This window comes from Hordeum vulgare, chromosome 5H, assembly GCF_904849725.1.
Source record: "Hordeum vulgare subsp. vulgare chromosome 5H, MorexV3_pseudomolecules_assembly, whole genome shotgun sequence".
NCBI classification, from domain to species: Eukaryota; Viridiplantae; Streptophyta; class Magnoliopsida; order Poales; family Poaceae; genus Hordeum; species Hordeum vulgare.
Window position 1 is genome coordinate 306,023,162 of NC_058522.1, and position 72,089 is coordinate 306,095,250.

The 72,089-nt window shown below is 46.8% G+C and overlaps 1 protein-coding gene and 1 pseudogene across 1 annotated transcript; one reads left to right on the forward strand and one right to left on the reverse strand.

Moving 5' to 3' along the window:
* Positions 1-10,825: 10,825 nt before the first annotated feature.
* Positions 10,826-10,923, forward strand: LOC123400570 (annotated as a pseudogene).
* Positions 10,924-29,311: 18,388 nt separating this feature from the next.
* On the reverse strand, positions 29,312-38,743 carry LOC123395754 (purple acid phosphatase 23-like). The gene is made up of 5 exons (XM_045090787.1): positions 37,840-38,743; positions 30,756-30,979; positions 30,405-30,595; positions 29,933-30,214; positions 29,312-29,807 (listed from the first exon to the last, which is right to left on the reverse strand). The coding sequence occupies exons 1-5, from the start codon at positions 38,697-38,699 to the stop codon at positions 29,661-29,663; spliced, it is 1,704 nt and encodes a 567-aa protein (XP_044946722.1). The 5' UTR covers positions 38,700-38,743; the 3' UTR covers positions 29,312-29,660.
* Between the last annotated feature and the right edge of the window lie 33,346 nt (positions 38,744-72,089).

A 72,089-nucleotide genomic window follows, 5' to 3' on the forward strand; every position in this document is an offset into this window, starting at 1 on the left:
ACCATCTTCGATCAACGAGCTAGTCTATGAGAAGATCACTAGGGACACAATGTTGTCTATGTATCCACACATGTATCTGAGTTTCGAATCAATACAATTATAGCATGGATAATAAACTATTATCATGAACAAGGAAATATGATAATAAACAATTTATTATTGCCTCTAGGGCATATTTTCAACAGTCTCCCACTTGCACTAGAGTCAATAAGCTAGTATTACATGGTAATGGATCTAACACCCATATAGTTATGGTGATCATGTTTTTTCTTATGGAAGAGGTTTAGTCAACGGGTCTGCAACATTCAAATCCATATGTACTTTGCAAATGTTTATGTCCTCCTCCTTGATATAATCACAGATGGAATTAAAGCGACGCTTTATGTGTCTGGTCCTTTTGTGAAACTTGGGTTCCTTGGCTAGAGCAATGGCACCAGTGTTGTAACAAAATAGGGTCATTGGATCCAGTGCAGTGGGCACAACTCCAAGATCTATCATGAACTGCTTCATCCAGACACCTTCCTTCGTTTTTTCCGAAGTAGCTATGTACGCCGCTTCACATGTAGAATCAGCTACCATGCTTTTCTTGAACTGCACCAACTTACTGCTCCACCATTCAGAATAAATACGTATCTGGTTTGAGACTTGGAGTCATCCGAATCTGTGTCAAAGCTAGCATCGACGCAACCCTTTACGACGAGCTCTTGATCACCTCCATAAATGAGAAATACCTCCTTATTCATTTTTAGTTATTTAAGGATATTCTTGACTGTTGTCCAGTGTTCCACTCTTGGATCACCTTGAAACCTTCCGGCCTGTCACATCCCTAACCCTTAAGCAAGTTAGTCTTGTGCTCATGTATTCTTTGCATTTGCATCTAAGATTTTCCAACAAGAACAAAGAAAGAGGTGAGGGAAAAACTCAAACCATAGCCACTTCTTTAAACAAAGGAAATCTCAAACTAGTTAAAATCAATGAACCCAAAATGGCCTCAAGAAAAGTTCAAACTTTCTGATAAATCATGAAAGTAAATGAGCATTGGAGAAAACTATTTTCTTGACACTTTAAGCATTTTAAATAAATGCAAAAGCTACTGGTTTCAAGTTTTAAATTTGAAAACAGAAACTTTAAATTTTCAAAAATGTTGAGAACTTTGGAAATGGTTGGGAATATTATAACAAATATTCAGGTGTGTTTCAAATAGTTTTTACAACCATTTTGGACCTGAAATAAATAGCAAAACAATAGTTAGCAAAACAGAAACAAAAATAGAAAAGAAAGAAGAGAAAGAAAACCTTACCTGTCGCCTGAGGAGGCCCAGCCCACCAGGGGCAGGGTCGTCTTCTTCCTCTGCCTTTTGGCAGAGGGGAGATCGACCACGGCGGCCCCCTCCACCTCCTGCTTCGCCGTGGCGAGCTCCAGAGCCCCCGGGACAGCGCGACAACGGGGTTATCCTCCCCGAGGCCGACTCTATCCATTCCCAGCGTTAGCTCTCTCCCTCCTCCCGGATCTCTCCTTCCCCTTCTGCCGCCATTGGAGCCGAGCAAAGCTCGAGCTGCCCGTGCCCCTAGCCTTAGCATCCTCTTGCTGAGCACGCCGTTAGCTCCGCCTCATCGGTCTGGTCATCCCTGCAGAAGCCGAAGTCTCCCCGAGCTCTGCATCACCCCAACGCCATCGTCTTCCACCTCCGGCCGCCGGACCGCTCCCATCGATTCGCTCCCTCCGGCGCACCCCCGAGCCCTACAACAACACCATCGGAACCGTCGTGAGCTCGTCTTTGTTTCCCCTCTCACCCCACGCTCTTCCGTGCACCGTAGCCCCGTTCCCCACCAAGGCCGAGAGCTCCTCGCCGCCGGTCATGTCGTCGCCGTCGCTGTGGTGTCTGTTCCACGCGCTCGAGCTAGGGATCGAGCTCCTGGAGCCTCCAGGAGTGTGATGAGCCCATCAGCTGTCCTCCCCGTGCCCTAGAGCCATCAAGCGGGAGGCCGAGCTTCGGCCGCCGCTTCGGCTCGTCGCCGGCGCCTCTCCCGGCGACCCTAGCCTCCCCTGATGCCCCCGCTAGATGCGGCGTTGCACCAGCTACCCGTAGCTCCTTTCTGCGCCCAAAACCGACGGCCGATGCGCTGTCTAACTCTCTCCGGCGAGCCCTCCGCCGCGCGCGTGGTCGCCGCCGGCCATACTCCGGTGGGGGCCGACGTGGCCAAGTTAACCCAGCAGCTTAGGGGCTTAATCACTCGCTGACAGTGGGCCCAAGGCCAAGTCAACGTAGTTAAGGGACTGGTCAGCGCGGGATTAGTCCCAGAGAGGCTGACCAGTGGGTCCCCCCTGTCAGGTTTGACCTGAACAGGTCGGCTGACCTGCTGACGTCAGGCTGATGCAATAAAGAGAATTTCCAGTATAGAAATAATTCCAGGAAATTGCTAAAACTTGTAAAAATCATAGAAATTAATCTCTAACTCCAATGAAAATAATTTATATATGAAAAAGTATCAGAAAAATTCAAGGATTCTGAATATGCTATTTTCAACCATGTTTGAAAAAGTTACAGGACCCTAACATGTAGAATAAGGAATAATTCAATCCTTATAATTACTTTTTAAATGGAATTTGGAAAATATTCAAATTTCATTATGAATGCCATGATCACACACTGTCCTAATTAAAAATCAGTACCTTAACATGACATCTCATGCATGCTAACATCAAGTTGATCTGAGCATCAGGTCGAATCAATTAAACCGGTATCCGAGACTACCTCGTTTGAATTGATATTCGAATGTGATTCAAATCAACTCTAAACCTAATACATATTGATTATAATAACTTATCACCTTGCATTCTCATGCCATGCTCATGCATCATTTTGATTGCATATGATTGTTATTGAATGTTGCCATTCATTTCGGTAGGCTCCGCACCCCCGGATTCCACCGAATATCCGTCTGACGGATATCGTCCCTCCTCTGAGCAACAAGGCAAGCAACCCTTTTGATCATCCCGATAATTCCCATGTTCTTACTCCTGCACTTATTTGTTGCATTAGGATCAAATGCTACAACTGCTTTTTCCACGTTAGTTGAACCCACTTCCTTTGCATGACCTAACCTTGTCACAGTAAATAGCCGAACCTTGCAACCTAGCATACCTGGTAGTTGCCTGAGCTATGATGTGCCTTATCCTGCTATGCATGCTATGCTTAGAGTTGTGTATGGTCTGTCATCTGGGAGATGAACAGAATTGTGAGAATGTGTTCGGTAAGTAAAGGTTGTGTGTTGAACCTGATTTGGTAAAGGTACCGGTGAAAGGCTGTGTAGGAGTACATGGCGGGTTGTTTCATTGGAACCGTCCTTAGGAACTGAGTTCCGTGTATGTAATCCAAGACTAGATACTACCACATGCTGGGCCCTGAAATATGACCCCGCTCGGCCTATTAACCGCGTAGTACTCGGTCCAGGAGTTGCAAGTAGTTTCTGGTGTTTATAGTAATGTTGGAGGCCGTGCATGGTGCTGACCTGAGAGGTGGGCTGTGATGCGGTAGGCACTGGCACGGTGTACCAAGTGGCACCCGGATGGTGGGCTTGGGAACCCTGCGCACATCGTTTGAGGCCGTGGCGGAAACCCCGGCCGGACTTCCGTACGGGTTACTCTCAGATAGGCGATAAACCTGGACTAGGTACTAGTGTGGTTAACGGTCGTGGCCGACTCCCTCGCTGGGCTTCCGCTTGAAGGTTGCCGAGGTGCATGACGTGCACATGGCGATAAGTGGCGAGAGCGTGTGTGACGAAGTACACCCCTGCAGGGTTATGATCTATTCGAATAGCCGCGTCCGCGGATATGGACTACTTGGAGACATATGTTGTTCATAGATAACTTAAATGGCTACTCATAAAATTGCCAAGATAAGCGTGAGTGTCGTGGATGGCATTTCCGTACGGAGACGGAATGATTCCACGATAGTGTATTGTTGTGGTGTTAGTGGACTCGTGTGCGAGAAATCAAGTTGTCAAAATTATTTAAAAATGCAAGTTGTCTAGCCACGAGTCAAATACTGGCTTCCCGCATGAAACCCCACAATACCTTTTGATACCTTGCATGAGTAGTTAGTTATCCTAAAGTCTTGCTGAGTACCTTCGTACTCATGTTTGTTTAATAAATGTTGCAGAGGTTGCTAATGACCCTAATGGAGGGTTCTTCGTAGACATCGACGACGACGAGTAGCTGGTGTCCCAGCTACGATCTGGCCCTACGTTGGTCTGTAGTATAGTCAGGCCATGTGCCTTCTAGTTGTCCTGTCTGTACTCAGACAGTTTATAACTCTTCCGCTGGCTTGTAACTGAATGACTGCTATTATGGGTCGTGAGACCCTTAATGTGTAATATTATGTGTGTGGCTCTTCCGAGCCTCTTAAATAAAGCTTGTATGTTTATGGTTATGTTGTGATGCCATCGATGTATCTATACATATCGGTATGCCATGCGTACGTGTGTCGTACTTGATATGTATGGGGTTCGATTACCTAGTCGTGAACTTTAGTAGCACTCCTTACGAGGAAATGCCCCTTTGTGATCCAATGAGCCTTGGTAGTTCACTACTGCTCTGGACACATTGGTTGACCGGCATGTGTCCTTCTTAGCTGCTGTGTTTGTCCCCTTTGGGGAAATGTCACGCGATGTAATGGAGTCCTTGTAGCTTGCTACGACTCGTCTACATTCGCTGATGACCGACACCTGCTTTGTTGGGTCATGTATGCCTGTCCTTGTGCGGTACTGCCACTTTGGTTTATGACTAGACATGTCGATCCGGGTTCTTTGACATTGGATTGCTAGCGACACTATCGCATACGTGAGTCAAAAGACGCAAACGGTCCCGGCTAAGGTAAGGCTGCAGCCGTGGAGTTAACCGTGCGTGAGACCACAAAGGGATGCGATGTGTTACAGCCTGGATTCCTATGGCTTAGGATCGGGGTCCCGACACGGCCATACTTATGGCAAGGATCACATCTGGTCTTTTGCACATCATCGCATACGTGGTAGAGCCTATGTCTGAGGCATAGGGGATGGCACTCATCTTCTCTCTATCCTCTTTAGTTGCTAGCATTGAGTCTTACTCAACTTCACACCTTACAGGACACGCAAGAACCCCTTCTTGGACTGATCCATTTTGAACTTCTTGCAAACCTTATCAAGGTATGTGCTTTGTGAAAGTCCTATTAAACGTCTCGATCTATCTCTATAGATCTTGATGCCTATTATGTAAGCAGCTTCTCCGAGGTCTTTCATTAAAAAACTCTTGTTGAAATATATGTTCACGCTTTCCAAAAGTTATATAGTGTTTCCAATCAGCAATATGTCATCCACATATAATATTAGAAATGCTATAGATCTCCCACTCACTTTCTTGTAAATACAAGTTCTCCATAAACTTGTATAAACGCAAACTCTTTGATCACCTCATTAAAGCAAAGATTCCAACTCCGAGATGCTTGCACCAGTCCATAAATGGATCGTTGGAGTTTGCATACTTTGTTAGCATTTTGAGATAGAAAAAACCTTCCGGTTGTATCATATACAACTCTTCCTTAAGGAAACCATTAAGGAACGCTGTTTTGACATCCATCTGCGAGATTTCATAATCGAAAAATGTAGCTATTGCTAACATGATTATAACGGACTTAAGCATTGCTACGGGTGATAAATCGCATCATAGTCAACTCCTTGAACTTGTGAAAAACCCTTTGCAGCAAGTTGAGCTTTATAGACGGTGACATTACCGTCTGCGTCTGTCTTCCTCTTAAAGACCCATTTGTTCTGAATAGCCTTGCGACCGTCAGGTAATATTTCCAAAGTCCATACTTTATTTTCATACATGGATCCTATCTAGGATTTCATGGCCTCTAGCCATTTGTTGGAATCCGGTCCCACCACCGCTTCTCCGTAGCTTGTAGGTTCATTGTTGTCCAACAACATGACCTCTAAGACATGATTACCGTACCACTCAGGAGCAATATGCGTCCTTATCGACCTATGAGGTTTCGCGGTGACTTGATCTAAAGCTTCATCATCATCATTTGATTCCTCTTAAACTCGTGTAGGCGTCACAGAAACATCTTCATGTGCCGTGCTAGTCTCTAGTTGAAGTGACGGTTCAATAACATCATCAAGTTCTACGTATGATACTAAGCGGAAGCATGCCAGCAAGAACGCTCAGTCGATGATTTCTAAGCGACGGAGCTCCCCAAAGCGCAAACTGTCGCCCCTCCCAAAGGTACCTCATGCTAATCTTCCTATCAGACCTTATGATCGTAGCCCCGAGGAAAACGCCAGGATAGCAAAGGAACAACATGATGCGCAGAGGAAAAAGAAGGAACCCGAGCCCCGCCCGGAATACACCGAGAAGCAAATAGCATGGGCAAAAGACTTCATAACCCTTCCATCACAGTATGACTTACACTATAAGCCTGATGACTATACACGCACATTGCACAAGGAAGTGAAAAAGAGCAGCTCACGTGCAAGTGCAAGTGGGAGCAAATCAAGTTCAACTACAGGCAAGAAAAAATCAGACGTTCCTCAGCTTGGACAACAGGCCAAACAGTCGATCCCACCCCTCAAGGTGTTAACCGAGAATGTTCCCCCTCCGGTGCACGGGCAAGCTTCTGAAAGAGCAAAGGAGTTGGCGGCTGAATGTGGTATCTCGGTTGAAGATTTGCTGGCTTCCCAAGACGACAGGATACCCAAGGCTGTGGTAGCCCCTAAGCCACAGTTTGTCATGGGAGAGCCTTTGGTCAGCAAAGATGATCTCCCAACAAATATGCGTTACTTGCATAAATGGTACTTAAGTGAATCAAAGAATGGGAGAATGATGATCGTGTTGAGTGTCCCACGGGAGTACTACGGCCGCTCCGAAGAAATCCATATCGACTTTGATGAACTCTTCCAGATGTACAATGGCGACGCCCTCGACAAATCGCTTATGAGTTGCTATTGTCTGTAAGTTTTTCAATTCATTGTCTACATATAACTTGTTTAGTTATTTCAATTCATTGTCTATATATAACTTGTACTCTATTATGCAGAATGAAGATTCTGGATTGTAAAAGTAAGAGCATCCTAAATATTGGGTTTATTGACCCAGATAAAATACATATAGCGACCCTAACTGACAAACCCAAGGAGACGGAGGAAAACCTTCTAAGGTTTCTAATAGATCAAAATTTCTGTGACCACATACTGTTTCCATACAACTTCAAGTGAGGGTCTTTACTCTGTTGTGTCCATTCACTTATAAGTGTAATTGATAAGTTACTGACACACACACACACACACACACACACACACACACACACATATATATATATATATACATGTGCAGCTTCCATTGGATTCTGTTGGACATTCAAATTGATAAGGGAAGACTTGATGCCTTCGACCCATTATCGAGACCCTTGGAACAGTTCCAAAGCCTGCAGGACATGCTCCAAGGCTAATTTTAATCATTCTTGCGCTCTATCGGTCTCTTTCGATGATTTTCTGATATATCAATTAATGAAAAACTTAGCAAATCATTATCCTTGTCGGGCAGGGTTTGGAAGCGGTTTAAGTGCGTGACTCCCGGTAACTTTCCTGAGAAGCTGACCTTTAGAGCGGCTCAGGTAAGTAGTAGTATGATATACTTCTATTAATTTTCAATACATTTATGATGCTAGATTATTATTATGATTATATATATATTCTATTCTCGTAAAGTGCGACCAGCAGCCACGGGGAACGCATCTATGCGGATACTATGTCTGCGAGACCATTCGCACGTTTACCTCTGAGTTCAAGGATCACACATTCGACGTAAGCAATGAACATTCACACGTCTATTTTTACCCGTCATTCTTTGTTATCATGATTGGTATTCATATTCATCTCCTCTTCTTATATAGCACACGGCCATGAGGACGAAGGTCCTACCAGAGCAACGCGCGATTGCTGTTGCAGAGGAGCTTGCGGGATTTCTGAGGACGGAAGCTATAGAAGACAAAGGACGATTTAGTGTAGCTAAGGGCCATTACTAATGTTCGTCCATGTGATCGAATAGACGGGCTCTAGTCCCGATAATTCAGATCTCCATATAATTGTATATATATGATCGCTTGTAAGATAAGTTAATCTTATATATATATATGCATAATTATTTCTATTTAAATTATATGAAAACTAATTCCCGACACCAAACGAGGCATCACGTTAATCTCCCGAACACCTAAACCCTAAAACCCTAAAACCCAAAAATAATTTCATTCAAAAAAAACCCAAAAACCAGCAAAATCTGAAAATCTTTAGTCCCGGTCCGTGTAACGAACCGGGACTAAAGGGCCTGCCCCTGGGGCGCTATGAGGCGCCCACGTGGAGCACCTTTAGTCCCGGCTTGTAAGAGGGCCGGGACGAAAGGTTAGGCCTTTAGTCCCGCCCCTTTAGTCCCGGTTGGTGAACCGGGACTAAAGCCCCTTACGGGCCGGGGCTAAAGGCCCCGTCCCCACTAGCGTTGATCAACCCCTCTCAACAGCAACACATAAACCACCTTCAAAGACAACATCCGGAAAACATAAAAGGTCTCCAAAAGCGACGTCTTCAAGAAGGAAGCAGTGCACAAGTATCGTCATCGCCCGATCCAAGACCTTTGGTTTTCACCATCGAGAAAATTCGAGCTCTCAAAACAATACCTTCAGCAAGGCAATTGCCAGACACAACCAATAAAGGTCAGCCTTAGGTTTTCACCATGAAAGTCACGACCCGACACCCGAGGAGCATCACCAAAAATGAAATCCTTCAGTGTTGCAGGCCCCACTTGTCACTACTGCTTCTAAAAGTTATCAAACACCTCGCTGAATCCATTGCCTCCAAGGCCCCATCCGCTTTACTGATCCTTCGATCTCAGTCACCATGACTTTATCCATGTTGTCTACGCCATGAAAATCGAGATACCGACATGTCCCATGGTGTCAACAAAAAAACAGAGCTTCGCATCGCGCCCTCTTGGAGCTGCATAGGCTGGTATGGACGCGCACGATCCGATTCTATCTGATCCAGACATCCTTGGGCAAGATCTCCGGCAGCAGTTTCAGAACACGTCGACGGCCATATCAAGGATGACGAGGGAGGAGGGAGGGGAGGGTGCTGGCATCGACGGGTGGGGTTCCCTCCCCGTCGCCCATAGGAGCGACGTGGGAGGGTATCAGATGGGATCTAAAGTGAATGAGAGGACCTAGTACACTGATCCAACCATTGTATGTGAGATCTTGGGTTTTCATTCGAAGAGTCTTTTTTTAAAGGAGGAAGACCTGGCCTCTACATCTCATTTTATTAACTATTCACAAAGACCTTATAAAGTAATACATTAGTAAGTCTGAAGCCACCATCTTGACAACATTTGTCGCTACTCCTATCCACTTGATGAAGGGTGCCGATAGTCCGAGCCGAATACCAAACAGACTTCGCACCATGCCCTAACGTCTAAAACTGGAGGCCCCAACCAAGCCACATTGAAATGTCTCGGGCACACACCGGTTCAGCGCACTCTCATAGGCCGCCGCCGCCGTCTTCCACCGATCCATCTTCAGAGTTGTACTGACGCATCGAACTTGCCAGGCCTAGCTATCATCGATGCCACCCCGACACCAGACAACGTCGCCATCCTGTGCTTGTCCATCATTGCGCACCCACCGTCAAGACTCCGCTGGTCCATATGCCATCGAGACCCGCCATTGTTGACGTGTCAGATGCCACGCCGCTCCTCCTTTGCGAACACCACCTGCTACCATTGGTCACATCCCCTCCGCATGCAGTTCCACTAACCGAGCACCCGAACGCCTGAGGCAGGGCCTCCAAGAAGGGCACGACACACGCAATGCCGCCGCCGCCCAATCTGAGGAGATTTTGGGTCTTAATCTTGGCATGGGGTCAGATGGGAGGGAAGGGACCTTGACGGCGCTTGCAAGGAGAACGGCGGCGACCTCGGCCGTCGCCACCGTCGGGATGAATGAATCATCCAAAGTTTCCTCTGGTTCGATGTCACCTCTGTTAAACATTGTATCTCGGTGTTGTATAAACCGAGGATTGTTAGGATGCGTGCGTGTGTTGTAAACGTGTTGGGTTGTTAGGATTAGATCTCCTCCTTCTGTTTATATTCTTGGAGATCGATCCTAATCCCAACCAACCTGTAACTTTGTCCTCCTATTTAACACGCACGCATCCCTGCCTATTGGTATATGCTTCAGCCTCGCTTTTCTACATGGTATACAGAGCAAACTCTTCCCATCACATATACTAGAGCTATGTCGCCCTCCTCCTCGGTTACCATGGCCGTCCCCTCGCTCGCCTCGCTAGGTCACACTGTGACAGAGAAACTAACCAGGGAGAACTTCCTGGTATGGAAGACCCAGGTCATGCCGCACATCAGGGCCGCCGGGATGACCGGCTACCTGGACGGCACCATCAAGGAACCAGTCCCGATCCTGACGACGGAGAAGGAGGTTTCTGGCAAGAAGGTGGTGGAAGAGGCTGTTAACCCAGAGCACGCCATATGGGTGACCCAGGACTAGCAGGTTCTCACTTTTCTCCTCGCCACCATGACTCGAGAGGTTTTGCTTCAGGTGAACAACCTCGACACTGCAGTAGCTGTTTGGGCGGCTATCCTGCAGAGTTTTTCATCGCAATCTCGAGCCAACATAAGTCAACTTAGTTCTCAGATTGGTCGCACCTGCAAGGGGGGTCCCTCTGCTGCTGCATATTTTTGCAAGATGAAAACTATTGTTGATGAACTGGCGGCTGTTGGTAAGCCGCTTGACGAAGATGAAGTAGTCTCGCATATCCTGGAAGGCTTGGATGCAGATTACAACCCCTTCGTCTCTGCCATATCTATGCGTGTAGATCAAGGCATCGGCCTGAATGAGCTCTACTCTCTCGTGCTCTCGGCCGAAGCCCGCATCGAAGCCCAGAGCAACTACAGCAACTCCAGCACAAATCTGGCCTCCAAGGGAGGCAATCGAGGCGGTTTTAGTCACCCATGTGGGGGCAACTCTAGAGGGGGCAGTAACACCCGCGACAACAACAACTCTGGAGGTGGGGGTCCTCGCTCCAACAACACCTCCAACAACTCCGACACTCGCCAGGGTGGAGGAGACATGATCAAGTACCAACTCTGTAAGCTTGAGGGCCATGGAGCTTGGCGCTACAAGAAGAGGTATGATCGCAACTTCAACAACAATTTTCAGCGCCAAAAGGGAGGTGGAGGTGGAGGTGATCGTTCTGCCAACACTGCTACAAACTCCTATGGCGTAGATACCAATTGGTATCTTGACACTGGACGCACGGATCACTTGACAGGTGATCTTGAACGGCTTGCAGTTCGTGACCGCTACACCGACAACGAGCAGATTCACACTGCAAGTGGACAAGGTATGGATATTGCACATGTTGGTCATTCGGTTTTAACTACTCCCCAAGGCTCACTTAAATTGAACAATATTCTTCATGTCCCATGTGCATCCAAAAATCCTCTTTCCGCATACCAGCTTATGGAAGACAACCATGCTTACCTTGAAATTCACCCTCAATTCTTCTCTATCAAGGATCAGGGAACACAAAGAGTTCTCCTTCAAGGAAGGAGTAAGAGGCACTTGTTCCCTGTCACGGGTCACCATGTGGCCCCTAAACGAGAAGTGTTTGGCGCAATCAAACCCTCTACTTCTCGATGGCACAAGCATTTGGGGCATCCTGCTTTTCCGGTGGTCCAACAAATTCTTCATAATTTTAGTCTTCCAATGTCTAATAAAAAATATCATCTCTTAGTTTGTGATGCATGTCAGATGGCTAAAAGCCATCAGCTACCATACCCTCGTTCAACTAGTGAGTCAAAAGCTCCTTTAGAGCTCGTTTTTTCGGATGTTTGCGGCCCTCGGCCTATTTCTGTAGGAAGACAGAAATTTTATGTCAGTTTTATCGATGATTTCAGCAAGTTCAGTTGGATTTATTTGCTTAAACATAAGTTCTATGTGTTTGAGAAATTTCATCTTTTTCAACAACATGTTGAACGTCTCTTTGATCGTAAACTTATTGCTATGCAAACAGATTGGGTGGTGAATACCAAAAGCTCAATTCCTTTTTTGAGCGTATTGGGATCACTCATCATGTCTCCTGTCCTCATGCTCGTCAGCAGAATGGCTCTGCGGAGCGCAAGCATAGACACATTATAGAAGCAGGCCTATCCATTCTTGCTCATGCATCAATGCCCTTAAAATTCTAGGATGAGGCATTCCTCACTGCCGTATATCTTATTAATCGCACACCCAGTCGTGTTATCAAAAATCAGTCTCCACTAGAACGACTCTTTGGCACTAAACCCAACTACAACTTCCTTCGTATTTTTGGATGTGCTGTTTGGCCTAATCTCCGACCTTTCAACAAACATAAGCTTGAATTTCGCTCCAAGCAATGTGCCTTCTTAGGGTATAGTACACTTCACAAGGGTTATAAGTGCCTAGATATTTCCTCCGACCATGTCTATATTTCCCGTGATGTTGTCTTTGATGAGCATGTTTTTCCCTTTGCTAGCCTTCACCCTAATGCCGGTGCCCAACTTCGCAAGGAACTAGTTCTCCTTCCATCACATCTCCTACCATCCTCACATATTGTTCCGGGAGTAGGGGATGACCACAATGATCACATGTCAATATCTAATGATACCTTTGATCCTGTTTCTGAAAGTGTGCAGGCACCAGGAACTAACACGGAAGAAACAGGTGCAAACTTGCGTCATTTTATGCAGGATCCAGAAACTGGAGCAACAGCCACACAAAATCCGGCGTTTGCAGATCCCGGAGCTGATCTGGGCGGGAATTCTACCTCGGGATCGGCGACGTCAAGGTCTGCAGGAGGATCTCGTGCAGGATCCGTGCGTGCCGACACGCCTGGCTTGGCCACCACGCCAACCACTGCGCACACTCCACGTGCGGAGCACAGCGGTGCACGGGCCCATGCGGGCCCTTCCCTGTCGGTCTCCCCGGTTGGTGGCGCTGCTTCACTTGCGGGCAGCAGAGGCGCAGGGGCTCGCTTGGGCCCATCCCTGCCCGACAGTCCGCCGTGCCCAACTCCCGAGGTGCCACCTACCGCGCCTGGTACGGGCTCCCTGCCCGTGACGCCAGACTCCGCCTCGCCTCTGTCTTCACGCCAAGTGGCAGTTTTTGACTCGGTTGGTGCTGAATTTGATGTCCAGGATTCTCCTAGTACTGCTATTTCTGCTGCATCTGATGTTTCTCATGTAGAAAATCGTGTTTAGCTACAGGTTGACCGTCCTGCACAACCGCCACATGTTCGGGCTCATACCAGGTCACGCAGTGGTGTGATCAAGCCAAAAGAGTATACCGATGGGTGTATTCGATGGGGGTCCTTTTGTGCCACACGTGAACCAGAAAATTTAAATGAAGCACTTGGTGATCCCAAATGGAAAAAGGCAATGGACGAAGAGTTCAATGCACTTATGGAAAACAAGACATGGTGTCTTGTTCCACCTGTCAAAGGGAGCAATATCATTGAGTGCAAATGGGTGTATAAGGTGAAAAGAAAATCTGATGGCTCTATCGACAGGTACAAGGCTCGTTTAGTGGCCAAAGGTTTCAAATAGAGGTATGGCATTGATTATGAGGATACATTCAGTCCAGTGGTTAAAGCTGCTACCATTCGAATAATTCTTTCAGTTGCAGTCTCTAGAAATTGGTGCATGCGTCAGTTACATGTGAAGAACGCGTTCTTGCATGGTGTACTGGAAGAGGAAGTCTTCATGAGGAAACCACCTGGGTATGAAGTTTTGGGCTCACCTCGAAAGGTTTGCAAACTTGATAAAGCACTTTATGGACTGAAACAGGCACCTCGAGCTTGGTACTCTAGGCTATCCTTCAAGTTGCAGTCTCTTGGTTTTGTTCCCTCCAAAGCAGACACCTCTTTATTCTTTTATCATCGTCATGGCACTGCCATTTTTATGCTTATCTATGTTGATGATATCATTGTTACAAGTTCCTCCACAAAGGCAGTTGATGCTCGCCTCAAGGACGTGTGTATGGATTTTGCACTTAAGGATCTGGGCAATCAGCATTTCTTTCTTGGCATTGAGGTAAAACATGTGGATCATGGACTTGTGTTATCTCAAGAAAAATATGTGCAGGATATTCTTCAGAGAGTGGGTATGAAGGGTTGCAAACCATCACCTACACCCTTGTCCACCTCTGAAAAACTATCAATCCATGATGAAGAGTTACTTGGTGACATTGATTCCACAAGTACCGCAGTGTTGTAGGAGCATTGCAATACTTGACCCTTACTAGACCAGATATTTCCTTTTCAGTCAATAAGGTTTGTCAGTTTCTCCATGCTCCTGCTAGTTCACATTGGACAGCTGTCGTGGGTATAAGCCTGACAGTAGATGTGTAGGGTACGAATGAGATGGGCAGAGTCCTAGCTACGGCGAGGTTGTATGAGTCCAGGCCCTCTGCGGTGGAGGTAACAGCCCTACGTCTCAATGCTCTCGGAGCTTGTTACCGAGTGTGATATGGAGTACAAAGATTTGCTAACCCTTTTACCAGTGGGGGAGGGAGGCTTATATAGAGTGCGCTGCCCTCCAGAACGGTTCTGATTCAAGGGTGGAGTAGTGGCGATTGAATGCATACGTTACACGTAACGTATGCTCTAAATGCTAGTAAATGCACCCGGAAACGTACAGCAGTTTCCCTCTAGAGAGGTTACGGCGCACTGAGTGTATCCAGTCGGTAGGTCCGGTGTTCTCCGAATGTTAGTCTTCGACTGGATGATTCTGGGCCTGTTACCGACTGGATGATGGGGGCACCTTAATTCAGTCGGGCATACTTAAGGTCATGTCCCTTGTGTGGGGTATTCCTTGGGTAGGACCTGTGGGACAGGCCTATGACCCTACCCTAGGACTATGACCCCATCATTAGTCCCCGAATGGATTGGGGTTGAAACGTCAAAGCAGTGCTCGAGGTTCAGATCCGACTGGACTAGGTTCGGTTTGGGCGTTGCTTGCCTCTATCCATTTTATATCTCCTGACCAATGGTCCGAGTGGATGTGTTTTGCGAAACAGACTGTCGGGAACCGAGTGCTTTTGCGGCATCTTTTGACGCGACCGGTCAACTGACAGTGGCGGATTTTCCGGGATCTCAAATTTCGGGTTCCGCGCGCTTAGCGGGGACGACGTCAGCGCGCTCGAGTAGCGCCTAACTCCTCGATCCTCGCGCCTTCAACTCCTCCACTGATATCGCCACGGCTGGTTGGGCAGATAAGATTTCGGGCCCGCTCGCCAGCGACCCAGTCGGTGCTCTATTTAACTCTGGTCGACGAGACCCTTCGGTTACGCTTGCCGAATCCTCTGCTCTTGCCTGCTCCGTCTTCCTCGCCACCTCCTGCGCTCATACACCCTTCTCTTCCCCTCCTTCTCGAGAGCTCGCCGTTGCCGCCATGACCAAAGGTCAGACCAGCAAGATGGAGGCAAGGAAGAAGAAGAACAAGGCGACGGCTGTTCAGCGGCGGCAGCGGCCGTTGCCGGCAGGGTCGATCCAGGGAGACTTTCTCCCCTCCACAGTGACGGAGGGGGACCTGCTGGAGCTGGTTGAGCACGTCCAGCTCGTGCATAAGTCCTTGAGGCTGCCGGCGGACGACGAGGTCGAGCCGGCGCCACGGGAGGGGGAGCGCGTCTTGCTCCTCAGCCATGTTCACAGAGGTTTCTCTCTGCCCCCGCATCCTTTCTTCAAAGGTATCATGAATCATTTTGGTGCTCAACTCCATCACTTCCCTCCGAATGCCATCGCCCACCTTTCGGCCTTCATTGTTTTGTGCGAGTGCTTTATCGGTTGCCCCCCCATTGGGGTTTATTCAAACATATCTTCTCCGCCCGCTCTCAAACCATCAAACGTCTTAGTCAGTCGGATGACAAGACGCATCTCCTCCAGCTCTGCGGGGTTTAGGGTTTCAGAAGAAGAGTCGGAACAGCTATCCTGCTCTCCAGTTGAGCGAGTCGGTTAGGAACTGGCAGTCGACGTGGTTCTACTGCCAGGACATAGCCTGTCCGAACGCGTCGACTGGGCTGCCTCCATTTAGTCTAGACCGTCCTGCTCCGCCCAAGCAGCTCGCCCTCTCGAAAGCCGAGAAGAACGACATCCAGCCTTTGGTCGAGGTACTCGTGGATGTTGTCAGGAGGGGGGTCACCGGTATTGACCTGCTGGAAGTCTTCATCGGTCGGCGAATCCAGCCTCTGCAGGCCCGCCACCACGCTATGTGGCACTACACAGGGCCCGAGGATTCCACTCGGATGAACGTGGAGGGCATTCTCGAGGAGAAGGTGACCTCATGGGTGCTCCAAATCACTGGTCCCTGTGAGAACCCCAAAGGAGCCCGCCGAGTGGCGCCTTACAGCGCGGACAACCCTCCACCGAATCAGGTGAGTAGCATTAGCCGAGTGCATTGAACTGTCTTGATTTCAGTCGTTTATTTATATCTCCATGTGATACTTAACGTTTCCGATTGAACCTCATGCAGGAGTGGACCAACTGGTCTTCCCCCGTCTCGAACGGGAATCCGGAGGAGGAGGAGGAAGAAGGCAGCCAGGAGGGGAGCGTGGAGAGCGCCGAATACATCTCCGACAGCGGGGAGTCGGAGGAGGAAGACAGCGAGGAAGAGGAAGAGGATGAAGAGCCAGATTCGCCACCTCCGCGGCCAGAGCATCGGAGTAAGCGTCGGCATGAGCCTGCCGTCCCTTCAGCCCCTCCTACGTTGTCGAGTGCTCCGCCTGCTGCCCCGGCGGTACCGAGTGTTCGAGGCACCAAGAGGACCAGGGACGCAGCTGCCGAACTTGCAGGCCAGTCCTCCAGGGCGCCCAAGCCGAGTGGGCCCAAACCTCGGAAGGCTCTGCCGCGGATGAGGATGGCCATCCCTGTCACTTCCACGTAAGTGAATCTAACTTTTGGCTTTTTCTGTTGACCGAGTGAACTCCTGCTTTACAAGTCGAATGGACTCCACTCGACAGGGTTGCCACTTCTGCGACCGCGCCGGCCCGTCAAGGGGACGACCCCATGGACACGGACAACGTTGTTTCGTCCCAGCCAGGTATGTTGTGGGAGAGTCGGGTGTTTTATTCCTGTAGACTGCGCCATCCTTTTCTTTTTCTGGGGCGTTATGTTATTTGGCTTGTCAGGGGCGATCTGCCTGGACGAGGGTGACCAGGGAAGAGCCGACCCCGTCGTGGAGCCTGTCCCAGAGCCTGTCCTTGAGGCTGCTCTTCCTGCTGCCGCCCCTGCCGCCAACGCTCCCCCGACCGAAGTGCCTCCACCGACTGAAATGCCTCCACCGACTGAACCGGTGCCGGTGGGTGAGGAACCTACTGGGGCGAACCTTGGGATGCCCCAGGAACTTCCCATGATTCCCGGTTCGTCGAATGCTGAATTCAGCATTCGGTGTGTCCCAGAGGAGCAGGTGGGGGCGGCCAAGGGGGCCATGATTCAGGCGGAGCTGATGGCCGGAGAGGGCAAGAGGGCTTATGACTCCGTTGCGGCCTTGTACCAACGGAGCTTGGAGCTGCGCAATGACATCCGAGTAAGTAGTCTAGTAAGTACTTACTTTTCTTCTATAACCCACTGGGTGTTGTCTACTGTTTGCAATGGGTTCACTCCGAGTGAACCCAGTGTGTGTAGTCCCCGAGACTTCTGTCGAGTGCTTGCACCCACAATTGTCTTTATACATTTGGTCTTTAGTTTAGTTGTGTCCATAGACAATATTTCCGAGTGCGAGTACTCATTGCAGTCAGAGCGCTCTTGCGGTAAGAGTCTCCGAGAGTAAGTTGCACGCGGGTGGAGTAGTATTAGCCCCTGAGGCGTAGGTGAAAACATGCATCTCAATAGGGCGGGCCTGCTTGAGGTGCATGCCAGTGGGGTCACTCTTAGTGAACCCACTGGGTGTAGTCCCAGAGACCGCTGTCGACTGCTTGCGTCGGCAGGGGTCTGAAGAACTTATACTGTGTATTGAGAAACTTGCTGATTACCCTTTGTTTCGTTTTGTAGAAAACTTGTGAAATGGGAACTGCTTATGAAGCCTTGAGGGCGGAGAGGAACCAGTATGCTGGTGAACTGGAAGCTGCAATGCTCGCCATGGCCGGCATGAAGGACGCGCTGGAAGTTCGAGAGAAGTCCTTGGAGGAGGCGCTGGAGGCAAACAGGGTGTTGGTGGCGGAGGTGGAGAGACTGAAGAAACAGAGGACTGAACTGCACAATCAAATGGCTATTCGGAACAAACGATGGACAGCTCAGGAGAAGTATGTCAACGACTGGGCTGTTCAGATGATGACTCGTCTGGCAGGTAAGTCTTATGCTTTGTCGAGTGGTTGTACCGTGTGACGAACACTCGGTTTTTACTGTCTGTTTGCTCGTTTTGTGCAGATTTTTGTGGTGACGCCGAAGCTGAAGCGGCGGCTGTAGAGCGGTCCATGAAGGATAATGTGCCACTCGGCGAGGACGCCAACCGGGATCTGCTCCGGGCGCATATCCGTGTAGGCAAAGTGGGTCCTTTCGTCAACCGACTGAGAGAAGTCATCGGCCGCATTGAGAAGGAGCTTTGGCCGGAAGACGAGTCACGGCAGGAGATGGAGACTCTGTTGGGGCGACTGGAGGAGATTCCGGACCGAGTGCAATCCTGGAAGAAATCGGCAGCGCGTTGCGGTGCCGACGTTGCGTTGTCAAGCTGAAAGCATTAAAGGTCGCCAACACGAAGAAGCTTCAATTCGAAGACTTCATGGAGACGTTCCTGGAGACTGCCACCCGCATCGCTGATGGAATCGACTTGGACACTTTTGTGGAGCCCTCTAGTCCTGACGCCGGCCCAGCTGACGCGTGATCAAACATTATCCTCGGTATGCCGAGTGCTTACCTGTAAGATACTCTGGCCACTTCTGTTGGCCGTCATACTTTTAGATCGGTGCGAGTAATCTTGAGCCGCACTGAGTCAGCTATCATTTTTGGACTTATGTTGTCGGAATGAAAACATTTAGTCTTTTGATGAAATGTTGTTTCGAGTGGAACACTTAGTGCGTACTTGGAGAAGATTAAGACTTAGGTGATTCTTGGTCACGTCTAAGTCTCCGAGTGTGACGTATAGTGCACACTCGAAGGGAGTTATTACTTGGGCGATGCAGGATCGCGGCTAAGTCCCCGAGTGTGACGTATAGTGCACACTCGGAGGTAGTTACTACTTAGGTGATTCGTGATCACAACTAAGTCCCCGAGTGCGACGTATAGTGCACACTCGGAGGAAGGGTAGTACTTAGGTGATTCTTGATCACATCTAAGTCCCCGAGTGCGACGTATAGTGCACACTCGGAGGAGCTTAATACTTAGGCGATTCAGGATCGCAGCTAAGTCTCCGAGTGCGACGTATAGTGCACACTCGGAGGAAGGTTAGTACTTAGGTGATTCTTGGTCACGTCTAAGTCTCCGAGTGTGACGTATAGTGCACACTCAGAGGGAGTTATTACTTGGGCGATGCAGGATCGCGGCTAAGTCCCCGAGTGTGACGTATAGTGCACACTCGGAGGTAGTTACTACTTAGGTGATTCGTGATCACAACTAAGTCCCTGAGTGCGACGTATAGTGCACACTCGGAGGAAGGTTAGTACTTAGGTGATTCTTGATCACATCTAAGTCCCCGAGTGCGACGTATAGTGCACACTCGGAGGAGGTTAATACTTAGGCGATTCAGGATCGCAGCTAAGTCTTCGAGTGCGACGTATAGTGCACACTCGGAGGAAGGTTAGTACTTAGGTGATTCTTTATCACATCTAAGTCTCCCGAGTGTGACGTGTATTGCACACTCGGAGAAAGTTAATACTTAGGCGATGCTGGATCGCAGCTAAGTCTCCGAGTGCGACGTATAGTGCACACTCGGAGGAAGGTTAGTACTTAGGTGATCCTTGATCACATCTAAGTCCCCGAGTGCGACGTATAGTGCACACTCGGCGGAGGTTAATACTTAGGCGATTCAGGATCGCAGCTAAGCCCCCGAGTGTGACGTGTAGTGCGCACTCGGAGAAAGTTAATACTTAGGCGATTCAGGATCGCAGCTAAGCCCCCGAGTGTGACGGGTAGTGCACACTCGGAGAAAGTTAATACTTAGACGATTCAGGATCGCAGCTAAGCCCCCGAGTGTGACGGGTAGTGCACACTCGGAGAAAGTTAGTACTTAGGCGATTCAGGATCGCAGCTAAGTTTTTTTTGTGTGTGTGAGTGAGAACTCCGAATCTGCACAAAACTGAATCTGCTGAATATATTATTTCTTCAAACTTGTTCGTTACACTGCTTCAGTTGACGATCACGTATAAAAACGCTTGAGGAGATCTCCGTTCCATGCGCGTGGCTCGTCTGTCTCCCTCTGAATATTGTAGAGTCTGTATGCTCTGTTGTTCAACACCTTGGAAATGATGAAAGGCCCCTCCAAGGCCGGAGCCAACTTGTGGGGTCTTTGCTGATCCACTCGGAGCACTAAATCGCCAGCTTGAAATGTGCGACTCCTGACGTGACGTGCGTGAAAGCGTCGCAGATCTTGTTGGTAAATTGTTGAGCGAGTGAGTGCCATCTCGCGCTCCTCCTCTAGAAGATCGACTCCATCTTGCCTTGCTTGTTCCGCTTCGGCTTCGGAGAAGAGTTCGACTCGCGGGGCATTGTGAAGCAGGTCACTCGGAAGGACCGCTTCTGCTCCATAGACGAGGAAGAACGGCGATCGCCCCGTTGATCGGTTTGGAGTGGTGCGGAGGCCCCAAAGTACTGAAGGTAACTCGGTGACCCATGCACCAGCAGCATGTCCTACCTCTCGCAAGAGTCGAGGCTTCAAACCTTGAAGGATAAGTCCATTCGCACGCTCAGCTTGTCCATTGGATTGCGGATGTGCTACGGAAGCAAAATCCACTTGGATACCCTGACTCGCACAGAAGCCTTTGAATCTGTCTGAGTCAAAGTTTGTCCCATTGTTTGTGATTATGCTGTGAGGCACCCCGAATCTGGAAATGATGTCCCTGACAAACTTGACAGCTGTTGAGGCATCGAGTTTCTTGATGGGCTTGGCTTCTATCCATTTGGTAAACTTGTCGACTGCCACCAACAGATGTGTGTAGCCTCCTTGGCCTGTCTTGAATGGTCAGACTGTGTCTAATCCCCAAACTACAAATGGCCACAAAAGTGGGATTGTCTTTAACGCAGATGTTGGCTTGTGGGACTTGTTGGAGTAGAACTGACAGCCTTCACATCAGTCGACCATAGCTTTGGCCATCTCGTTAGCCTGCAGCCAGAAGAATCCAGCTCTGAACGCCTTGGCGACGATTGCTCTCGAAGAAGCGTGATGGCCGCAGGTACCCGAGTGGATATCCTCTAGGATCAGTTGTCCATCCTCTAGGGAAATGCAACGTTGGAGGACGCCTGAAACACTCTCCTTGTACAATTGATCGTCAATGACAGTTAATGCCTTCGACCTGCGAACTATTTGCCGGGCTTGGACTTCATCTTCTGGAAGTTCCTGTCTCAGGATATATGCCATGATCGGCACAGTCCAATCGGGAATGACTACCAGAATCTCTGTGACTGGATCAACCACAGCGGGCACATCGACTTCAGTCGGATCTGTTGCGCTCTTGGGTTGTACTGGTTCTTCCGTGAAGGGATCTTCTTTGACTGAAGGAAGATGGAGGTGCTCGAGACAGACATCACTCGGGACTGGTCTCCGAGTGGATCCGAGTTTTGCCAACTCGTCAGCCGCTTGGTTCTTCAGTCTTGGAACATGATGAAGTTCTAGACCCTCAAACTTCTTCTCCAGCTTCCTGACTGCATTGCAGTATGTCGTCATGGTGGGGTTCCTTACGTCCCACTCTTTCATCACTTGATTGACCACCAAATCCGAATCGCCGTAGACCATCAGGCGACGGACGCCGAGTGAGATGGCCATGCGCAATCCGTAGAGGAGAGCTTCATACTCCGCCTCGTTGTTGGAGGAATCAAAGTGTATCTGGAGCACGTATTTGAGCTTGTCGCCTTTGGGTGATATGATCACAACACCAGCGCCGGATCCATTCAACATCTTAGACCCATCGAAGAACATTGTCCAATGAGTCGAGTAGATGTGAGTCGGTTGGTGTTGTTCTACCCATTCTGCTATAAAGTCAGCCAGGGCTTGAGACTTAATAGCTTTCTTGGCCTCGAACTTGATGTCACAGTACAACATCTCCATTGCCCACTTCGCCACTCGGCCTGGCGCGTCTCGATTGTGGAGAATTTCTGACAAAGGAGCATCAGAAACGACAGATACCGAGTAGTCTTGGAAATAATGGGCCACCTTCTTCGCAGTCATATAGATCCCATAGATAAGCTTCTGATAATGGGGATACATCTGCTTGGAAGGGGTCAGGACTTCGGAGACGTAGTACACTGGCCGCTGAACTTTGTATGCTTTGCCTTCCTCTTCTCGCTCGACTGTAAGAACAGTACTAACGACTTGATTTGTGGCCGCGATATATAGAAGAAGGGGCTCTTTACTGAGCGGACCAGCAAGAACCGGCTGGGTGGAAAGCAGGACTTTGAGGTCGTCGAATGCGACTTGGGCTTCGTCTGTCCACTCGAAGGTATCTGACTTCTTCATGAGTCGGTACAGAGGAAGTGCTTTTTCGCCGAGTCGACTGATAAACCTGCTCAAAGCCGCTAGGCAACCTGTGAGCCGTTGAACATCGTGTATTCTGACCGGCCTATCCATTCGGACGATGGTCCCGATCTTTTCGGGGTTAACATCGATCCCTCGTTCGGAAACGAAGAAACCGAGTAACTTTCCGCTGGGAACACCGAATGAACATTTGGCTGGGTTTAGCTTGATATCGTACCTACGAAGGTTGGCGAATGTTTCTGCCAAGTCAGTCAGCAGGTCGGAACCTTTGCGTGACTTGACTACGATATCATCCATATATGCCTCCACATTGCGACCGATCTGGTCGAGGAGACATTTTTGGATCATGCGCATAAAGGTAGCTCCTGCATTCTTCACACCGAAAGGCATAGTGATGTAGCAGAAGCACCCAAACGGGGTGATGAAGGCTGTTTTCAACTCATCGGGACCATACAGACGGATCTGATGATAACCCGAGTAGGCATCAAGGAACGACAAACGCTCGCATCCCGCAGTCGAATCGACAATTTGATCTATGCGGGGGAGCGGAAAATGGTCTTTCGGGCAGACCTTATTGAGGTGCTTGAAGTCAATGCACATTCGGAGTGACTTGTCCTTCTTGGGCACCATGACGACATTGGCGAGCCACTCGGAGTGGTGAACCTCGCGAATGAAGTTGGCAGCCAGCAGCTTGGCCACCTCTTCTCCGATTGCCTTCCTCTTGTGCGCGACGGACCGACGTAGGCGCTCTCGGACGGGCCGAGCGACGGGATCCACATGCAGTCAGTACTCAACCAACTCCCTGGGTACACCCGGCATGTCAGAAGGTTTCCATGCGAAGATGTCCTATTTCTCACGGAGGAATTGGGTGAGCTCGGCTTCCTATTTAGGATCGAGGGTGGTGGAGATGTTCGTCGGGGCGGCAGACTCGTCCGTCGGGTGGATGCTGATTTTCTTCGTCTCTCCCGCCGACTGGAACACGGACTCAGAAGCTGGTTTCTTCGAGCGCATCAGGTCGGCAGGGTCGACTGTCTTCTTGTATTCGTCGAGCTCGAGCACCGCCATCTGATGGTCGGCGATTCTTGATCCCTCTTGCAGACACTCCTCGGCTCGCTGGCGGTTGCCAGTGATGGTGATAACGCCTTTTGGGCCCGGCATCTTCAGCTTCAAGTACACATAGCACGGGTGTGCCATGAAACTCACGTACGCCGGGCGGCCCAGAATAGCATGGTAAGCACTCTGGAAATCCACCACCTCGAATGTGAGCTTCTCCTTGCGAAAGTTTTTGTCGGAGCCGAAAGTGACGTCCAACGCGATCTGGCTGAGTGACTTGGCCTTCCGCCCGGGGACGACTCCGTGGAACTGCATATTACTCTCGCTGAGTTTGGACATCGGAATGCCCATTCCCTTGAGGGTGTCGGCGTACATGATGTTCAGTCCGCTACCGCCGTCCATGAGAACTTTGCGCAGTCGGACTCCTTCCACCACCGGGTCGACGACCAGAGCCTGTCTTCCTGGAGTGGGGACATGTGTTGGATGGTCCGACTGATCAAAGGTGATCGCAGTCTGAGACCATCTAAGGAACTTGGGAGCAGTCGGAACGGCCATGTTGACCTCTCTGTTCACCAACTTCAGACGACTCTTGCTTTCGACATCAGCAAAAATCATGAGGGTTGCATGGACTTGGGGGAACGGGTCCTCCTTGTCTTCCTCGTCCTGCTCGGGATTCTTCTCACTCGGTTGTCCTTCGCTGAACTCCTGGATCAGGAGACGACACTGTCGAGTGGTATGCTTCGCGTATATGGGATTGCCTTCTTCGTCCATCTTCGTGTGAATTGGACAAGGCTGATCCAGGATGGGATTATTGAACGGCTTCTTCTTGGGGGTAAACTGCGCTTTCGCTTTGCCCTTGGACTTGGCGCTGGTTACAGCTGCAGCTTCTGCTTGCGGTGTGGGTGGAACCTTCTGTTTCTGCTTCCGAGTGTTACCTCCGTCGGTATCGCCGACTGTCTTGTGTTTGCCGCTCCGAATGCGGTCTTCTTCCTCGCCATTTGCATAACGAGCAGCTATCTCCATCATCTTGCTCATGGAGATGTCGCCTGTCCGGCCGAACTTTAGGTACAACTCTCTGTACCGTACGCCTGCCTTGAATGCGCAGACCGCTTGATGCTCGGTGACGCTCTCCACCGTGTGGTAAAGAGTCGTCCATCGCTGGATGAAGTCGCGCAAGGGCTCGTTCGGCTTCTGGACACAGTGTTGAAGCTTCACAAGGCCTGCAGGGCGTTTGCACGTCCCTTCGAAGGTCCTGATGAACACTCGGGCAAGATCTGCCCAACTGTAAATGCTTGAGGGGGCTAACTGGTTCAGCCAAGCTCGCGCCGAGCCGTCGAGCATCAGAGGGAGGTGCTTCATAGCGACATAGTCGTCCCCTCCTCCGATCTGGACTGCCACTCGGTAGTCGTCTAGCCATGTTTCAGGCTTAGATTCCCCCGTAAATTTACCGATTCTCGCTGCCAATCGGAAGTTGGGCGGGATGTCAGCCGAGCGGATGGCTCGACTAAAACACTCGGGGCCAGACACGATGGTCCTGCCGCCACTTGGACGATCCAGATCGTGGCCATCGCGGTGGGCTCGACCTCTGTCAACTCTTCGCTGGGCGATTCGCCCTCTTGCGTCGGGTCTCGGGTCGTAAGTGTCGCCGACTGAACGCCGATCATCATGATGTCGGGACCCATAGGGCCCACCCCGCGGAGGGGTGCGTGAACGGCGGCGATCTTCACGGATCATGGAACGACTGCCTCCCCTGTGGTGCTGATAGGAGACGGGGCTGTGAACCGACCGATGCGTGTTTGCATGGGCGGAACTGTTGTGGATCCGATTGTGCGACTGGGAGACTGCCGAATTCTGCTGCTGCGCCGTATGCAACAGAGCACGGATCTGCTCGATTCCTCTTCCTGCCTCTGAATTAGTCGGCTGGAGGGAATCGGCGATCTTGGCTGCCGCAGCCAAGTTGAGGAGAGGTGTGCGGAACAACTCTACGTTGCTCTGCCGGGTGTGCCGACTGGCAGAACGGCGAGGCGGACGGTGTGCACCGGATGCTTCACCGACTTCGCGCTCGTTCCGGCCGGCCTGATGAGGATCTTCATGGGTGTTGGCCATGTGAACTTCTGCTGCAGGCCCGCGGCCCACGTACTCGGAAGGGAACTCAGTCGGAACCGAGCCCGAGCCCTAGGGACGCAGGGCAACCACAACAGACTCCAGAACCGCCACTTGAGAGGACGTGAACTGGCACGCTCGGGCATGCTGCACCCAACGTTGTAGACGCGGACTGCGAGATCGCTTGCTGCGGCGCATGACGAAGGTGCAAGCCGGCAATGGAGCCGATTGTTGGAGAAGAAGAACGCCGCGAGCGCCAGCACGGAAGTGCGTGGCCCCGCGACGGGGAAGCGCCTCGACGTCGAGAGGTGCCTCCCGAAGCCACGCCGAATCGTCGACGACGAAGGAGAGAGCGCCGAAGAGGATTTGGTGACCCATGCTCGAACCTCCACCGGACGACATGACGAAAGGAAATAGTCGCAAACTCGCCGGAAGTCGCTTAGACGCCTGCCCCACGGTGGGCGCCAACTGTCGTGGGTATAAGCCTGACAGTAGATGTGTAGGGTACGAATGAGATGGGCAGAGTCCTAGCTACGGCGAGTTCAGGCCCCTCTGCGGTGGAGGTAACAGCCCTACGTCTCAGTGCTCTCGGAGCTTGTTACCAAGTGTGATATGGAGTACAAAGATTTGCTAACCCTTTTACCAGTGGGGGAGGGCGGCTTATATAGAGTGCGCTGCCCTCCACAACGGTTCTGATTCAAGGGTGGAGTAGTGGCGATTGAATGCATACGTTACAGGTAATGTATGCTCTAAATGCTAGTAAATGCACCCGGAAACGTACAGCAGTTTCCCTCCAGAGAGGTTACGGCGCACCGAGTGTATCCAGTCGGTAGGTCCGGTGTTCTCCGAATGTTAGTCTTCGACTGGATGATTCTGGGCCTGTTACCGACTGGATGATGGGGGCACCTTAATTCAGTCGGGCATACTTAAGGTCCTGTCCCTTGTGTGGGGTAGTCCTTGGGTAGGACCTGTAGGACAGGCCTATGACCCTACCCTAGGACTATGACCCCATCAACAGCTGTCAAAAGAATTCTTCAGTATCTTCAAGCAACAAAAGGTTATGGACTCAAACTTGCTAGATCAAACTCTATGTTAGTTAGTGCTTTTTCAGATGCATATTGGGCAGGTTGCCCAGATGACAGACGGTCCACAGGTGGCCCTGCAGTCTTTCTTGGTGGTAACTTGATTTCTTAGAGTGCCCGTAAGCAACCTACTATATCTCGATCAAGCACAGAAGCTGAGTACAAGGAACTAGCAAATGCTACTGCTGAAGTTATTTGGGTCCAGAATTTGTTAACTGAGTTGGGTGTTCCTCGTCCAAAGGCAGCCTCGTTATGGTGTGACAACCTTGGTCCTACTTATCTCTTTGCTAATCCTGTGTTTCATGCTAGAACCAAGCATATTGAAATTGACTATCACTTTGTTCGTGAAAGGGTAGCCAATAAGCTTCTCAATATTCGTTTCATTCCAACTGAAGATCAAGTAGGTGATGGATTTACTAAACCAGTGTCGGTGCGGCAGCTAGAGGCTTTTCGTCGCAATCTCAACTTGGATACTTGTGATTGAGGGGGAGTGTTAAACATTGTATCTCGGTGTTGTATAAACTGAGGATTGTTAGGATGCGTGCGTGTGTTGTAAACGTGTTGGGTTGTTAGGATTAGATTTCCTCCTTCTGTTAATATTCTTGAAGATCAATCCTAATCCCAACCAACCTGTAACTTTGTCCTCCTATTTAACATGCACGCGTCCCTGCCTATTGGTATACGCTTCAGCCTCGCTTTTCTACAACCTCTACCAGCCCCCATGAACGCACCAAGGCCGGCGGTCGGGACTGCAAGCCGACAAGTGAGGCAGGAGAGAGCCTGCAGCGGGGAGGAGATCCACCGGCAACTCACTACCCCATGGTCAAGACGCCGTCCACCCACCATCCGCAAACACCGCCAGCCAAGGACATCGTCTCCATGCCTACCGGGACGCCGCCACAGGTCCAGAGATCTCCACGAGGAACGGAGCGACAAGATTCACCATCGCCCAAGCCAACGCCGGGAGCCAACTGAGCGCCGCCCTAGCGCAGGCCTTAGCGCTCCACGCGTAAGGAGGTCCCGCACGACCCGCTGACGTAGGGAAGGGAGGAGCCTCTGCCGCCATCGTTGGCCGCATGGGCTTAGCCCGGCGACGTCCTCCAACAGTGATGGAGGGAAAAAAAACATGAGACAACGGCCGTGGCGATTGGATCCATCGAGTCGCTCGACATACAGGCGATCCACTTTTCTCGGATCGTGGCCTCTGCCGTGTGTTGATGTGCCCCGCCATTCGAAAGGGTATGTCTGAGCACACTCCAAAGCTCGTCATTACCATACGCAACCATTGAAAGTCGGACATAGAGTTTTCACTTTAGGACTTGATACTCACTCCTTAAAAGAGCACCACGAAGACGAAACCACCGTGTGTTCCTGTCGCCCCCTTGCAGAAGAAAGCGGAGCGTCATGGAAGGGCTCCAACACACTATGGGAACGTGAAATTGAAATTCAAACCTTTTCATGGCATTCGTGTCCGGAGGTAGCCGTTCATGTGCATATCCTTGACGTGGATATCATCACGCGGTCAAATTTATGTGTACGAGCACAAAAATGGAAACACGGAGGCCAAACGTCACCGGAAACCATCTCACACGCAAACTCCCATCAGCCCTCGAGGCTTCCCTGCGTCGCAGTTCTCGAGGCTTCCCTGCGCTCGAGAACTCCTCGTGAAGGAAAAGATAAACACGCTTAGTATATGTAGTTTCTCTACTAAAACTAATCACATCCCGACCTTTGCTCAGTTGGTAGAGCGGAGGACAGTAGCTTGTTGCAGCTAAATCCTTAGGTCACTGGTCCGAATCCGGTAGGTCGGACATGTTTTTTTATTTGTTGGTTTTCGAGTATATATATTTTTGTTTTGTTTTGTATAAGTTGAACACATTCTCAGTCATAACCGCGGAAAATATTTTCTCAATGTGCATGTTCTCAGTGATAGCCCGCCATTTTAGGTGGTGTTTCTTTTCAAGGGACTAGACTTTTTTTAGTCTCAGATACTAAAGAAAAAAGTCCCTTCAATAGAGTCTTTTTCTAGCCTTTTAAGGAAAAGTACTGTTTCTTTACTTAAGGACTAAAAGAGACTTTTTAGTCTAGTCCCTAGGTAAGGAAACACCACCTTAACAGTTTGTTGAACAAGTGAGGCGCTACTTCATGGAGAAGAAGGGCGTTACCCCCGAGGGCCTGTCCTACGCAAGCACAAACGAACAAAAGGATTGAGAATCTACATTGGTCGTAAGCCGGCCATTTTAGCAGTTTGTTGAACAAGTGAGGCGCTACTTCATGGAGAAGAAGGGCGTTACCCCCGAGGGCCTGTCCTACGCAAGCACAAACGAACAAAAGGATTGAGAATCTACATTGGTCGTAAGCCGGCCATTTTAACAGTTTGTTGAACAAATGAGGCGCTACTTCATGGAGAAGAAGGGCGTTACCCCCGAGGGCCTGTCCTACGCAAGCACAAACGAACAAAAAAGAATCTACATTGGTCGTAAGCCGGCCATTTTAGCAGTTTGTTGAACAAGTGAGACGCTACTTCATGGAGAAGAAGGGCGTTACCCCCGAGGGCCTGTCCTACACAAGCACAAACGAACAAAAGGATTGAGAATCTACATTGGTCGTAAGCACAAGTTGCAACATAACAGCACATATAGCTACATAGATTTCTTCTTTTGAGAAAGAACGTAGACTTCAAAATCACGAGTCTTGCGAAATCACACCCCTTGGCTGCAATAGGCACTTATCGGGTTCCCGAACTATATAGATTTCATCTCCCACACTATGTTCTCCGTATGTATCCTGGTTCCGGTGCCATGTCCACAAAGCATATGTCGAATTCACAACCTGCATGATCTCTTTATGTGAGGAACGGTAAAAGAGCATACACAGGACACATCTCCTTCTGTGTTGCACACATCTAGTGAAGAATTTATAACAAGGAGGAGCAGAAGGTGAAGTGATTTAATTACCTCCAAAATACCGTGGCCGAAACTGCTTTCCCTGAATGCGCTCCATTCCGGCTGCCGCTCCCAGCAAAATTTCCCCTTGGCAGGACCAGAAGTGAAGTTCAGATGGCAGACTCCACCAAATTCAGGTTGGTTGTCACCTGGTGAGGGACAGCTTCCAGGGTCGTCTGCATGATCAGTGTCGATTTTCTCAATGTTACCGCCATCCCCGATCGTAATGTAAACCGGCCCACACGAGTCCAACGTGTAGTTGAACACCCGGTTCATCCTTTCGTATGCGTGTACCTTGAGCAATCAAATGTAGAATCAAATAAACCAGACTTGTTTCGCTGGAAAGGTAAGGGACTTGAATCGAATTAATAGCGGGACTAAGGGCAGTAGGATTGATTAATGTGGGTGCGAGAAAAGAAAGCAATTAAATCGAATGAAAGCAGTCTCTGAATCAAAGCATTTACCAAACAATGTGTGTGCTTACATGGCCTGAGAAGACAATGTCGACCCCATGTTGGTACAGGAGTCCTTCCATTTCTTGCCTCATACACTCAAATTCCTGGTAGTGCGAGGAACAGCTGTTATACCAGGGTGAGTGCCAAGAAGCGACAACCCATGGCGTGACTCGTCGATCAACTTTCTGCAGATCTTTCTCTAACCACGAGTACTGAGCTCCTACGCACAAAGATGCAACTACCTAATATTAGTTACTACTATCAGCATCACTATGTACATGTAAACATAGTCGGTTGGCAAAATGTTACAATTTGTCAAGAGAGTAGGCCATCCATCTAGAATTCCAGATGAAACGATGGCAAGTTGGTTAACATATTACCTGTGCGATTGTAGTCGACATAGGCACCAAGCATGATGAAGTGAATACCACCCGCGTTGAATGAGTAGTAGAACTTGGTGTTGGATCCAGACTCCTCCGACGGCACAGCGAAGCGCGCCAAGTAGGAGGCGAAGGTCACCGCTCCGCCGTGCCCCTGCGGCTCGATCTCATGGTTCCCTTCGGTCACCATCATTGGAACCTTCGACGTAAGCGGCTCCATGAATCTAGATTAATCCATACACATCATAAATGTGCTTAGAAGAAACATGACATATGTTGGAGCTATGATGCTCTAGCTCTACTCATATCTCAATCTTTACATGCCACATCATTGACCCTTGGTGGAGTGCACACCTAGTGACAATAAAAGCTCCAATTTCCACTAATTGCATGCTTCCAACAGATGACTCACGTATGTTTTTTTTTAGAAAAGGAGGACGTATCCCGGCCTCTGCATCTGGATGATGCATGTAGCTATCTTATTAATTATTCACAAAAATCTTACAAGGTCACATCAGTAAGCCAAGAACCACCATCTTGACAACACATGTCGTTACTCCTATCCCCTTGATGAAGGGGTATCGAATGTCCGAGCCTAATACCAAACAAACATCGCACCAAATCCTAACATCTAAAGCCGGATGTCCCAACCAAGCCATAATACCTGAAGCGGGCACAATCGATCCCACGCACTCCCAATGGGCACTACATGCGCTCGCTGCAAGGGTCGTCACCTTCGTCTTCCATCGATCCATCTTCAGAGCAGATACCGACGCATCGACCTTGCGAGGCCTCTCTATCATCGACGCCACCACGACGGCAGACAACGTCATCCCCATGCACGAGTCCATTGCCACACATCAGACACCGAGTCTCCACTGTGCCACGCCGTCGAGATCCGTTACCCTCAATGTGTAGGATGAAGCACCGCTCCACCACCCGTGCACTCGAGTCGGCACCTGTTCCACAATGATGCCTCCAGCAAGGAGCGCCCCGTGAGACATCGCCACCGTCCGATCTGATAACACTGAAGCAGGCCGAAGGAAGCGACACGCCATGCTATGACGATATCTTCAATAAGGTAACGACGCCAAAGGACGCAACCATCCTCCGCCATGACCCTAGTCGAGTTGTCTTGTCCCTCCAAACTCGCCACCGGACAGATCTGAGAGCAGACCCGCCGCTACCACTTGGCCGGCTGCATGTGGCCGAATTGAGTTGACAGTATTAAATCTTAATATGATACTAGTGTTAGGTTGATCTCTTTACCCAATGGGCCCAACGGCCCATTGGACCTTGACTCACGCCCTGATCAGGGGCGTCCAGCCCAAGTAAGGCTGGTGGGCCCCTGTCACGCAGTGCTATATGTAGAGGAGGTGGGGACCATGGCACGGGTTACGAGGTTCGCCGCCGCCACTGGTTCCCCCACTCTCCAACCCTAATCCGATCTAGAGGGATGCACTGAAGCGGCGGGAAGTCCACCACCGCCGCCACCGGATCTCCCTCTCCTTCCCCACCGTCGTCCTCACCATGGACGACCGGAGGGAGCTCATCGAGAAGCTACAAGGTAATAAAATCTCCACATCATACCGAACACATCTAGCCTAAGATCCACGGGATCTATCAATGGTATCATGAGCAGGTTGGTAGATGTGTTTTCGGATGAAACAACAACAAGAAAAGTTTCCTCTCCCCGATATGAACCCTAAAAGGGCAAAGTTCAAAGAAAAAGAAAGGCTTCACCGGAGTCCTCTCCGGCAAAGAGCGCCGCCTCGGCCGCGCCTGTTCCTCTCGATCCCCACACGCATCGGCACGCCGAGGTGTGGGGAAGAAGAACCCACATCCTCGGAGGCAAAGAATGGATCTAGATCCAAAAGAAAAAAATGAAAGCAAACGGATCGGATCCGGAAAAAGCAAAAGGAGGGGAAAATGCAAACGAAAACAAAGTAACCCCACGGGAGCTAAGGACTCCATCTCCAAATCCTTCGACGGCGACGCGCCCAGCGCAAGGCGGATGCGCCACCGGCGAGGGGGATGGCAAAGGAGCTGTTTGCGATCGCGCACATGGAACACCCCGGCAGGGAAGATGGCACCCCAACACCTCCCTTGACGGCGGCGCACTCTCCCTTGGGAGAGGGCGCGCACCGGCAAGAGGAGTGAAGGGGGCCGGCCGCTGCAAAGAAAGGGGAGGCAAGGGGGCCGAAGGCCAGATCGGGCCAACCCCATCTCCCTCGGCACCAAGACAAGCCTCACGGGGCCCAAAGACTCTCCCGGCCTGCCGCGGACCGCCGTGGACAGGAAGCAGTTGGGGGATCGACGAGGCTGCCGTGGGCTCCGGCAGGTGCGCTACGCGGGACAAGACCGACCGGGGCGGGCTCCTCACCTCCGGAGCATCTCGCGGAAGGGAGGACCACAGGCAGACGCGGCGGCAGATCGACAGATCTTGCCACCGGCGGCCGGTACCTCGCCGACCACGGGAGGCTCGGGAACCAAGGAGCCGGCGCCAGAGGACAACGAACCCGGCGAGGATGAGCACCGACGTGGGGCCTTCGGCCCCCACAGCCGGCTGCCACACCAGCACGCTCCGGCGGGGCTACATGCCTCCGCACAGGAAGAGCCGACGGACGAGAGAGAGAAACGGGAGAGAAGCGCGGCGCTGGAAGGAAAAATGAAACGGGATAGGGTTTCGGCTCAACGGCTGGCCCTTTTTGTTCCCACCGAAAGGCTCGGGCAACCGTCGGATTTAATCCGACGGCCCCCCATCGCTCCGCTGCCTAGGTCCGGCCTGACTGGGCCGTTGGGCCGCAGTGAGGTGCGCCGGCTCTGGCTGGCGGGAGGAGCGCCGCACCGCGCCAGGTGGCCCCAGGCCGAACCGAGCGGGCCGGCGAGAGGAGGCAAGCCAGCGCCGGCCCATGCCGGACTTTTTCATTTTAAAAAGTTTTCATTTTCTCCCTAGAGTTTTAGGCAAATTCAAGAGTTTTTCTAGGAATTCTTTTCCTACGAAAACATGATTATAAAAGAAAAAGAAAATGATCAAAGTTTAGGTAAAAGTAATATGATCTTTCTGAAAAGAAAAATAAAAGGTTCTGAAAATAAAAGAAAGATTTTCAGAAAAAGAAAAGTTCATGAATTTTATAAAAAGGATTATAATTTCATGAATTTTTAATTATGACAGGATATTTTTCTGTTATAGTAACATGTTTTTTCTGCAAAGAAAAATAAAAGGTTCTGAAAGTAAAAGAAATATTTTCAGAAAGAGAAAAGTTCATGGATTTTATAAAAGGAAAATAAAGTTCATGAATTTTTTATTTTTCACAGAATAATTTTCTGTAAAGGTGTATGAATTTTCATACTCACGTTTTTTCGCTGCAAAGTAAAAAGGTTTAGTCCTCCAATTAAATTGGAACCAACGGGAAAATTTAATTGGAAGAAATGTTATTAGCAAAGTTTTTCCCTTGTGGGTGAAATATGATTCAAACATTTTCCGCTATGACAAAAGAATGAAGTTTGTTTTAAAGTTAAAATATGGTATTGTTGTTTTCTAACCAACGTTGATGATAACAATACTATATTTGTATGAGTCATCTTATGTTTAAAGCTTAAATCTCTGATAAATTTCGTATCAAAGTGATCAATTTTCGGAGCACAGATAAAGAAACGCATATGGTTAATGATGATGGTTGTTATTTCTTAGCAAAGTTGTTCAATAAGAATACTATCATCACATTGTTTATAAGTTATATGCATTATTTCCATTTCTGCCCAACCGTGATATGGAATTAATATAGTAGGATGATGTTTTATTCTAATTCTGCCCAACGGTGATTTAGAATATTCCACAAAGTTTTAAAAGGTTTAATGTGCATGATTTTAATCAGACCAACGTAGGGTTATTTTTATGCTCATGACCGTTGCCTATTGGCTAAGTTTTCTCAGACTAAAAGTTATTCAAGCTTTCACTCATGAAAGCGAATGTTGGGTACTAGTGACCCGAAAGATTGAAAAGAAAGGTCATAACTTGAGGGGGTAAATTCTCTCTAAAGAATGGCTTCAAAAGAAAAGCACTCTTGGATATTAATTCAAGAAAAGAAAAAAGATAGATCATTGAGAGTCTTGGTTGACGAATGTCTTTCATGTACTCTCTATGATGGAGTCTCCTTTTTCAGTCAACATGATTGAAATGAAACAAGCAACATGCATGTTTAATTTGACCAACGTCGGATCAAACATGTGTGTCAAAGATAATTCAGATTTATTTCTGAATTTGATGCAGTCAAAAGAGCCAATTATGGCATTTATGATGTCCCTTAAAGCGAATTACCCGCATGGCGGGAAAAGTCTGAGAAGAATGCCTGCGTAACCGGGTAAAGTTGACATTGTATTATGTCAACAATCCGTGTATGGCGGGAGAAATTTTGGCAAAGGTCTTATCCTGTATGACAGGAAAAAGTTATGATGACTCATGTGCAGTTAATGTGTCCCACTATGGGAGAAAAGTATGGAGTAGCTATTAAGCTTTCCTATTATCGACCGTACACTTTATGTGTAACGGTCATTATGCAATCACTAAATTCACAAAGGATAAAAGTAACAGACGAACCTAAAGACAAGAATGATATGCAAGTGTGACTTGCAAAAGAGACAATGATAAAGAACTCTGTTGAGTTTCAGAAATGGAATGAGGAAAAAGTACTCCCATACTAGTTAACTTATAACTTCATTTTACATGAAGTGATAAGATGAATGAGCTAGATAATCGAAGTTTCCTCATTTCACAAGAGCTATGAATGGGTTTCGAAATTGTGGCAGAAAAGTTCTTGCCACATTTCGAGGGGGAGATAGAGACATGAAATACATTGTAGTGTATTTCATGACTCCTTTGTACTTTAGATGATGTGATGCACATTATGCATCTAAAGTGATCCATTAATGAAGAATGTGATTGTCAAGGGGAGTACGACAGTCATCTGAATACCGTCATTATGATACCCCTAAAGAAAAGAAACAGTTGTATTTTCGGATCTTTTATAGTTCCGAAAGCAAACTAAGGAATACAACTGTGGTGCTTAAAGTGCCATAAAGAAGAAAGTTTAAAGATACGCCATTTCTTGAGTGAAGATGGAGTAATCTGGGGGAGCATGTTGTATGACCTATACAACACCTGTTGTTAGCTCTACAAGGGATCTTGTGATACAGGTTCCTATAAAACCTATTGCCTTTTGGAAATGGGTGACTAAAGAATGAATTTGCCTCTTGGCAATGACGGAGCAACGGCAACCCCATATGAAATAAGTGCCAGTACCTGAGATTTTGATGGTCTCTAGGAATGTGAAAATCAGATACTTGTGACTACTATAAAGTCTATGTTAGTGAAATTCCATCATTTGAATTTCACTAACATAGGCTTTATGAAGGGTCTACAAGGCAAATGTGACCCCAAAGGAAATATGTAAATGTGTGAAACATGACATAAATCGAAAGATTTTGTGCAAAGAAAATGAGAGGACAATTGCATTCTTGCAAAGTTATAGAATGGGAAATTCGTTTCCCAATTCCTATGCATGTGGATGATGTCCTACTTGCTAGTGGTGATGTCAATCTACTGCAGGAGGAGAAAAGAAGTTCTTGTCCTCAAAGTTCAAAAGAATAAAAGGGGGTATTAGGAATGTCGCATGGACATGCTAAGAAAGATCTCTAAAGTATGCATACGAGAAAACCTACGCCTGTTCTTATAGTCAAGGGTAATGGAAGTGGAAACTATGGTGTTCCAAAAGTTAATAAGAAAAGATTGTAAACGGATATGGTACCATATGCTTCAGTTGTTGGAAGCTCAAGAAATTACCCTGACACACTTCACGTATATATCCGGGTTGTTTTGGCAATACGTATATATCCGGGTTGTTTTGGCAATTTCCAGTCCATAGATAAATCAATGGAATTGAGTCAAAGATATCGGCCTCATGCTAAAAGAAATAAGTGCTCTCAAAAGATTGTGAGTACAAAGGCAGGACTTGTGAAATGTATAGCGAAATCCACAATTGTCGCTAACTTTCATACTCGGAGTTTTGTGTGGAAAATCTCCAAATGAGTAAAACGATTGTCATCAATGTGATGCAATGATATGTTATAGCTTGATATGAGGCTGAGGGATAGACGAAATGGTTAATGGCTACCTATACCCAGAGTTGATAATGGTTGACAACAACGATAACCATTTTAAATTCTTTCGCTCCTGTCACAACGAGGCAAGTGTTGATGCCAAACACACTGACAAAGAGTTACGTGTTGTGAAGGAGAAAGTCCGGAATTATGAAAAAATGCTTGAAGCATAAAAGCAACAAACAAGTGTTTGCAGATCTGCTTATCAAAGGCTTACCGTCCAGTGTGTTCGGAGAACACATAGTCGACATGGGTTTTATGGTATAGTCTAATATTTCCGGACAATAAAGGGCCCAAGGTTAAAGAATCTGTCTCAAAATAGAGAGGTACATTGTGGCTGTCTGATTCCATCGGCAATTGAGCCGTGACGATGAAACATGCCCTATGTATTGATCTGTTACGAAACGGGTAAAGTTAAAAGTATATGATGAGATCAAGGAGGAGAATGTTAGGTTGATCTCTTTACCCAATGGGCCCAACAGCCCATTGGACCTTGACTCACGCCCTGATCGGGGGCGTCCAGCCCAAGTAAGGCTGGTGGGCCCCTGTCGCGCAGTGCTATATGTAGAGGAGGTGGGGACCATGGCACGGGTTACGAGGTTCGCCGCCGCCACTGGTTCCCCCACTCTCCAACCCTAATCCGATCTAGAGGGATGCACTGAAGCGGCGGGAAGTCCACCACCGCCGCCACCGGATCTCCCTCTCCTTCCCCACCGTCGTCCTTACCATGGACGACCGGAGGGAGCTCATCGAGAAGCTACAAGGTAATAAAATCTCCACATCATACCGAACACATCTAGCCTAAGATCCACGGGATCTATCAACTAGCACTCACCACTCAGATCACCAGTTCACCGCACCACCACTAATCCACAGCAAGAATTTGACAAATGGCGATTGATCAAAGAGATATATAGTTAGTTACCTTCCCCAGCCGTCCCATCGTGGCTGGTAGGACTCCCGAATCGGGGCGTCTGGGAAGGAACAGGAGAAGCAGGGGACGCCTCTGCCGCCGGTGGTGAGGTACTGATTCGCGTACGTCATGTCGCCGACCATCAATATCATGGATGGGTCGTTCCTGGCGAGGTGGTCGACGGTGGAGGTGGAGTTGCCGGTGAGCCCAAGGTCCCCGACCACAGCGACGCGGCGAGGGTACGCGTCCGGCGCCGGCGCCGGCAATGTCCGGAAAGAGCGCTCGTCGCTGAGGCCGCCCTTGAGGGAGCTGTCACCGCAACGGTAGTAGTAGCGGGTGGACGGCCTCAGGCCCACGAGCCGGACGTGGTGGATGACGCCGGAGGTGTAGTTGAGGAGGCCTGGGTACGGGTAGAGCTGGCTGTACACCTCCGCCGAGCCCCTCGCCACGTGCGGGTGGCCGACGGTGTCGGCGGAGGCGGGGCGCTCGCCGTACCAGACCTCGCTGCGAATGGCGGTGGGGTCGAGAGGGGTGAGGTGGGAGCCGATCTGGGCTCGGCCCGTGACCCAGGAGACCCAGAGCGAGATGGGGTCGGCCGAGGCGGCGAGCGCGATCTGCTCCGGGGACGGCGGGCGCGCGCGCGGGGCCAGGCGGGGGTCGGAGAGCGGGACGTCCTCGCTGCCCCGCCGCAGCGAGCGGTCGAACGCGCGGGTGGCCGGCGTGAACGGCCCGTCCAGCGTCGTCGGAATGCCGCCGCCATCAACGAGTAGGAACGCGATTGGGAGGTACGGTAACAGTAGCAGGAGAATGAGGCAATGGAGATGCCGACTGTGGAGGGAACCGGCGATGGTGCTGGTGGCCATGGCGCCCATGCCAGCCAGCCAGTGCGTCCTATTCGGCCACCCACGGACTGTACTAGGATCGAAGCATCTCCTCGAGCGGATAATTCGCTGGATATTCCTTGCATCCTTTGTTTTTTTTTCAAAAAGATAACGCCTACACGTATGTATTTTTACAAATCACCATGTGTATGGATTATCGTCCGTTTGTTGTTAACGAATCTTAGCAACTGATATCTGATTTTCTTTTCTATGTAGGACTGAGCTGGTGTGTGTACATTTAACCACTTCGTTCGCACATCCGTTTCTCTCTCAATAGGAATCTTTTTAATTTTCTGTTTAAAAATGTTTTTTCCTAATTAAAGAATTCAATTAAACTCCGTTTTTACCATACGAGAAAATAAAATGTATACTACATTGAAGGGATTGCATGTTGCCATGGAAGCATTTTCTATGATCAATCTAAACAAATAAAATTTAACCAGATGGAAGCAATATTTAGTTGCCATAGAGGCAATTTGATTGAAAAAAGGAATTTTTACAATACAAAAAATGGATGTGAAAAAACCTAGGCAGGAAACTATAGTCCATGAAGCAAGGATTATCAAGATTTGAAACAAAATATATTTTCATACAGAAGTAATTTACATTTATGTAAGCAAATTGTACGATATGTCTATTCTTAAAGGAGAGTTGGTTTTGTTGCCTCACGTCATTCTCGTTTTTTTCGTCCGCGCATTCCCCTCCCCTCTTTGGTTTCCCGTTGGTTTTTGGTATCCCCAAACGATGTCACACAAAATAAAAAACCAACATAAATATAGTAACTTGGAATATTCCAAATGAAGTTGGTACATTTCCAAAACCATGTGTTGCATTAACTCAATCAAATCAAATCAATTTTACCAAATTTTTCACTCAATCAAATCTTTCCTTGCCTTCTCTTATCCTAATAAAATTAAATTAAATGTTATCAAAGTCTAGAATAGGGTGGACGTAAGGTACATGTCAGAAAAGATTGGTCTTTAACAAGTAGAATTTATATGCCCTCATTATAACACTTGGGCTCTGTGCACGACACATCGCTCGCATTGCCGTTGCCTTGCCTCCAGACTCCCCGAAGGAGGAGAGGGAGGAGCAGGAGGTTGCGCCGGAGTAGGAGGTGCAACATAGGTGTGTTGCAAACATTTTTGAAGAGTCGACCTCACGACACGATGGCCTTTAGAGAGTCGATCGCTGACTCATCTGCTACCTAGGGGTGGGGGTTGTGCCACCTTTTACTGCCTTTTTCCTTTTTCCCATCTTGACGACAAAGGGGTAGAGCTTGATAGGCTTGGGCGTTGACTTATCGTTCTTCTTTTGCCTATTCTCTGTCACGTATTGGAACCTTTGCTCTTATTTTGCTTTTATTTGAACCCTTCTCTTGTTTGAGCCTTACCGTTATATGTTTATTAACTATCTATCCATGGGTGAGAACTTCATGGACTAGAGTGTGTTGCCGCATCGCGATATTCTGTACTCTCATCTCACACTATGAGACGCATCTATCATGATTAATATATCCTTATATGTCTTGTCACATGTGGAAAACAAGGTTAGTAAACCATTATATGTCAATTATGGCATTGCTATGTTGGTAGCACGATGTGAGGGGAGCTGCTTCCAAACGTGTCTTCTGTATTCAAATGCAAATCTAAAATAAGACATTGGTTGTGGGGGAGTTTCTGCCTTTCATTAAAACTGCTTTACATCATACATACCTTGTGGCTACCCTCTCAAGCAAGGTTGTCATCTATGTCAGAAAGGGGGAGATTGAAAGTGCATTCTTGCCCTTAACAGTTTTTGACATCTATGACAATTTCATTTGTGTTTCTAACCACATGCTCTAGTGTAAACAAAACCATCAAATTTGAAGTGAATCATGGATGGTTATTCTCCCTCTACTCGGAAAAAGTAAAAAGCGTGTGCCATAGTGTTTCTTTTTTTCTTGAGTCCTTAGGGCAGCCGCACTATTGAGAGGGGATGCGTCATGAAAACACCTCGGATTCAACTTCACGTATACATATGATCTGACACATCTAATTCTCAAAGGAGGTCTGAATTGTATACTCATGCAGTAGTTCTGATAAAGTCGGTTTTTCCGGGGACCAGAAAGGCCTGGGATTGTTCCAGGAGGCTTCCGGGTCACCCAGAAAACTACACTGTCGTGCAACCTTTCTGTTTTGCCCGGAACCTTACCAGAACCTGGCCGAAAGTTCCGCACCCCAAAACTTCTGGGCTTGCCGAACTTCCGGGCTACGAAACTTCCGCCCAGAGCCCAAGCAGCTTCCGGGGTACCCCAGTGAGGAGACAAACTCTCTGGATAGCCCGGAACATGCCCAGAACTTGGCCGGAACTTCTGGTCTTCGCAGGAATCTGGCTCCAATGGCTCGATTCGGTCCCCACCTATAAATAGTCTTCTTCTTCCCCACAAAGGACTCGACGACTTCATTTTCTCTCACCACCATTTACAAACCTTGATTTCTTGTAGTTCTCCCTCCTTAGCCAGCCAAAGCTCTTGATATTTTGAGGAGTAAAGGAGGGGTGCCTAATCTACACATACACTAAAGCAAAAGTTGAAGCCCCCTTGTTTCTGTGTTGCATCTTGTTACTCTTGGAGGTTGGAGACTCCTAGGCGGTAGGATTACTCCTACGGGGAATCTTCATTGTGATTTACCCCAAAAATTTTGTGAGGGTTTGGAGGCCACCTCAAGACCTACCACTAGTGGTTGAGAAACACCTTCGTGGTGTTGCCTCAGTGAGAGAATAGGGTGAGCCTTCGTGGCGTTGGTGTGCCTTCGTGGTAACATCCACCTCTCTAAACAGTGGTGTAGCTTCCCTTCAAGGAATTAAACATCGGGATATATCCTCGTCTCTCGAAGTTGCGGTTACTCCTAACCCTAGCTCCTTACTTGTGGTTACTTGTCTCCTTACCTATTTAACCCGTTATCATATTAAGGTTTGTTTATCTAGTTAGGTGCTTAACTTGTATATCATACTTGTCACCTTATCATGGGTGCAATTGTTAGGCTAAAGTTCATATTCCACATTATTTCCTAAAATTGCTAAGTAACAACTAAAATTTGTAATTCTACCTATTCACCCCCCTCTAGGTCCATGTCGATCCTTTTTAATTGGTATCAGAGCCTCGTTCTCTAATAGTGTGGCTTAACTGCCCTAGAGCGAGATGGATAAGAACGGGAACCCTCTAATTGCACTTCCTCTTGAGAGAGGATCTTCATCCATGGATGAAAGGATATCCTTCACTTCTGAGGATCTTGAACAGGCCCTTGCTAAGCAGAAAGAGGAGCATGATGCCTCCATTGAGGCCTTTGTTTAAATGAGGTTGGATGCATTAGGTGCAAAAACTCCATCACTAGAGAACCCAATGGGTGTGATAAAACAACCAAATGCATCCCTGTGTAATTTGGGCCAACAACCTTAATTTGATAACAACATCGATGTTCCATGGCTATATGCAAAACATAGAGTGGAGAATCCTAAGTATAATGCTGGGGGAAACCCTCCTTTAATTATGACACTACCGGTTTTTCTTTCTAGAGAGTTGGTATGCAGGATCATCTTAGGTGTGCCAACAATGAGACGCTGGAGATCTTGGAGAAAGGTTACAACCCCGTGAACCCCAAGGATCTCACAGAAGGTGAAGTATATGACAAGCACCGCAATTACACTGTGATCATGCTCATAAGAAAGGGCATGTCTGACAAGCATAAAAGGCCCTACATTTACCTATCAAATGCAAAAGAACTTTGGGATAGTATTGTGATGACCATGACGGGAACGTCCTCTCTTCGGCTTGCACAATATGATATTACAAAAGGGACATTACAATATTTCTGCATGGAGAAAGGTGAGAACCCCAACCATCTTCTTGAGAGACTAATGACACTTGGTGCCGACATAGAATCATATGATTGTGACAATAGCCAAGATGGATTCAGCTTGACCATACGATTTCTTGTGGATAAACTGCTAAATGTTCTTGCTCTATATCACCATCAAATGATATGGGACATAAGAAGAGAGAATGGTTTTAAGGACATGTCTCCCGATGATATCATTTCAACCTTCCAATTATTCAAAGAATCAAAGCCCAATGCTACAAGACATATTTCCATGCATGTCTCCTCATCACCCAAAACAAATCTTGCCTTGAAGGCTAAGCATGTGAGGGATGATTATGTTAGTGAAGAAGAAGAAGAAGGTTATGAAGATGAATCAGATGACAGGCTCTCATATGAAGACATGGCCCTCTTTGTGAAGAAGGTTAGTGCAGGAAAATTCAAGGGAAGATTTCAAAAGAAGAAAATAAGGACTTGCTACAGTTGTGAAGAAACCAACCACTTCTCAAACAAGTGTCCCTATGAGAAGAGATAAGACAAACCAAGATTTCTGAAGACTTTTATAAAGAAGAAGTTGCCCAACCCATTAAACTCCAAGTTTGGGAAGAGAGACGGGAAGGCAATGGTAGCTCAAGATGAATCTGACCCCGTAGATGTTGGGGGTGTTGCAGGCGTAGCCCAAGACACTCAAACCACACTGAGACTTGTCAACAAAAGCGGTGATGTTGTCACATACAATTACATGAAAGACTACAGTGGTAAGACACACAAATATATCATGGCAAAGGGAGTGGTAGAAGATGATGAGGCACAAACATCTTTTGACAAAGTGAAGGTGACTCCACGACCTAACCCTCCTCTATTTTCCTCTACCACATCTAGTGATGAATATATTGATGCAGAGGATCATGATAATGAATCTAAAATAAGTGATGCTATGTTTGCTAAAATGAAGAAAGTCATGTGCTCTCTCAAAGGAAAGAAACTCATTATGTTTCGTATGCTTATGGAGATGGTGAGTAAGCACACCACCTCCATTAAGGAACTCGAAACCCTCATTACCGAGGAAAAGGAGAAAGGTGAAATCCTTGAGCAGAAAGTCCTATATGAGGAATGATACGTCCATTTTGCATCATGTTTTCATGTTGATATTTATTGCTTTATGGGCTGTTATATTACTTTGTGGTACCATATTTATGCCTTTTCTCTCTTATTTTGCAAGGTTTATTTGAAGAGGGAGAATTCAGGCAGCTAGAATTCTGGACTGGAAAAGGAGCAAATCTTAGTCCACTATTCTGCACATCTCCAAATGCCCTGAAAAGTTACGTGGATTTTATTGGGATTATATAAAAAATATTGGGCGAAAGAAGTACCGGAGGGGGGCCACTAGGGTGCCACAAGCCCTGCCACCGCCACCCCCCTGGTGGCGGAGGGCAAGCTTGTGGGCTCCCTGACGGCCCACTAGCCCCCCTCTTTTCCTATATGAAGGGTTTCGTTCCATAAAAAATCAATCGGGAGTTTTTTCGTGGTTTCGCCGCCACCACGAGGCGGAACTTGAGCAGATCCAATCTAGAGCTCCGGCAGGACGATCCTGTCGGGGAAACTTCCCTCCCGGAGGGGGAAATCGTCGCCATCGTCATCACCAACACTCCTCTCGTCGGAGGGGAGAAATCTTCATCAACATATTCATCAGCACCATCTCCTCTCCAATCCCTAGTTCATCTCTTGTAACCAATCTTTGTCTCGCGACTCCGATTGGTACTTGTAAGGTTACTAGTAGTGTTGATTACTCTTTGTAGTTGATGCTAGTTGGATTACTTGGTGGAAAAGTTTATGTTCAGATCCTTGATGCTATTCATTACACCTCTGATCATGATTATGATTATGCTTTGTGAGTAGTTACTTTTGTTCCTGAGGACATGGGATAAGTCATGCTGATAATAGTTATGTGAATTTGATATTCGTTCGGTATTTTGATATGTTGTATGTTGTATTTTCCTCTAGTGGTGTTATGTGAACGTCGACTACATAACACTTCACCATATTTTGTCCTAGAGGAAGGCATTGGGGAGTAGTAAGTAGATGATGGGTTGCTGGAGTGACAGAAGCTTAAACCCCAGTCTATGCGTTGCTTCGTAAGGGGCTGATTTGAATCCACTAGTTTAATGCTATGGTTAGACGTTGTCTTAATTCTTCTTTTGTAGTCGCGGATGCTTGCGAGAGGGGTTAATCATAAGTGGGATGCTTGTCCAAGTAAGGGCAGTACCCAAGCGCCGGTCCACCCACATATCAAACTATCAAAGTAACGAACGCGAATTATATGAACATGATGAAACTAGCATGACAGAAATTCCCGTGTGTCCTCGGGAGCATTTTTCCTCCTATAAGACTTTGTTCAGGGTTGTCCCTTGCTACAAAAGGGATTGGGCCACTTGCTGCACCGTTGCTACTACTTGTTACTTGTTACTTTTCACTTGCTACGTTTCACCTCACTACACCATCACTTGTTACCGCTACTTTTAGTGCTTGCAGTTATTACCTTGCTGAAAACCGTTTATCAGAGCCTTCTGCTCCTCGTTGGGTTCGACACTCTTACTTATCGAAAGGACTACGATTGATCCCCTATAATTGTGGGTCATCAAGACTCTTTTCTCGCGCCGTTGCCGGGGAGTGAAGCGCCTTTGGTAAGTGGAAATTGGTTAGGAAACATTTTTATACTGTGCTGAAATTTATTGTCACTTGTCACTATGGAAACTGTTCCTTTGAGGAGTTTGTTCGGGGTATCTTCACCATGAATGGAAGCACGAGGAGTTGTTCCTCAACCTGAGGTACCTACTGAGAAACTGCTGGCTAATCCTTTTACATGAGATGGATCTTCACATCCAGACTTGCATCTGATCTATGGAGATGAAGTTTGTGGTTTATTTAAGCTTGCAGGTTTGCCCAAGGATGAGGTAAATAAGAAAGTCTTTCCTTTATCTTTGAAGGATAAGGCGTTAACATGGTATAGGCTATGTGATGATACTGGATCATGGGACTACAATCAGTTGAAATTGGAATTTCATCAAAAGTTCTATCCTATGCATTTAGTACATCATGATCGGAACTTTATTTATAACTTTTGGCCTCGTGACTGGGAAAGCATAGCTCAAGCTTGGGGGAGGCTTAACTCAATGCTATATTCATGCCCCAATCATGAGCTCTCGAGAGAAATCATCACTCAAAACTTTTATGCTCGGCTTTCTCATGAAGATCGTACCATGCTTGACACTTCTTGTACCGGTTCTTTTATGAAGAAGGATATTGACCACAAGTGGAATTTATTGGAGAGAATCAAACGTAACTTTGAAGATTGGGAGCTGGAGGAAGGTAAGGAGTCAGATATGAATTTCCAGTTTGATTGCGTTAAATCTTTTGTTAAGACAAACACTTCTAGAGATTTTAGCGCTAAGTATGGACTTGACTCTGAGATAGTAGCTTCTCTATGTGAATCTTTTGCTGCTCATGTTGATCTTCCCAAAGAGAAGTGGTTTAAGTATCATCCTCCTGTAGAAAGCAACATAGTCAAAACCAATCTAGTTGAGGAGAAACTCATTGCTTTTAGTGATCATGTTGTTCCCTGTGCTTACACTGAGAAACCACCATACCCTGCTAGGATAAAGGATTATTCTAAAGCTCCAACTGTGATACGTAGGGGTTACATTAGACCACTTGCACCCCCTGAGGAGATTAGAGTTGAACCTAGTGTTGCTATTATCAAAGATCTCTTAGCCGAAGACATAGATGGGCATGTTATCAAATTCTGTGAGGACTCCGCTAGAATTGCTAAACCTCACGCGAAAGACAAACACGAACCTGTAGTTGGCCTGCCCGTTGTTTCTGTCAAGATAGGAGATCACTGTTATCATGGTTTATGTGATATGGGAGCTAGTGTTAGTGCAATACCCCGTTCTCTATATGATGAAATCAAAGATGAGATTGCACCTGCTGAGTTAGAACCCATTGATGTCACTATTACGCTAGCTAATAGAGACACTATCTGTCATCTGGGAATTGTGAGAGACGTAGAAGTCCTGTGTGGTAAGACGAAGTATCCTACTGATTTCTCGTCCTTGGTACTGCACAAGATAACGTTTGTCCCATCATATTTGGTAGACCCTTTCTCAACACTGTCAATGCTCACATTGATTGCATTAAGCAGATTGTCACAGTTAGTTTCGAGGGTGCGTCTCATGAATTTAACTTCTCCAAGTTTGGAAGACAACCCCATGAAAAAGAGTCGTCTGGAAGGGATGAAATTATTGCTCTTGCCTCTATTGCCGTACCTCCTACGGATCCTTTAGAGTAATATCTGCTTGAGCGTGAAAATGATATGCCTATGGAGGAGAGAGATGAGATAGATAAAATTGTCTTAGAACAATATCCTATTCTCAAGAATAATTTGCCTGTTGAACTGCTTGGGGATCCTCCCCCACCAAAGGGTGATCCTGTGTTCGAGCTTAAACAGTTGCCTGATACTCTTAAGTATGCCTATCTTGATGAGAAGGAGATTTATCCTCTTATTATTAGTTCTCTCCCCTCAGAGCACGAAGAGAAGAAGTTACTAAGAACTCTGAGGAAGCACCATGCTGCTATTGGATATACTCTTGATGATCTTAAGGGTATTAGTCCCACTCTATGTCAGCACAAGATTAAAACCGATCCTGACTTTAAACTAGTTGCTGATCATCAAAGGAGATTAAATCCTAAGATGAAAGAGGTCGTTAGAAAAGAAATATTAAAGCTTCTGGAAGCAGGAATCATTTATCATGTTGCTCATAGTGATTGGGTAAGTCCAGTACATTGCGTACCTAAGAAGGGAGGTATCACCATCGTTCCTAATGATAAGGATGAACTAATCCCACAAAGGATTATTACTGGCTATAGGATGGTGATAGACTTCCGGAAACTGAACAAGGCAACCAGGAAAGATTATTATCCTTTGTCGTTTATCGACCAAATGCTAGAAAGGCTATCAAAACACACACACTTCTGCTTTCTAGACGGTTATCCAGGTTTCTCGCAAATACCTGTTGCACAATCTGATTAGGAGAAAACCACTTTCACCTGCCCCTTCGGTACCTTTGCTTATAGACGTATGCCTTTTGGCTTATGCAATGCACCTGCCACCTTTCAAAGATGTATGATGGCTATATTCTCTGACTTTTGTGAAAAGATTGTCGAGGTTTTCATGGATGACTTCTCCGTTTACGGGTCTTCCTTTGATGATCGCCTCAGCAACCTAGATCGAGTCTTACAGAGATGCGAAGACACCAACCTCGTCTTGAATTGGGAGAAGTGCCACTTTATGGTTAATGAAGGTATCGTCTTAGGACATAAAATCTCTGAAAGAGGCATTGAAGTTGATAAGGCTAAGGTTGATGCAATTGAGAAAGTGCCTTGCCCCACAGATATCAGAGGTATACGAAGTTTCCTAGGTCATGTTGGTTTCTATAGAAGGTTCATTAAAGACTTCTCTAAGATTTCTAGGCCTCTTACCAACCTCTTGCAGAAGGATGTTCCTTTTGTTTTTGATGAGGATTGCGAGGAAGCTTTCGAAATACTTAAGAAGGCTTTGATAACCGCACCTATTGTTCAACCACCTGACTGGAACTTGCCCTTTGAAATCATGTGCGATGCTGGTGATTATGCTGTTGGTGTTGTTCTAGGAGAAAGAGTTGATAGGAAGTTGAATGTTATTCACTATGCTAGTAAAACTCTAGACAATGCCCAAAGAAACTATGCCACTACGGAGAAGGAATTTTTAGTAGTCGTGTTTGCATGTGAAAAGTTCAGATCTTATATAGTTGACTCCAAAGTCACTATTCACTCTGATCATACTGCTATTAAGTACCTTATGGAGAAGAAGGACGCTAAGCCTAGGCTGATCAGATGGGTTCTCCTGCTACAGGAATTTGATTTGCATGTCGTTGCCCGAAAGGGTGCTGATAACCCTGTAGCAGATAACTTGTCTAGGCTAGAGAATGTCCTTGATGACCCACTACCTATTAATGACAGCTTTCCTAATGAGGCACTGAATGTCATCCGCACTTCACATAGTGCACCGTGGTATGCCGATTATGCAAATTACATCGTAGCCAAATACATACCACCCAGTTTCACCTATTAGCAAAAGAAGAAATTCTTCTTTGATTTGAGACACTACTTTTGGGATGACCCTCACCTTTATAAGGAAGGAGTAGATGGTGTTATTAGACGCTGTGTGCCTGAACATGAACAGGGACATATCTTGCAGAAGTGTCATTCCGAAGCCTACAGAGGACACCACGCTGGAGATAGAACTGCCCATAAGGTATTGCAATCAGGTTTCTATTGGCCCACTCTCTTCAAGGATGCCCGTAAGTTTGTCTTGTCTTGTGACGAATGCCAAATAATAGGGAATATCAGTAAGCGTCAGGAAATGCCTATGAACTATTCACTTGTCATTGAACCATTTGATGTCTGGGGCTTTGATTATATGGGACCCTTCCCGAGTTCCAATGGGTACACTCACATCTTAGTTGTTGTGGATTACGTTACTAAGTGGGTAGAAGCTATCCCCACTAAAAATGATGATCATCACACCTCTATTAAGATGATTAAAGAAGTCATTTTCCCAAGATTTGGAGTCCCTAGATATTTGATGATCGATGGTGGTTCACACTTCATTCATGGTGTTTTCCGCAAGATGCTCGCATGATTTCAACCATAGAGTTGCATCTCCTTATCATCCTCAGTCTAGTGGTCAAGTGGAGTTGAGTAATAGGGAGATCAAATTGATCCTACAAAAGACCATCAATAGATGTCGAATGAATTGGTCTAGCAAACTTGACGGTGCACTATGGGCTTATAGGACTGCTTATAAGAATCCCATGGGCATGTCGCCGTATAAAATGGTTTACGGTAAGGCCTGTCATTTACCTCTTGAGCTGGAACACAAAGCTTATTGGGCAATCAAAGAGCTCAACTTTGATTTCAAACTTGCCGGTGAGAAGCGGTTGTTTGATATCAGCTCGTTAGATGAATGGAGGGCCCAGGCATATGATAATGCCAAGTTGTTCAAGGAAAAGGTTAAGAGATGGCACGACAAACGAATACAGAAACGAGAGTTCAGTGTAGGTGATTATGTCCTGCTATACAATTCTCGTTTAAGATTCTTTGTAGGCAAGCTTCTCTCTAAATGAGAAGGTCCTTATGTTACCGAGGAAGTATATCGTTCCGGTTCCATCAAAATCAATAACACGGAAGGAAATTTTCCTAGAGTGGTAAATGGGCAAAGAATCAAGCATTACATCTCTGGTACTCCCATAAATGTTGAGACCAATATTATCAATGTCATAACTCCAGAGGAGTACATAAGGGATGTTTTTCAGCCTGTTTCAGACCCTCAAAACGAAGAGGTATCTGTTTCGGTAAGAAATTGGACTCCGATGCTTTTCCAATAGGAAATTTCCTCCGTTTTGGAATTTTTGGAAAATTAGAAAAATAAAAAGCAGTCCGGAGAGCGCACGAGGCGGCCACAAGCTTGGCCACCACCACCCCTGGTGGCGGAGAGAGGGCTTGTGGGCACCTCGTGGGCCTCCCGGACTCCGTTTTCTTGCGGAGCACTCCTTCTGGTCCTGAAAAAATCAATATATATTCGCCCGAAGGTTTTGATCTCCATATCGCTCAGTTTTCCTCTGTTTTCATTTCGAGTTTGTTGTCTGCCGTAGATTTAGAGCAAAGATGTCCCAGGAATCTGTTGGGGAGAATGATCTTCACCAAGTTCATGAAGAAGTAGATGCTGATCTGAAAAGAGTAGAAGTCACGGAAGCCAGGGGCCAAGCTAAGGAGAAAACCCAAGCTAGGGAGGAAGTTCAACCTATGTTCAACATTGAAGACGTTGAAGGAGTAGATTTTCTCCAACCCTTCCTCCACGTGCTGTCTCCATCCTTGATTGAACTCTTGAGGTTTTGCGAAACAACTCGTGCTCGCAATATTTCCCTTTCTCATGAAGTTGTTTTGTTGGAAAACCATGTCACAGATCTCAAAGGTATAAATCAAAGATTGATAGCTCTCTTGGAATCAAAGGCAACAACTCCACCATCATCACCACCAAAGGAAGACAACTAAGCATTGGTACGGGCAATCCCCTTGGCTTCTGCCAAGCTTGGGGGAGTTGCCCTGGTATCGTATCACCTTTATATCTTTTGCTTTTACCTTTGTTTTAGTTCTTTCCTTTTCAGTTTTTATTTCTTCTCTTAGAGGAATAAGTCTTTAGTGTTTAGTTTGAGTCTTTTGCTTTTGTCTCTCTCCCGATGTATTCGAGCTTGCGAGCTATATAATAAAGAGTATCTTAGTCAAGGGCTTTTCTTTGTGCCATGATCAAAAGTATGAAAAGGACGATAGCATGAAAGATCATGAGACGATCTTATGGAAAGTGATAACTTCACATATGACACGTATGATGATTGGAACTTGTTGAGAATAAGTCAACATAGACCTCAGTCATTGTTGCAATTAATAAGAAGTAATAAGGAAAGAGAGGTTCACATATAAATATATCATCTTAGACACTTTTTACAATTGTGAGCATTCACCAAACTATTACATGCTTAGGAGTAGATGTTGGACAAGGAAGACAACATAATGAATTGTGTTTGCTTGGTTCCAAACAATGTTATATGATTAGAGATCCCTTAGCATGTGACGATTGCTTCCACCTCACATTAGCCAAAACTCCCGCACCAAGTAGAGATACTACTTGTGCATCCAAAAACCTCCAACCCAGTTTTGCCATGAGAGTCCACCATACCTACCTATGGATTGAATAAGATCCTTCAAGTAAGTTGTCATCGGTGCAAGCAATAAAAATTGCTCTCTAATATGTATGATCTATTAGTGTGTGGAAAATAAGGTTTGTACGAACCTGTGATGAGGAAGGCATAAAAGTGACAGACTGCATAATAAAGTTCTTTATCACAGGAGGCAATATAAAGTGACGTTCCTCCGCACTAAGAGGACACACATTCAAACCTCAAAAGCACATGACAACCTCTGCTTCCCTCTGCGAAGGGCCTATCTTGTACCTTTACTTTTTGCCCTTGTAAGAGTCATGGTGATCTTCACCAATTCCCTATTTTTGCCTTTGTCTTGGCTACCGTCACATGCTTGGGGAAGATCTATATTCATATATCAACTTAGAGTTGAGTACTTATGCTTTATTATTGTTGACTTTACCCTTGAGGTAAATCGTTGGGAGGCAAAACTATAAGCCCCTATCTTCCTCTGTGTCCAGCTGAAACTTTGACACCATGAGTACCACGTGAGTTGTAACAATTGTGGAAAACAAAAGTTACATGGATTTTTCTGGGATTATATAAAAAATACTGGGCGAAAGAAGTACCGGAGGGGGGCCACCAGGGCGCCACAAGCCCTGCCACCGCCACCCCTGGTGGCGGAGGGCAAGCTTATGGGCTCCCTGACGGCCCACTAGCCCCCCTCTTTTGCTATATGAAGGGTTTCGTTCCAGAAAAAATCAATCAGGAGCTTTTTCGTGGTTTCGCCGCCGCCACGAGGCGGAACTTGAGCACATCCAATCTAGAGCTCCGGCAGGACGATCCTGCCAGGGAAACTTCCCTCATGGAGGGGGAAATCATCGCCATCGTCATCACCAACACCCCTCTCGTCGAAGGGGAGGCATCTTCATCAACATCTTCATGAGCACCATCTCCTCTCCAATCCCTAGTTCATCTCTTGTAACCAATCTTCGTCTCGCGACTCCGATTGGTACTTGTAAGGATACTAGTAGTGTTGATTACTCTTTGTAGTTGATGCTAGTTGGATTACTTGGTGGAAGAGTTTATGTTCAGATCCTTGATGCTATTCATTACACCTCTGATCATGATTATGATTATTCTTTGTGAGTAGTTACTTTTGTTCCTGAGGACATGGGATAAGTCATGCTGATAATAGTCATGTGAATTTGATATTCGTTCGGTATTTTGATATGTTGTATGTTGTCTTTTCCTAGTGGTGTTATGTGAACATAGACTACATAACACTTCACCATATTTGGGCCTAGAGGAAGGCATTGGGGAGTAGTAAGTAGATGATGGGTTGCTGGAGTGACAGAAGCTTAAACCCCAGTCTATGCGTTGCTTCGTAAGGGTGTGATTTGGATCCACTAGTTTAATGCTATGGTTAGACGTTGTCTTAATTCTTCTTTCATAGTTGCGGATGCTTGCGAGAGGGGTTAATCATAAGTGGGATGCTTGTCCAAGTAAGGGCAGTACCCAAGCACCGGTCCACCCACATATCAAATTATCAAAGTAACGAACGCGAATCATATGAACATGATGAAACTAGCATGACAGAAATTCCCGTGTGTCCTCGGGAGTGTTTTTCCTCCTATAAGACTTTGTTCAGGCTTGTCCCTTGCTACAAAAGGGATTGGGCCACTTTCTGCACCGTTGCTACTACTTGTTACTTGTTACTTTTCGCTTGCTACGTTTCACCTCACTACACCATCACTTGTTACCGCTACTTTCAGTGCTTGCAGTTATTACCTTGCTGAAAACCGTTTATCAGAGCCTTCTGCTCCTCGTTGGGTTCGACACTCTTACTTATCGAAAGGACTACGATCGATCCCCTATACTTGTGGGTCACCAAGGAAGCACATAATGATGAATTGTGTTTGAAAATAGGTGCAAACATTGATAAGCACACTAAAGAACTAGACTCTTTGACAAAGACTAAAATCGCTTATGAAGTGTTAAAAATGACAAGTGTAAGCTTGAAGAGTCTCATGCCACTCTTTCTGAGGATTGTGAGATCCTACATTTGTCTCTCAATACAAAGGAAGAAGAGCTCGACATTCTTACAAACAAGTTTGACGGACTCAAGCTTACATATGTTTACACTCTTGGCAAAGTTTACTCCTCTTCTATTATAAATGTTGCTGCTTGTGCTACTAACCCCAGTGGTGACCTAGCTAGTGTACTTGAGGAGAACCGATTGCTACAGGCTCAAATTGAAAAAGGGCTCATATCATGTGCCCAAGAACAAAATAACCTCAATGATGTGTTGAGGCAACACAAGGAGGTAGTGGATAAGGAAGGGCTTGGATTTGATCCAAGCATAAACAAGAACACAATGACGACTCATAAGTCCACAACTCCCTTCAAGGGGACATTTGTGCGAGAATGGCACAAGGAAACCGTATTGGGAAACATTGGGAAGGTTGCGAGTAGGAAGGCCATAAGGGGCTAGCCTACTCTCAATAAGCCAAAAGAATGTATGCCTCCATCATATGTGCTCCGTAAGGCAAAAGATAGATATGTCTAAGCTCAATTTTTTGGACTTCAAAATGCTTTTCGTTTCTATGCAATTTGGGACCCTAAGACTCTTGTTACTAACATGAGAGGTCCCATTGTAAAATGGGTGCCTCTAACCAAGACTTGAAATGTGTGTAGGTTGCCTTCTCCGGTGGAGTCAAATGGATGATTGATAGTGGATGCACCAATCATATGACCGGAGATGGCACATTGCTCATGGACTTCATGGAAGCAATTCGACCATTTATGAGCATTGTCCTTGGTGGTGGGTCTAAAGGACACATACTTGGTTTGGGAAACGTGGCTATCACAAATGACATGTCACTTGCAAATGTCATGCTTGTCCAATCCCTTAAATATCACTTACTTTATGTTCTTCAATTGGCTTCTTTTGGCTATGATACACTTTTTGGACTAATAGATGTGAAAGTATTTAAGAGAGATACTCTTGAAGTTGACTTTGTGGGGGAGTTAGATGGAAACCTTTACACGGTTGATTTCTCGAAAGAGAGCACATTCCATGGCAACTTGCCTCATGGCCAAGGCCGACAAGGGATTTTGTTAAGAAGCCTTTATGATGAAAGTTATATCACGAAAATGCTGTGATGAAGTATTTTAGAAAGTTTTATTTGATGTTATAATAATGAGCATTATTCTACTATGTCCATATTTTTTTATCGACACTTCTCTCTCCAAGCATGTGGTCATGATTTTCGTTGTCAGTTTTCGCTTGAGGACAAGCGAGGTCTAAGCTTGGGGAGTTGATACGTCCATTTTGCATCATGTTTTGTTACTGTTATTATAGTGTTTTTATGCATTATACCTCTTGATGGAGTAATTCTAATGCCTTTTCTCTCATAATATGCAAGGTTTACATCAACATGGAGAATGTCGGCAGATGGAATTCTGGACCTGAAAAAGCTACGTCAAATATACCTATTCTGCACATCTCCAATTGGGTTGAAACTTTACGGAGATTTTTTTTGGAATAAATGAAAAATACTGGAGGAAAGAACTACGAGAGGGGGGCTACGAGGCGCGCACTAGGCACCAGGGTGCGCTAGCCCCCCCTCGCGTGTCCTGGTGGTTAGTGCCCCCCTGGCCCACCTGTGGCGACCATCTTCTCGTATAAATTCTATTTTAACTTGGGAAAACAAGAGTTGAAATTTGGGACGAAGCGTCGTCGTCTCAAGGTGGAACCTGGGCAAGAGCACTTTTGCCCACCCGTGGAGCGATTCCGTTGGAGGAACTTTCCTCCCGAAGGGGGAAATCAAAGCCATCGTCATCACCAACAACCCTGTCATATTGGGGAGGCCAATCTTCATCAACATCTTCATCAGCACCATATCCTCTCAAAATCCTAGGTCATTTATTGTGCTCAATCTTGTACCCAAACCTCGGGTTGGTATGTGGGTTGTGACTAGTAGTGTTGATTACATCTTGTAGTTGATGCTTCATGGTTTATTTGGTGGAAGATCATATGTTCAGATCCAATATGCTATTTGATACCTATCTGGTCATGAGCATGTTTATCACTTGTGAGTAGTTACTTTTGTTTTTGAGGCCATGGGAGAAGTCATGTTGCAAGTAGTCATGTGAAGTTGATATTCGTTCGATATTTTGATGATGTCAATGTGTGATTTCCTTAGTGGTGTTATGTGGACGTATACTACATAACACTTCACCATCTTTGGCCCTAAGGATATGCATTATGGAGTAGTAATTAGATTGTGGGTTGCGAGAGTGACAAAAACTTAAACCCGAGTTTATGCACTATTCCGTAAGGGGCTGATTGGGATCCCTATGTTCACTGTTATGGTTATATTTATTCTTAATACTTTTCTCGTAGATGCAGATGCTTGCGGGAGGGTTAATCATAAGTGGGATGCTTGTTCAAGTAAGAACAACACCCAAGCAACGGTCCACACACATATCAAATTATCAAAGTACCGAACGCGAATTAACCCAACATGACGAAAGTGACTAGATGAAATTCCCGTGTGCCCTCAAGAACGTTTTACGGGAATTTCATCTAGTCACTTCTGTCATGATGGGTTAATTCGCGTTCGGTACTTTGATAATTTGATATGTGGGTGGACCGGTGCTTGGGTGTTGTTCTTACTTGAACAATCCTCCCACTTATTATTAACTCTCCCGCAAGCATCCACAACTATGAGAAAAGTATTAAGAATAAATTATATCCATAGGATTAAACATAGGGATCCAAATTGGCCCCTTACGGAATAACGCATAAACTGGGGTTTAAGTTTCTGTCACTCTCGCAACCCACCATCTAATTACTACTCCACAATGCATTCCCTTAGGCCGAAAGATGGTGAAGTGTTATGTAGTGACGTTCACATAACACCACTAAGGGAATCACAACATTCACATCATCAAATATATCGAATGAATATCAACTTCACATGACTACTTGCGACATGACATCTCCCGTGGCCTCAAAAACTAAAGTAACTACTCATAGGTGATAAACATGCTCATGATTAGAGAGGTATGAAATATCATACCGGATGTCAACATATGATCTTCCACCAAATAAACCATGAAGCATGAACTACAAGATGTAATCAGCACTACTAGTCACACCCGAGGTACCAATCCGAGGTTCTGGTACAAGATTGAGCACAAGCGATGTACTACGGTTTTGAGAGGAGATGGTGTTGATGAAGATTGGCCTCCCAAATATGAGAGGGTTGTTGGTGATGACGATGGCTTCAATTTCCCCTCCGGGAGGGAAGTTCCTCAGGTGCAATCACTCCGCCGAAGGGCAAAAGTGCTCCTACCCAGGTTCCACCTCGACACGGCGGCGCTTCGTCCTGAAAGTCCTCTCCTAATTTTTTCAGGTTAACCACCAGAGGTGGGCTAGGGGGCACTGACCACCAGGCGGCGCTAGGGGGGCTGGCGCACCCTGGTGCCTAGTGGGTGCCTGGTAGCCCCACTATGGTACTTCTTTCCTCCAGTATTTTTCATTTATTCCAAAATAAATCTCCGTAAGTTTCAGCCCATGTGGAGATGTGCAGAATAGGTATCTTTGACGTAGATTTTTCAGGTCTAGAATTCCATGTGCTTGATGTAAACCTTGTATATTATGAGAGAAAAGGCATTAGAATTACTCCACCAAGAGGTATATGTTGGAAATATGCCCTAGAGGCAATGATAAAATAGTTATTATTATATTTCCTGTTTCAAGGTAATCGTTTATTATCCATGCTATAATTGTATTGAATGAAAGCATAAATGCATTGTGGATATATAGACAAAACAAAGTCCCTAGTAAGCCTCTAGTTGACTAGCTAGTTGATCAAGGATGGTTAAGGTTTTCTGACCATATGCAAGTGTTGTCACTTGATGACTGGATCACATCATTAGGAGAATGATGTGATGGACAAGACCCAAACTATAAACGTAGCATGTGATCGTGTCATTTTGTTGCTATTGTTTTCTGCGTGTCAAGTATTCATTCCTATGACCATGATATCATGTAACTCACTAACACCGGAGGAATACATTGTGTGTATCAAACGTCGCAACGTTACTAGGTGACTATAAAGGTGCTCTACAGGTATCTCCGAAGGTGTTCGTTGAGTTAGCATGGATCAAGACTGGGATTTGTCACTCCGTGTGACAGAGAGGTATCTCGGGGCCCACTCGGTAATACAACATCACATATAAGCCTTGGAAGCAATGTGACTAAAGCGTTAGTCACTTGTAACACCCAAGATGCGACCCTATCCTTAATTTTGGCACGAGGGCCTATAGAAGCACATCTCGTCGTTTCGCAAGAATGGATATAGTTACAAGTACATGTACTAAAGAGAAGAGTATATGGAATTGGCTTACACTCGCCACAAGCTACATCAGAGTCACATCAGTACAATACATAATCATCATGAAGAAGAGTAGGGTCCGACTACGGACGAAAACAAACGAGAAAAGAAACGACGTCCATCCTTGCTATCCCAGGCTGCCGGCCTGGAACCCATCCTAGATCGATGAAGAAGAAGAAGAAGCAACTCCAAATGAACAATCAACGCGCTCCCGTCAAGTAACCTTTACTTGTACCTGCAACTAGTGTTGTAGTAATATGTGAGCCACAGGGGACTCAGCAATCTTATTTCCAAAGGTATCAAGACTAGCAGAGCTTAATGGGTGAGGTAAGGTTAAGTGGTGAGGTTGCAGCATCGGCTAAGCATTTATTTGGCGGCTAACTTACGAGTACAAGAATAAAGAGGGGGATGATCTACGCATAACGAACGTGAACTACTGATGATCAAATGAATGATCCTGAACACCTACTTACGTCAAACATAACCCCACCGTGTCCTTGATCGGAGAAGGAACTCACGAAAGAGACAGTCACGGTTACGAACTCAGTTGGCATATTTTTAATTAAGTTAAATTCAAGTTATCTAGAACCAGTGTTAAACAAAGTTTCCACGTTGCCACATAACCGCGGGCACGGCTTTCCGAAATGATTTAACCCTGCAGGGGTGCTCCAACTAGTCCATCACAAATTACCACAAGCCGCATAGAAATCCTCGATCACAAAGCTCGCGATCTCGTCGGACTCCTTAGTGGAAAACCTCAACTATGAGATTACCCAAAGCATCACCGGAATCCCGATGCACAAGATATTTCGTCAAAGGTAAAACTAATCCAGCAAGGCCGCCCGATGTGTCGACGAACTCGATAGGAGCCGCGTATCTCGTTCTCAGGACACGCCCGGATGGGAAAGCCTACGGGTACCAAACCTCGAGTTGGCCCGTGGTGGCCCCGCAGTCTGCCCTTTTTGGACCAACACTCATGAGGAGCACTGGCCCGGGGGTTGATTAATTATCCGTAGGTGCCGGCGGGTCCCTATGCATTAATTAGTTATTAGGCAAATGTCGTACCAAAGTTGGGCCTTGCCAGACCAGTCTTAATCTAAAAAGAATTATCAAGGGGGTCCCCATAACAACCCCGATCGTGTTAGGAGCACTCAATTATGGAACATAACACCGGTAGCCAAAACTAAGGGGGCAAAGGTGGAACAAAACACCAGGCTAGAAAGGCCGAGCCTTCCACCTTTTACCAAGTATATAGGTGCATTAAATTATTTAACAATAATATGGTGATATAACAAGGAACTCATGTAACACATGGAAGCAACTGCACCTGCAACTAGCAACGCTAACACATGGTAAAGCAAGCGGTAACATAGCCAATTAGTGGTTTGCTAGGTTGTGAACAGGTTGAAGGTTTTCATGGCAATGTTGGGAGGCTGATACTTAACATGTGGTAGGTAGCGAGACATAATGACAGAAACAATAATACTAGCATGGCAATGATAGTAATGGTATCTGGGGAAATGGTCATCTTGCCTGAGATCCCGCTTGGAAGAATAACGACTCCGTGAAGCAGACGAACCGACGTAGTCGAATGGGTCCTCACATTCCGACACGCTTGCGGAACTCTATCGAGATGGAGGAAACCGGAAACAATCATCAACACAGATCTTCACCATGGCATATGCACGACAAGATGCAAACCACGTATGATGCATGATCATAGAATATATGCAAGACATGGCATGGCAATTCACGACAATCAAACACTACACATTAAGTGAAGTTCAATATGCAACGACTTGCATATTGACGAAACTCCACATATAGATTATTTAGTTGTATCTCGAAAATGTACACGTCAATATTAAATGTTGTTAAACATGGCAAAAGGTGAAGCGCAATTAAACTACCTATATAGGCATTTTAAATGAGGTCGGAAATGACATATAGCATCTCCGAGATGACCTCATACGTTAATTTATAATTCTGTCCAGATCTAGACTAAAACTTTTTAAAATATTTGTTAAACAGAAAAATAAATAGGTTCATGTGACTCTACGCGTCATTACAAGCAATTTAGACATAGAGAACATCTCCAACGGAGCTACGGATCAAAAGATTCGAACACCGCAAGATATGACGGCATGAATGCAAAATGTGTGCAACGACAGTCACAAGCATTTCAAAACACACAACCAGCAAGATAATATGAGACTCCACGAGATTCTAAGCAAGTTTCATATAGGACTCGATCAAAACGGAGCAACGGTTCAACAACTACGAGCTAAAGAAGAAATCTCTACAATCTGCCAAAATCAGCCACATAGCATTTTCTACACCCCACAACTACGAGCTACACAAATCCAAATTGCTCAAACAAGGCATGAGGCGATAGAGGGAAAGAAGAACTACAACATATAACTACTAACACCTAGCATGGAAGCATGGAACACTAGGAAAAGAACTCACAAAATAGCATCTCACACACAGTTTCAGACTTAGTGAAAACCACAGTTTATGAAAGTGTAGTTTTTGATCTGGAGGCATATTGACAGCAGCGAAACCATAAGCTACAGGTCTCCAAATGGCATGAAAATTCAGAACATGCTAGAGAATCCTAAAGTCTAGAAATAACTCCATCGCACCAACCTCAAAAGAGCTATAGAACACCAGATAAAATCATGACAAGACAACAACAAAAAATAACGGATTTCAGACTTAGAAATATTTCAGCATCTACAAATCAGCACTACTTTCTAGCAAGTTGAGCACAAGCAAACCACACCTAAACATGTATTTCTATTGCAACCAAAATTTCCAGGGGCCAGTCTACACATCCAAGGGCATATCTCTAGTTGACAACTCCTTCAAATCACGCACATATTAAATCACACAAAATAAACAAAAGGGCAACATGGTAAAATATCACGCGTACTAACTTGCTCAAACGCTACAACTATATGCATGATTAAATTCTATGGATTTTTCTACCCCGAAAACATATATAACATGAGGGGTTGCAAAATAAAAACAACGACACACGTATATGCGGGAATATGTCCTAAACGCGGTATAATAAACTAGCGACGGAATCCTACATGCATAAATACAAACAACTACTCTAAAATACATGGCAGCAGGTCCCTAAAAACATGAGCATTTTATCTACGGAGTTCGAGCAATCCTGACACGCGCGAAAAATAAATACGAATCAACTCCCTATTGGGACAACATGCAAAACTAGGCATTTGGCGGGCCAAACTACCTCCAACATGCATGCAAGTTGCAAAACAATAATCTACGCGGAAAACTACCCAAGTTTCATATATATTTCATTCTGATCCGACACTCGGTTTAGAAACTACGGGCATTTTAAAATCTAGCAATCCCTGAAATTATTAAATCGAAACCCTAAGGGGAAAAATAACTGACGGGCCGAATGCCTAACGGGCCTCAACAGTGCAACGACGCAAAACTACTAAACAACGCACGCACGGGGCATAGCGGCTCGGGGCTCACCTTGGTGCCTTCGGCCCAGGAGAGGAGGCACTGCTGGGCCGGCTGAAGAGGCGAGGCAGGCCGCGGGAGACTGGCCCGAGGGGCGAAGCGGGGGCGGTCTAGCGTCGGTGGCCGGTTGCGCCGGGGCGAGGCCCACCCGCACCCTCACGCAGCTCGCTGGTTCCCCGGTCTGGAACCCGGCCAGATCAGATCGGCGACGCGGGGTGCTGTGAGCCAGTGGCGGCAGGAGGCGACCGGCGACGAGGGCTGGCGTTCCGGCTGACGGGGCTATTACCGGTGGGGGCCGAATCTGGCGGCGGGAGGGCGCTCCGGCAAGGTGTGGTGCTCCGTCGAGCAGGGGCTCCGGCCGGAGGGGACCGACGAGATCCGATCAGCGCGGGGTCGCCGGCGGCGTCGGTCGAGGCAGGAGGCGGCCTCAGATCCGGTGGCCGGCGGCGACGGCGGGGCACCTGTGACAGCCTGATGCCGACGTTCCAGAAGATTCCCTTTCCTTTCCGTTTTCATCGCGTGTCTATTTTCTTTTGTCGCATCATCATCGCATCATGCGCATCATCAGCATTGCATCGGCATCCCGTTGCCGCCCGTTTTTAAAACGTGCATCCGTTGTTAGTTGCCAGTTCGCGTCGTTGTTCGTTCTGCGTCCGACCGCACACGCACGCGCCCGCGGCACCGTCGTAACTCTGTTGTTAAAGCGTGTATAAAACTTTCTCCGATTGAGCTGGAATTTGTCGTGCGGTTTTATTTATATATAGGTAGGCCGCCTGTCGAATTTCGTCGCGATCGGAGATCGTCTGGTACCCGAACGGTCGACCGTAGCGGCACCGTATTCGGTCTACCGTCGGACGTCTGTCGGTGTTTTAAAAATCGTTGCCGCGCCGCCCGTTCTCCCTCTCGTCTCCGGATATCCCCTCTACACGGCCACGTACCCATACCCGCGTTCGGAATCGTCCGAATCCGACCGCACGGTTGGATCCGGAACGCGATTCCGGTTAACCGAGACCCTCTTTCTCTATAAATAGGCCCTCCTCCTATTGTTTTGGGACAGCCAACCCCCTGCCTCGGGATCCGCGCGCCTACCCCCCGAAACCCTAGCCGCCTCCCACCAGCACCCTCCTCCCACCTCCAGCGCTGCCGGCCCGCCAGGCCCAGATCGGGCCCGACCGAGCCCATCCGGCCGCCGCCGCCGCCCGTTCAACCTTCTACCCCGAGCACCCGCGCCTCCTGCGAGCAGCCGCCCTGCCGGCCTCGTCCTAGTCCGGCCGCCGCTGCTTGCCTGCGCCGCATCGCCCCTACCTCCTCCTCTCGGGCCGCATGCCTCCGCCGCGCTGCCCGCTACAACTCCCCAGCCGCTGCCATGCCCGCCGCCAGGGAGGTCGCCTCGATCTCCCACGCCGGCCGCCGCCTCGGTCCGCCACCGCCGGGACCGGAGTTCCCACGGCCGGAACTAGCGCCTCCCGCCGGTTACCCCGTCGCCAGCGCCTCCCTTCGCCGGTCCAACGGCCGCCGCCGCAGCCAACTCCTGTTGCCGGTCCCTGTGTGCGTGCGGGAGGTGCACGACGCGAGCGCCTCCAACCCCCCCTCGGCTGGGCCCCGAGCCGGCCCAGTCTGCTGCCGCATCGCCTCCCCAGGTCCAGCCTCGAGCCGGCCTGCTCCAGAGCCACCTCCACCAGCCTTCCCACATGGGCCCGAGGTCCACAAGGTGAGATCCCCCCTGCGCCTGATTTTTTTATTTTTGTTGCTGTGCTAGATGTGTTGGGCCTAGTAGTAGATCCGGCCATTAGATATTAGTACTTTTCGGAATTAGTAAATTCCAGAAAATAGCTATATTTAAACCCCCGTAACTTTTAAACCGTAGATCGGATCGAGACGTATTTTATATGGTTTTGTGGTAGTTTCGCGCGTAGAATACGTATTTGAAACATGCATAATTGTTTGACATCGTTTGGCGTGCCGGATGCCTAGATTAGCGTGCTGTCCCAATAGGATTTAGTCCGTATTTAATTTTCGCGCAAGTCCGGATTGATGGAATGCCGTAGATAAAATGTCTATGTTTTAGGGACCATTTTATCATGTATTTTAGACCAGTCATTTGTATTTTTGCGTGTATGGATTGCCGGTAGTTTATTTTCCCGTATATAGGTGATTATCTCGCATTAATGTGTGGCATTATTTTGTGTTGCAAACCCCACATATTTTATATGTTTCCGGGGTAGAAAAATCCCATGGATTTTTCTGTGCAATTAGTTTTAGCTTTCGAGTAAGTTAGTTCGTGAGATATTTTGCTATGTTGCCTTTTGATTAATTCGTAGGATTTATTCCATGCCTCGTTTGAATTAGTTGTCAACTAGAGAGTTGATCTTGGATGTTTTGTTTAGCCCCTGGTATTTTTGGTTCCAATAGAAATGCATGTTTAGGGGTGTTTTGATTGCCCTCAAGTTGCTAGAAATAGTGCTGATTTGGAGGAGCTGAAATATTTCTAAGTCTGGAATCTGTTATTATTTGTTGCTGTCTTGTCTTGCTTGCATCTTGTGATCTGTAGCTCTTTTGAGGTTGGTCCAATGGAGTTAGTTGTAGCCCTTGTGTTTCTCTAGCATGCTGTGAAGTTTTATGCCATTTGGAGTCCTGTAGCTAATGGTTTTGCTGCTGTCAATATTGCTTCAGGCTGAAAACTGCACTTCCAGAAGGTGTTATTTTCACTAAGTCTGAAATAGTGTGTGGGAAGCCATTTTGTGACTTCTTTCCCTAGAGTTCCTTGCTGCCATGCTAGTTGTTATTAGCTGTTTGTAGTAGAGCTTCTTGCCCTCTTCCGTGCCATGCCTTGCTTGAGTATATCGGAGTTGTGTAGCCGTAGTTGTGGGGCGTAGAAAATGCTATGTGGCTGATTTTGGCAGATTGTAGTGATTTCTTGTTTTGCTCGTATATGTGGATCCGTTCCTCCGTTGTGATCGTGTCCTACATGAAACTTGCTTAGAATCTTGTGTAGTTTCATTTTCTCTTGCTGGTTGTTTGTTTTGAAGTGCTCGTAGCCGTCGTTGCACACATATTGCATTCATGCCATCATATCTTGCGGTGCTTGCATCTTTTGGACCGTAGCTCCGTTGGAGATGATCTATATGTGTAGATTGCTTGCCTTGACGCGTAGAATCACGTGAACCTATTTGTTTTGCTGTTTAACAACTAATTAAATGCATTAGTTCAGATCTGGACAGAATTGTAAATTAACATGTGAGGTTGTTTCGGAGGTGCTATATGTCATTTCCGACCTCATTTAAAATGCATAGATAGGTAGTTTAATTACGCTTCACCTCTTGCCATGTTTAATCACATTTAACATTGTCGTGTACTTAATTGGGATAGAACTAAATAATTAGCGTGGAGTTTCGTCAATATGCAACTCGTTGCATATTGAACTTCACTGAATGTGTAGTGTTTGATTGTGTGAATTATCATGACGTGACTTGCATGTATTCAGCTGCTCATGCATCATATGTGTTGTGCATCATGTGGTGAATTTCGTGTGTTGATTTGTGTTTCTGGTTTGCTTCGTCTCGATAGAGTTCCGCAGCGTGCCGGTTTGTGAGGACCCGTTCGACTACGTCGGTTCGTCTGCTTCACGGAGGCATTCTTCTTCCAAGCGGGATCTCAGGCAAGATGATCATTTCCCCAGATGCCATTACTATCATTGCCATGCTAGTTTACCGCTTCTATCGTTTATGTATCGTTGCCTACCACATGTTAAATATCAGCCTCTCAAAAATGCCATGTTAACCTTCAACCTGTTCAACCTAGTAAACCACTGATTGGCTATGTTACTGCTTGCTTAACCCTGTGTAAGCGCTGCTAGTTGCAGGTGCAGTTGCTTCCATGTGAAAACATGGGTTCCTTGTTATATCACCATATTTAAATGCTATTTAATTTAATGCACCTATATACTTGGTAAAAGGTGGAAGGCTCGGGCTTTTCTAGCCTGGTGTTTTGTTCCACCTTTGCCCCCATAGTTACCGGCTACCGGTGTTATGTTCCATAAATGAGCGCTCCTAACACGATCGGGGTTGTTATGGGGACCCCCTTGATAATTCGTTTTAGATTAAAGCTGGTCTGGCAAGGCCCAACATTGGTAGTACATTTGCCTAATCACCTAATAAAATTGCATAGGGACCCGCCGGCACCCGCGGACTAATTTAATCAATCCCCGGGCCAGTGCTCCTCATGAGTGATGGTCCAAAACAGAGAACCGTGCGGGGCCACCGCGAGGAAACTCGAGGTTTGGTACCCGTACGCTTCGCTTATCCGTTGTGTCCTGAGAACGAGGTACGCGACTCCTATCGGGATCGTCGACACGTCGGGCGGCCTTGCTGGATTAGTTTTACCTTTGACGAGATATCTTGTGCATCGGGATTCCGGTGATGCTTTGGGTAATCTCAGAGTTGAGGTTTTCCACTAGGGAATCCAACGAGATCGCGAGCTTCGTGATTGAGGATTTCTATGCGGCTTGTGATAATTTGTGATGGACTAGTTGGAGCACCCCTGCAGGGTTAAATCTTTTCGGAAAGCCGTGCCCGCGGTTGTGTGGCAACGTGGAAACTTTGTTTAACACTGGTTCTAGATAACTTGAAGTTAATTTAATTAAAACTTGCCAACTGTGTGCGTAACCGTGACTGTCTCTTTCGTGAGTTCCTTCTCCGATCGAGGACACGGTGGGGTTATGTCTGACGTAGGTAGGTGTTCCGGATCATTCAGTTGATCATCTGCAGTTCACGTCCGCTATGCGTAGTTCTTCCCCCTCTTATTTCTGGTACTCGTAAGTTTAGCCACCAAATATATGCTTAGTCGCTGCTGCAACCTCACCACTTAACCATCCTCACCCATTAAGCTTTGCTAGTCTTGATACCTTTGGAAATGAGATTGCTGAGTCCCCTGTGGCTCACAAATTACTACAACACCAGTTGCAGGTACAGGTAAAGGTTACTTGACACGAGCGCGTTGATTGTTCATTTGGAGTTGCTTCTTCTTCAGCTTATTCATCGATCTAGGATGGGTTCCAGGCCGGCAGCCTGGGATAGCAAGGATGGACGTCGTTCTTTCTTTTCTCGTTTGTTTTCGTCCATAGTCGGACCCTGCTCTTACTCTTGATGATTATGTAATGTACTGATGTGACTCTGATGTAGCTTGTGGCGAGTGTAAGCCAACTCTGTATATATATCTCTTCTTTTCAGTACATGTACTTGTAACGATATCCATTCTTGCGACACGACGAGATGCGCTTCTATCCCTGACGAGGCCTTCGTGCCAAATTGAGGATAGGGTCGCATCTTGGGCGTGACAGCACCGGTGGCTGGCGACGTCCGAAGGCGGGGCATGGGAGGAGAGGGGCTCGGGAGCAGGAGGCGCAGGAGGACGGGCGAGGCGGAGGCGGGGCTTCGGGCCCGGGTGGGCCAGCCGTGGGCCTGGCGGGCCGACGGCGGCTGGTGGGAGGAGAGAGGAGGTGGGAGTGGATGGCTGGGGTTGGTGGCGCGGAAAACGAGGAAGACCTAGGGTTTGGAGGCTATTTATAGAAAACGGGCTAGGGTTATCCGAATTTGGATCAGTTTTCGACCACGGGATCGCAATCGGACGGTCACAGACGCGGAATGGCTAGGTGGGCTATGTAGAGTGTCTAGGCGGAGGTGAGAGGTAAATAGCGCGGCGCGGCAACACGATTTTTAAACACCGAAAAACGTCCGACGTTAGACCGAATACGGTGCCGCTACAGTCGACCGCTCGGGTACCGGACGGACTCCGACTGCGACGGAATTTGACACGCAGCCTACCTATAACTAATTGAGACCGCATGCCAAGTTTCAACTCAATCAGAGAATATTTTACACACACTTTTAAAAAAAGGTTTTGACGATGCCGCGGGCGCGTGCGTGTGTGTTGGGGCTCAGAACGGACAACGACGGGAACCGACAACTAACAACGGATGCAAGTTTTGAAATCTGGTGGCAACGGGATGCCGATGCAATGTTGATGATGCGCATGATGCGATGATGATGTGACAAATAAAAATAGGCACACGACGAAAATGGAATAAAGGGGGGAATCTTCTGGAACGTCGGTCTCGGGTTGTCACAACTCTCCCACACTACAAGAGGATCTCGATCCGAGATCCAAGAATGAAAGGGGAAGAGGAAGAGAAAGCACGTGGTAAAACTTAATTGCTTCTTTGACAAACGAGTGAAACCAACGATCCTTAAAGGTTGCAATGGGATGAGGAATGATATGAGAAACAAGCAAGAATTCACAGAAAATTTCGGCAGCACTTTGGTAGGAAAAGGGGACAAAAAATTCGATAAGATAGGAAAACTAGACAAAATTCATAACAAACAACTAAATAGAGCAAGGGAACATCATGATCTTGTCAGAACAAGATGATAGATTGAAGAGAGCAACATCACAAAGCCTCCGTTAGAAAGAATAGAAACTACCTCTTTGCAAGAAAAGAACGAAGAAGAAATTGAGAACTACTGCCACAAGAATCTTGAAGAACATCTTGAGAAGAATTGAAACCTTGATGCACCACCATGACGAACCTCTCGGGGAACACCAGAATGAAATGATGAAAGAATAAGATTAAAGGCCTTGCAATGATTTAGATGAAGCTTCTCCAAGAGATACTTGATAGAACTTGGAACTTCGGAAAAGAGAGATATGCACTTGAGAAAAGAATTGATTTCATGAGGCACTCCGGAAAAAAGATTGAAATCACTACGAAACAGGAATAAGAATTATGTTATGCTTATCCTTCTTCAAGTTTAATTGATGATAAGCACGGATTTAACATACCCCTTATTCTGCTTGAAAGAAACTTGAAGAGAGAGATGAGCACAAACTTGAAGAAGTCTTGAAGGAGACACTGGTAAGAATTGGATTGGATAGGAATACCAAGAATTAATGGAGACACATGAGAGTGAAGAGATCATGAGACACCTGAGAGAAAAAACTTGAACAAGGCACCAGAATAATTGAGAGAAGAACGAAGAGACAACAATTGAGAAGAGTTGAGGGTGAAAGCTGAAAGCTGAGAACGAAGAATCTTCTGAAATGATGGCCTTCGGAGGATCAAGAATGAAAACAATTCAGAAATGCACCGGATAGAAAGAAAGGGATTCTCATGATTGGGAACAATTGAAGAAGATGCGAGAAAGCTAAAATGATGAATCTTAAAGAGAATGGACCAATATATGAGATGAACACTCCTTCGGTCTTCCAAGCTGAAAAATGATGGGGAGAACTCCTCCAAGAACTACTGAGACACTCCGGAATAAAGAAGAATGAAAGGTTGAGCCAAATATGATAGTTAATTCAAATAGATCTTGGAGAAGGGATATGACTGACGAAATTCATACTTACATCATAGTTGAAAAGAATTAGAGAACTCCGGAACAATTACAAGAGCCAGATGAGATCCTCGGAAAGAACCTGTGGGTTATGGGCCCACTCAAAGAAACCACCGTTGAAAAGATTGCTCAGAAAGAGAGATATTGCACCGGTACAAAGAAAACTAGGTGAGGTGAGATCCTCGAAATAATTAAAGAATTGAAATCAAGTAACTTTGAGATACCTTCAACACTCCGGATAGAATAGAGAGAATGACAACAAAAAGACTTGATAAGAATCTCCAACATAGGAAAGAATTTAAAGGATAAAAAGGATATGATGAACACGGATAACTGAATTGAATTCACCGGCAAAGACCACAAGAATGAATAAAGATGAACACGAAGCTCCTGAGAATCTTCACAATGAATCACCGGATACGACACAGAAGAGAAGAGAGCGGAAGCAACACTGAAAAGAAAGTCACTTGGATGAGAATTGAATCACTAAAGAAAAGGGTGGGAGGGTGGGGAAAACAAAAACAACTGGGGACAGATGAGATGAACTCCGGAAGAAATGAGAGAATGATCTTGCAAAATTAAAGAGGATTGAATTCACTTGAAGAGAAGCACATCGGTTAAAAAGGAATTGACATGACGACTCCGGTTGAAAAGAATAGATAAGCCACTTTGTTTGAGCAAAAGAATATGCACTCCCATAAAAATATGAGAACACCTCTTGGAAAAGATATGAAATCACCATTTGGCATCGAAGCAACTCGAATTACCATACTCCAACAAAAAAGGATGCGGCTTACGAAACAAGCCAGAACAAATTCATGAGAGAGATTTCGTCTGATATTTTTGTGGACGGGATCGCACGGACTCGATCCTTATAGTAGCCATCCTGTGCAAGGCAGTGCACATGACATACGAAGCATCCGCGAGTCGTAGCAAGCTACAAGGACTCTTTAAGACACAACGAGAACCGCTGTAAGTCCACCGTGAACAAACGAATCCACTAGATGTCGAACCCCAACCTAACATCATGCATTTGTTGGAAGATTGTCCTATAAGTGACTACTTGAATTCCCACCTAAGAACTCCTGAAATTTCTGGTCATGCAATCTGGTCCACGGATACAAGGAGTAACATATCACTCAACTCCTATACTAACCCGTCTAGTGTATCACATCCGTCAACACATAACCAGAATCTCGGAAACTCATCTAACACAGACCCTCGTAATCACAACGATACAAACTGTGGCGATACATCCGGAACTCTGTGAACCAGTAGTGGGAAGTCGGACTCCTCTCGCCACTACTAGTATTGAAGCAATTTCGAACATCCTTCGTTCTGAGGTACTAAGAAATCTGAATGATAGCGATGTGCTCGAGAATCCCCTGGAGCTCAACTCGCCGGAAGAAATGAAGTCACACAGGAGGCACCAAGACAGAACTCCGTCACATCGGCATCATATAGATTCCAAAAATATACGCGTGATCCTAAAAAAAATTGAGTGAGAAGAGGAGTAGAATAAATTATTACGTCAAGATTCCTAACCATAGCATAGAAGAGGAGAAAAAGAATCCTACTCTCCGATATATCACTATACAAAAGTAGTTTTTCACTAGACTCGAACTATACAAAAGTTCGATCAATCAAGGGGGCTCCTAGGTCGGTACTGCTCTGATACCAACTTGTAACGCCCAAGATGCGACCCTATCCTTAATTTTGGCACGAGGGCCTCGTCAAGGATAGAAGCGCATCTCGCGTTTCACAAGAATGGATATCGTTACAAGTACATGTACTGAAGAGAAGAATATATGGAATTGGCTTACACTCGCCACAAGCTACATCAGAGTCACATCAGTACAATACATAATCATCATGAAGAAGAGCAGGGTCTGACTACGGATGAAAACAAACAAGAAAAGAAACGACGTCCATCCTTGCTATCCCAGGCTGCCGGCCTGGAACCCATCCTAGATCGATGATGAAGAAGAAGCAACTCCAAATGAACAATCAACGCGCTCGCGTCAAGTAACCTTTACCTGTACCTGCAACTGGTGTTGTAGTAATCTGTGAGCCACAGGGGACTCATCAATCTCATTTCCAAAGGTATCAAGACTAGCAAAGCTTATTGGGTGAGGTAAGGTTAAGTGGTGAGGTTGTAGCAGCGGCTAAGCATTTATTTGGTGGCTAACTTACGAGTACAAGAATAAAGAGGGGGATGATCTACGCATAACGAACGTGAACTAATGACGATCAAATGAATGATCCTGAACACCTACTTACGTCAAACATAACCCCATCGTGTCCTCGATCAGAGAAGTAACTCACGAAAGAGACAGTCACGGTTACGCACTCAGTTGGCATATTTTTAATTAAGTTAAATTCAAGTTATCTAGAACCAGTGTTAAACAAAGTTTCCACGTTGCCACATAACCACGGGCACGGCTTTCCGAAACAATTTAACCCTGCAGGGGTGCTCCAACTAGTCCATCACAAATTACCACAAGCCGCATAGAAATCCTCGATCACGAAGCTGGCGATCTCGACGGACTCCTTAGTGGAAAACCTCAACTCTGAGATTACCCAAAGCATCACCGGAATCCCGAAGCACAAGATATTTCGTCAAAGGTAAAACTAATCCAGCAAGGCCACCCACGTGTCGATGAACCCGATAGGAGCCGCGTATCTCGTTCTTAGGACACGACCGGATGGGAAAGCCTACGGGTACCAAACCTCGAGTTGCCCCGTGGTGGCCCCGCAGTCTGCCCTTTTTGGACCAACACTCATGAGGAGCACTGGCCCGGGGGTTGATTAATTATCCGCGGGTGCAGGCGGGTCCCTATGCATTAATTAGTTATTAGGCAAATGTAGTACCAAAGTCGGGCCTTGCCAGATTAGTCTTAATCTAAAACGAAGTATCAATGGGGTCCCCATAACAACCCCGATCGTATTAGGAGCGCTCAATTATGGAACATAACACCGGTAGCCAAAACTAAGGGGGCAAAGGTGGAACAAAACACCAGGCTAGAAAGGCCGAGCATTCCACCTTTTACCAAGTATATAGGTGCATTAAATTATTCAACAATAATATGGTGATATAACAAGGAACCCATGTAACACATGGAAGCAACTGCACCTGCAACTAGCAACGCTAACACATGGTAAAGAAAGCGGTAACATAGCCAATCAGTGGTTTGCTAGGTTGTGAACAGGTTGAAGGTTTTCATGGCAATGTTGGGAGGCTGATATTTAACATGTGGTAGGTAGCGAGACATAACGACAGAAACGATAATACTAGCATGGCAATGATAGTAATGGTATCTGGGGAAATGGTCATCTTGCGTGAGATCCCGCTGGGAAGAAGAACGACTCCGTGAAGTAGACGAACCGACATAGTCGAACGGGTCCTCACATTCCGACTCGCTTG

Excerpts from the sequence above, each read along its gene's own strand:
- LOC123395754 (XM_045090787.1), bottom strand. The coding sequence starts at position 38,699 with ATGGGCGCCATGGCCACCAGCACCATCGCCGGTTCCCTCCACAGTCGG. Across the intron at positions 30,215-30,404 it reads ACATTGTCTTCTCAGGCCAT|GTACACGCATACGAAAGGAT; the intron begins GTAAGCACACAC and ends TGATTGCTCAAG. Across the intron at positions 29,808-29,932 it reads TCGGCCACGGTATTTTGGAG|GTTGTGAATTCGACATATGC; the intron begins GTAATTAAATCA and ends GAGATCATGCAG.